Source organism: Salmo salar, chromosome 25 (genome assembly GCF_965601325.2).
Source record: "Salmo salar chromosome 25, fSalSal1, whole genome shotgun sequence".
Lineage (NCBI taxonomy): Eukaryota > Metazoa > Chordata > Actinopteri > Salmoniformes > Salmonidae > Salmo > Salmo salar.
In genome coordinates, this window is record NC_138315.1 from 13924831 (window position 1) to 13976790 (window position 51960).

General features: G+C 40.9%; 1 protein-coding gene across 3 annotated transcripts; it reads left to right on the forward strand.

Moving 5' to 3' along the window:
• Positions 1-15397: 15397 nt before the first annotated feature.
• Positions 15398-29191, forward strand: tank (TRAF family member-associated NFKB activator). Of its 3 annotated transcripts, none has more exons than XM_045707634.1 (9): positions 15406-15574; positions 23113-23151; positions 23782-23923; positions 24152-24263; positions 24545-24654; positions 26316-26389; positions 26471-26589; positions 27195-27571; positions 28701-29191. In XM_045707634.1, the coding sequence occupies exons 3-9, from the start codon at positions 23825-23827 to the stop codon at positions 28893-28895; spliced, it is 1086 nt and encodes a 361-aa protein (XP_045563590.1). In that variant the 5' UTR covers positions 15406-15574; positions 23113-23151; positions 23782-23824; the 3' UTR covers positions 28896-29191. The 3 variants fall into 3 exon arrangements, with proteins under 3 accessions (XP_014028629.2, XP_045563590.1, XP_082825030.1); XM_082968904.1 differs by lacking the exon at positions 15406-15574 and adding an exon at positions 22921-23011; XM_014173154.3 differs by lacking the exon at positions 23113-23151 and having other exon boundaries at positions 15398-15574.
• Positions 29192-51960: the final 22769 nt, after the last annotated feature.

A 51960-nucleotide genomic window follows, 5' to 3' on the forward strand; every position in this document is an offset into this window, starting at 1 on the left:
CATCCTCTACATCCTTTCCCAAACTGCATTTCCTGTCTTTAACAAAGTCTATTCGTTTTGTTCGCCCTTTTGTGTCGGGGGCGTTGAACCAACTGCTAATGAGATTATGCAACACCTGGTCTTTTGACCACTGCAAACAGAGCAACGTCAACATTGGTCTAAAACCAAATCAGCCCAAAAAACAGAAACCCAATCACAATAAAACGTTTCCTTTTGGTTTCAGCATGTGCTCACTTTAAACCACGATCTAACAAAAGCTCCAATTTGAATCTTTCCTTCCTCTTTTTTCCTGGTTGATTTTTTGGAGGTTGTCAAAGTGATACAGTGTGTTCATTTTGAAACACACAGACGTTTTAACATATGGTTTCCTAAAAGACACTGCAGAGTCATGTAGACAGAGCATGTAGGAAGGTCCTTTGGGCCACCATGAGGTGTCAATATATGTCACCCTTAAAGGGAAAAGAGAGACCTGAATTACCACTCCGTGGAGGTCACTGAGAAATGGGGACCAGGGCGGGGAGAGCGACAGACAGTGCAACTATCCCTTTTATATAGGAGTCAAAGGTACATATGTCTATTGCCTTAAAGTTGTTACATAAAACACATAGCCAACTGTAATTGCTCTTTCTTGTGAATGCATTTTTTGACCTGAAGCTTCATTCATAATTTTCAATAGGAATTAATGCTGGCAATAATGTAATCTAATAATATATTCCATTTAGCAGATACTTTTATCCAAAACAATTCACAGTCATTCGTGCATACATTTTACGTACACTACCGTTCAAAGGTTTGGGGTCACTTAGAAATGTTCTTGTTTTTGAAAGAAAAGCATTTTTTTGTCAATTAAAATAACATAAAATTGATCGTAAATACAGTGTAGACAGCGTTAATGTTTTAAATGACTATTGTAGCTGGAAACGGCTGATTTCTAATGGAATATCTACATAGGCGTACAGAGACCCATTATCAGCAACCATCACTCCTGTGTTCCAATGGCACGTTGTGTTAGCTAATCCAAGTTTCTCATTTTAAAAGGCTAATTGATCATTAGAACACCCTTTTGCAATTATGTTAGCACAGCTGTAAAATGTTCTGATTAAAGAAGCAATAAAACTGGTCTTCTTTAGACTAGTTGAGTATCAGGAGCATCAGCATTTCTGGGTTCGATTACAGGATCAAAATGGCCAGAAACAAAGACCTTTCTTCTGAAACTCATCAGTCTATTCTTGTTCTGAGAAATGAAGGCTATTCCATGCGAGAAATTTCCAAGAAACTGAAGATCTCGTACAACGCACAGAACAGAACAGCGCAAACTGGCTTTAACCAGAATAGAAAGAGGAGTGGGAGGCCCCGGTGCACAACTGAGCAAGCGGACAAGTACATTAGAGTGTCTAGATTGAGAAACAGACGACACACAAGTCCTCAACTGGCAGCCTCATTAAATAGTACCCGCAAAACACCAGTCTCAACGTCAACAGTGAAGAGTCGACTCCGGGATGCTGGCCTTTTAGGCAGAGTTCCTCTGTCCAGTGTCTGTGTTCTTTTGCCGATCTTAATCTGTTCTTCTTTTGTTGGCCAGTCTGAGATATGGCTTTTTCTTTGCAACTCTGCCTTAAAACGATCAACTTGGATTAGCTAACACAACGTGCCATTGGAACACAGGAGTGATGGTTGCTGATAATAGGCTTCTGTACGCCTATGTAGATATTCCATTAAATATCAGCCGTTTCCAGCTACAATAGTCATTTACAACATTAACAATGTCTACACTGTATTTCTAGCAGCACCAGACCAGCACCCACCTGTAGCACGCACTCCAGCAGGTATATCTCTCTGGTCACCCCCAAAGCCAATTCCTCCTTTGGCCGCCTCTCCTTCCAGTTCTCTGCTGCCAATGACTGGAACGAACTACAAAAATCTCTGAAGCTAGAAACACTTATCTTCCTCACTAGCTTTAAGCACCAGCTGTCAGAGCAGCTCACAGATTACTGCACCTGTACATAGCCCATCTATAATTTAGCCCAAACAACTACCTCTGTATTTACCTACTGTATTTATTTATTTTGCTCCTTTGCACCCCATTATTTCTATTTCTACTTTGCACATTCTTCCACTGCAAATCTACCATTCCAGTGTTTTACTTGCTATATTGTATTTCCTTCGTCACCATGGCCTTTTTTTGCCTTTACCTCCCTTATCTCACCTCATTTGCTCACATTGTATATAGACTTATTTTTCTACTGTATTATTGACTGTATGTTTGTTTTACCCCATGTGTAACTCTGTGTTGTTGTATGTGTCGAACTGCTTTGCTTTATCTTGGCCAGGTCGCAATTATAAATGAGAACCTGTTCTCAACTTGCCTACCTGGTTAAATAAAAATATAAAAATACATTTCTGATCAATTTGATGTTATTTTAATGGTCCAAAAATGTGCTTTTCTTACAAAAACAAGGACATTTCTAAGTGACCCCAAACTTTTGAACGGTAGTGTATATGAAATAAAACTAAAGATTTGGTCCTCTACAAACTTAAAGCAAACTTTCTCCTCTTTGAAAGGCTGACATCTCCCATCCATTTCCTTCCTCTCCGTTAGCTCGCTCAGAGTGAGATCCAGCAATATCACAGCACCCTGAAATTCAAGTGAAGGAAAGAGAGTCCCAGCAGTACCAGGAAAGCTTTACAAACAGCTCTGTATATATTTACCTTCCTGCCTGGATGGAAGGGGTGAGTTCAGGGGACAAAGCCCCTCTGAGGCAGCAACAGAATCATTTTTGACGACACCCAGCACGTTAGGGTGGAAGCAAATAAGCCACAAAGACAGACGTGTGTGTGTGTGTGTGTGTGTGTGTGTGGCATGGTTGGTGGTTTAGGAACAGCTCAACCTAAAGTTGTCATTATCCAGGATTGGGCGTAGATTAATGGAAAGTCTTTCCATACTTCCAAATTCATCAAATAAAAATAATATGATGATAAGTCAGTTAGGAAAATCTCACACAAAACATTATCAAGGTATTACATTAGATTAGTTATAAAGGAGACTCTGCAAGGTATCAGGAGTGTCAAATTGCAGAGACAATTCAATAAAAGCTTGTAGAGTGGATGCTACACTTGTGACAATGGTCTCACAAACTTTTGCTTTAGACAAACAAAACTTCCCAAATGCCTGATCCTGAAAATGTGTGTCAATCTTAGTTTTGACAGAAGTCTGCAGACAGTTTTGCAATGATAAACGGAGATTAGCTTGGACAGGACAGTACAGGGTAAACATGCTGTACTGCCCATCTGTCTGAAGAGCTCACTGATCATGTGATGTCAGCACCAGGGATGGGATCATGTGGCAGGTGATCTAAGTTTGACTTACTGAACCAGCACTGAGGGATAGAATATCAAAAACTGATGTTTTGCTGTCAAGAGCACATTGCTCAATGAGAGAGCTTTGGCTTTATTGGTGGTCAGTTGAGAGGGGTTGTAATAGAACATTGCAAATTCACTTATCACGTTTTTTTTTATGTCATACTGAATGCCACATTCATATAAGAGTGCATCTAAAAATTTGAAGAATGTTTCATCTTGTGCACTGACTAAATGTAGAGCATGCAATGTATTCCAAGTAGGAAACAAATATTTTCATTTCATACTACTCTATATGGCAACAAATTAGATTTTGTATTATTATTATTGTTTTACTGTGAAAGCAAATAGGAAACATTGAATAACCCACATCCATTCTTTAATATTCATTTGAAATAATTCATATGGCTTGAAAATAAATACATGATTGACATGAATGCACCCATTTTCAATTACCTTTCCTATTCCCCGTCTCAGATCCAGTGAGGTGTTTCATAAATAATTCAAGAAAGGGGAAATTGATTATCAATGCAATAGCCTGATACGAGATGTTTATGTTTTTCTTATAAATAAGATATGTTCTCATGAAGAAAAGACAAGGGCCTTGATGAGAAGTGAAAATCCCAAATTCTAAAACCCTGACTACACTCTGCCTCTATAATAATTGACTTTGCAAAGTGAAAAAAATGTTTTTTGATTGAAATATTCCTGCTATATTACAATTGATATAACAGCTCCTGTTGCTTTATTTCATTGCATGCTCATTTCAATTGTTTCACGCAAGAAGCAATGAATAACAAAATGATTACCTTGATGGCCCATGTGTCACCATTGACATCTTTCTAACTCTGGTGAGGCTTTTCAATGTTTTCTCTATTTTTTATGAAAGAGCCTCTTGGCAGAGAGAGCCTCAACAGCAGGGTGTGTATTACTGTGCACCGTGTAAACCCACATTTTGTTCATGTCAAAAAGTCCCCAAGAGTGAGAATCATAGGAGCACAATGGTTGCTCTTTCAGCCCTGCACCAACATAAAGAGCAGCAACATTGTGCTGTTCAACTGTGTACATTCAGCTGCTAGGCAACTCTCCAAACTTGATTGTGAACATTGTATAGGGCTTTTTCGGCCTCGGCGTAATGCCATTGTTCACAGTCTCTGCATGTAATGTCCGATGGCAATTAATGTGCTTACCTTCAATTGATTATTATATGCTTGTGTTGACAACAAACAAGAATACGAAATAGTGATTTAATTGGATTTGAATCATTATTAAGCTTGTAAAAGCTTATTTCCTTCAATGTAAACACTTCCTCACCAGTAAGGACCGTCTGCTCTTCAAACTATTGTAAATCTGTGAACCCCTAGTCTAGTGGATCACTGAAATACTGGATCACTCAAATAGATATTCGACACCAGTTTGTACCAAGCACTTTGTTCTGAAACTAGAAGCAGTCTGTTCTGCTCCACTTGAATTACTCTATCAAAGCACTGTAGCTAGTCTCCTGCCGAAACAGAAATATCCAGTTGCTTGACAAACATGCTAAAACATGCTATGAATTTCTGTGCTTTGTCAATGCTATTCCCGTGAGAGTATCTCAAAACGTAACAACAAATGGACGACAACAAAAGCACATACCATGAATAATGCAATATTTTGCCGCAGACTGAACATGATACAGCTCGTCTATACAAAATCAATATCACAACAAATAACATACAATACCACTAAACCTTTAAAGACTCCCAACATCACATATACACCAAAATAGACAAGAAATCTGTGCCAGGCCCCCTCAATAAGATCCTAAGCCGAGAGGCCAGCAGGGCAGAGCAGGACAGTGAAATGTAAACCACCATGTCAGTTATCCACAAATCCATGAGCAAGGCCCTGTTTGAAGTGGACAAGCCACTTCTGTACTAAGGCCACCCCACACATATATGGTGTGTCATAAAACAAACGGAATGGAAATCACATGAATGACCCTATTTTTTTAAATCGGATTCAAAGAATGACTCTTTAGCCAACGGAATAGTGGGATTTGAAGGAAAAGAACACATGGCATATTTCTCATCAGCAGAAAGATGGAGTTACGTGTCTTTTATAAAGTCAGCATTTTATGACTACATTTCACCAATGAATGCAGGTGCCATTTTGACTAACTTTGGCGAATAAGCTAATACTTTCTCTTCAAATTATATCGTCAGATAAAAGAGAAACCTGCTCTTGCTAGTATCACTTAGTTGTATGGAAGATCTTCAAAATGATATCAAAATGGAAAATAAATCGCCCATGCATTCATAACACAGCTATAATAGGCTGTGTAGCTGACACAATGGCATTCCAAAATCCCGTTTAAGGTCTTTTTCATTGGATCGACACACTCAGATGTCTATCTCTGTTTGAAAACATATCCTCATTTTACTGTTGCATACTAAGCAGCCTACAGGGCTGCCGCTCTGGGACCTTGTCATTTAATAGGCAGCCAAGCTGATTAAACATGTATGGAGCTTAAGTGAGGCAAAGTATTCTGTAGGAGCCTCTTGATGATCAGTGGTGATGCCTGTAGGTCAACTGAGGACTGGTATGTGCTGAAAACATCATCATATATTGGTTGAATATTGCCACGTTTACATGTGTCTAAAGTTGAATTATTTTAAAATGACTCCTAGCACAAACTCATGTCATCATACTATTTTAGAATACAAAATGTACAATATCTCAGTTTAGGAAAATAATGGAATTACATGCATCAACAGAATTGGCCATGCTACACATTGCACAATTTGATTTATATGTAGTATAGATTAAATTGGTTCCATTGGTTACTATGTTATTCTCTGTAATATGGGATTCTCTCAGGCCATTATTCTGCAAACATCCCAAAACATATCTCCCCAAATCCCCTCTCTAATAGCAGGAACCCCCTGAGGCCAGAGTCTCCACTAAAACAACAATATTACATCCAGCTCTCCCTTATGTTACTGATGGGAACCTCTGGCTTCACAGCGTTTTGTGGGGGGGTTGTCTGATTTCCTGTGGGCGGCCATTTTGTTTCCCCAAATACATAACTACTCCTGCAGTTTGAAAGACATGATTTTGAGGGTATTTTGACACAGACGGTGAGGGCCTAAACATTGTTTAATTACATTTGAGGCACCGTTGCAACATTAGAGTGAAAAATTTAATAAAAAGATAAAGTGCTAATGAAGATGCATCCTATACCACTCTCTGCGACGATCTTGATGATCTTTGAGTTTTCTCCATGCATTCCTCTTCACTTCCCCTGGCATGCCGGAGCTTTCTGTCGCTTGGCTCTGTCCTTCGCCTGATCTCCCGTTTCTGCAGACCTACAGCAGTTTGTTTATTTGACTAGCTTCAGAGGCATCAGATTGGCCAAGATTTACTCGCATGCTTATGTCCAGATCCAGAGGGCTATGAACCCAACAGGACAGACCACCTCTCAACAGGAAGTGGAGTGTCCTTTTTATGGATGTCATTCATGACACACACACGTAAAGAACATGGCGCAGTAAAAGCATCTGGAGTTCCTTGTCTGAGATCTGCAAAACCAGAAGAAGACACCCGTGCGTTGCATGCATTCATTGACGGACTAGCGGTGGAGGCGTAATGAATCATGCTGAAGTAATAGCCTCTACGCTACAACTTGTCAATCAAAGGTGTGCCGTAACAGGTGTAGCAGAAATTGAATGTACGGATTGTACCGTCGGTGTTTTAATTCAAATGGAGCCCGGCCATTTAAACGTTCCAGAGGAGTAATTTAGCTAAGAAGACAGTTGAGGAATGTACTTTGGTGTTGCCTACACTCAGTACCTTTTAATTAAAGTGAAAGGGGATTGCAGACATTGAACGTACCACATTAAAACCTGTTGAGGACAGACGTTCCGCTTGCGGAACGCCTAGCCAATATCTAATGGAACAGTGTGGCGCGAAATACAAAAAACCTCAAAATTCCAATAATTTCAATTTCTCAAACATACGACTATTTTACACCATTTTAAAGATACACTTCTCCTTAATCCAATCACATTGTCCGATTTCAAAAAGGCTTTACAGCGAAAGCAAAACATTAGATTATGTTAGGAGAGTACATAGACCAAAATAACCACACAGCCATTTTCCAAGCAAGCATATATGTCACAAAAACCCAAAACACAGCTAAATGAAGCACTAACCTTTGATGATCTTCATCAGATGACACTCCTAGGACATTATGTTACACAACACATGTATGTTTTGTTCAATCAAGTTCATATTTATATCCAAAAACAGCATTTTACATTGACGCGTGATGTTCAGAAAATGTATTCCCACCAAAAACTTCCGGTGAATTTACAAAAATACTCATCATAAACGTTGACAAAATACATAACAATTATTTTAAGAATTATAGATACAGAACTCCTTTATGCAACCGCTGTGTCAGATTTTAAAATAGCTTTACGGAGAAAGCACATTCTTCAATATTCTGAGTACATAGCTCGCCATCACGGCGAGCTATTCAGACACCCGCCAAGTCGGAGCAACCTAAACTCAGAATTAGTATTAGAAATATGCTCTTACCTTTGCTGATCTTCGTCAGAATGCACTCCCAGGACTGCTACTTCCACAAGAAATGTTGTTTTTGTTTGAAATAATCCATAGTTATGTCCAAATACCTCCGTTTTGTTTGTGCGTTCAGGTCACTATCCAAAGGGTAATGCGCGAGTGCAATTCGAGACACAAAAAGTCTAAATGTTCCATTACCGTACTTATAAGCATGTCAAACGCTGTTTAAAATCAACTTTTATGGTATTTTTAACGTAAAAGTGTGATAATATTCCAACCGGACAATAGCGTATTCATTCAAGGAGAAAAAGAAAAAACAGCGTGCTTGCGGGACCGCGCATATCCAATCCCTTTGTTGCCAGGCAGACCACTCAATAACTGAGCTCCTATACTCTGCCCAGTGACAGGAGAAGGCTCAAACCACTTTCTGAAGGCTTTGGACCGCCAATGGAAGCCTTAGAAAGTGCAACGTAACAGCACAGATACTGTAGTTTCGAAAGGGACTAGAAAGAAGAACTACAATTCTCAGATCCTCCACTTCCTGGCTGACTGTTATACTCACAGACACCATTCAAACAGTTTTAGAAACTTCAGAGTGTTTTCTATCCAAATCTACTAATAATATGCATATTCTCATTTCTGGGCAAGAATAGTAAACGTTTTTTCATCCGGCCGTGAAAATACTGCCCCCTATCCATTTCAGGCATCTCTCACTTATAATCTTGTCACATGTTATCGCATGATCTGCTTGCCAGGAGAACAAGGGCAATAATGAACCCTATTTCAGCTCACCACATTGGTTCTTCTGGCTGAGTTAAAATACCCCCCCCCCCCCCCTTAAACAAGTATTAAAATAGTCATTAATAATTGCTACGTTGTGTTGAGTTTGGGTGGGGCTGGTGAAGGACAAGTCCTCAGGCAGAGCCAAGCAGAAACATCAGACTCTTATGGCCATATTTGTGCTGCATAGTTACAAATCATCACACTCCTGCGTGGAGGGCCGTCAGCTAGACATTCTGAGAGAGAGAGAGCGAGAGAGAGAGAGAAAGGTGGTAGATCAAACAGGACAGATTTGCACATGAAAAGGAACAGAGTGTTCCTCCTAGAGTCTTGCATTCTGCTTATCAGTCTCTGGATCTCTCCACAGACCTGCTCACCTGCTCGCCCACAGACTGTGTTCAGACCTAATGAAGTGGGTTGGATTTATCTAGAAATAGGAGACGAGGTTTGAGTTACAAAACACGCTTGATTTAAGTATAGCTTAGACATTTAAATGGACAATTTGTGTTTTGGAGTTGTCAAATTGACACAAAAATGCTAGGGGGAGGGGCAGCGCATGACAGCTGTCATAATTAATTTACATCTAGTTAATTTGGGAATATAAAGTATTTCTGTCTCTGTAATTACAGAAAGCAGGAGGAATATTGATGATCCTTATACTTCTTTCAGGAAGTCCAGCAGTCGTTACTGATCTGTTGTCATAAATCTTATGGTCAAAGCATCCACTAAGACCCATGTTGTGAGTTGTGGAGCAGAGTGGCAACCCTATTGCTGTATATTCCCCTCAAGACAGGGACGCTGGGCTGATCGTAATTGGGGTTGTTATTGCCAATCTGCACTCTTAGAAAAAAGGGTTCCAAAACGGTTCTTTGTAAGGCAAAGAGTTCTACCTAGAACCTTTAACACCCTAAGAACTGTTTTTGGAAGAAAGGGTTCTTTGATGATTCTTTGGAAGGCAAGAATGATTCTTTAGAAGGCAAGAAGGGTTCTTTGGTAGGCCAGAAGGGTTTTACATACAGCATGCTCTATTCCAGGGTGATTTTCAGAATTGTTTGTTTTTATATCTGTGTTTTTGCATGTATATTGATTGATTGATAAATGTTATGCTACACAAAGATAAATAACATACATATTTCTAAACTAATCCAATCCGTTAGTAGTTAGTTAGACTTATTGCATCTGTTACTGACATGGTTGTTCCAGTTAAGATGATTGAGGTAGTCTCAGTATTCAATCTTCCCTACCCTGGCAGTCATTCTGAATGCAGGTTGCGGAAGATAAAAATGTCCCCTTGTTGGATATCCTGACTCTGGCTGGATTCCAATAGGAATTAACATCACTTTGCAAGCCAGCATAATGTGACTTGCAGAGTTGGTGGGGGGGGTGGAATGTCTTGGATCCACACCAGGTGGAGAGCTGTCGGGTTGGAGAAGGTGATCCCTGGCTAGGGTCTGAGAAGTAGGAGCCATGTCTAGGAAGCCCCCTCTGTGCCAGGCTGGGGGCCACAAAGACCAGCAGCAGATACACGCCGAGCTTCACCACAGACTGAGGACAGAAACAGACAGGACCTTACAATCCACTTTATTCCATTCTCCCTAGATCTTATAAATACAATACAAATCAGCCATGGCTATCAGTTGTGTTTTCCTCTCTGAACCTCATTGGACAAGTCCCCTATTGTATGGCTAAACGCTAAACACTGTGACTCTAATTGTTAGAACGTGCAAACAAAATGCATCCGTCCTTTCGCAGGGGGAATGTGTCAATCAGAGTCACAGCATCTCCTCCCTCTGGCCGTGAATACCAGGGCAACAGATAGAAGTGGCAAGGCTGACAAGAATGGCAGGAATTCAGATACCTCTCCAAACATCCATGTGGCTGAGGTTGAAGCATGTAGAGCAAGCAGGAGTGTGGTTACTGACCTCTGGTGGCAATGCGCATTATGCTCCTAAATGAACATTTTTCAAGAGGTGGATTGTTTTTTTTCTGCAGAGCACATTCCTTCCCTCTGTCTGAGACCATATAAGTAGTTTAGGGGTGGGGGTGCTTCACAGGAGAGGCATTTGAACATTTTTAATTACAATATAGAAATGCCTTCTGGAACATGTGAACTTTCATGTGCCTTAATAACAAACTTTACGAGCGTAGTTGGTTTAGCCACAGAAGAATACAGGATATTATTGGTCCACTAATACAGGACTTGCAAAGGCCCACTGCACTACTTTTGTGAAAAAAATGTAAACCAAATGTATTTGAGTGTTTACCTGCATTTGTAACTTGAGTCTGATAATTATCTGTACAAAACAGTTAATCTGATAATACTTGTGGAATATAAAAACACTTGCTTGATATTTGTTTTCCAGTTTCTTGAAATACTTTGCAAATGCAACTTATTTCTATGTAAAACTGTCTGAGACAGTTTGGTCTGAGACAACACTGCTTAGACTCAGAGGGACACGCTGGGAGACAAAAAACGAATCAAATTAAATATTTTCACATATGCCGAATACAACAGGTGTAGACTTGACCGTCAAATGCTTACTTATGAGCCCTTTCCCAACAATGCATATTTAAACAGTACGAAAATTAGCTAATTAAATGTGCAGAGGTATGAGGTAGTTGAGGTGATTGAGTTAATATGTACATGTAGGTAAGGGTAAAAATGACTAGGTAATCGCGATATATATTAAACAGAGTAGCAGCAGCGTATGTGGAGAGTGTGTGTGTGTGTGTGTGTGTGTGTGTGTGTGTGTGTGTGTGTGTGTGGGTGGCGTCAATATGCATGTGTGTGTGATTTGTGTGTGTGAACTAGACAACCCACTCTACCAATCGATGGGGATAAACTCTCAAACTGATGCCCTGTTAAGGGACCAGCTAAGCAAGTGGAAACTTTTAAGTATGAATATTGACAACATTCATTATACGTAAGCATTCTTTCACTAGTGCAAAAATCTGCATATCTTTTTTTCTTGAGGGAGAAAAATAAAGAAAGTAACAACAAAAAATAGGACATAGGATTCTTTGTCAATCTGGTGTGTATCTAGAGCAGGAGTTCATGGGCTCCTGACACCGTGGCACAGTAGCATGCACATCACACATAAACCTTTATTACCAATCATTGGCTAAAATACAATCAAATCCACACAGCAGAAACCTTCATTACCAATCATTGGCTGGAATACAATCAAATCCACACAGCAGAAACCTCCATTACCAATCATTGGCTGGAATACAATCAAATCCACACAGCAGAAACTTTCATTACCAATCATTGGCTGGAATACAATCAAATCCACACAGCAGAAACCTTCATTACCAATCATTGGCTGGAATACAATGAATCCACACAGCAGAAACCTGAATGGTTTACCGTAATGTGTATACATTTGTAAGACATACTGTTTGTTCATAGTGGCCAATATGTTGTTCTGATTTAATGTGTTTTACATCGATGAAGATGGAGCAAATATGTGGAACAAATGAAGTGGAACTAATTCATTTGTAATGTGGAATATGCACTTGTGTTTTCTGAAATAAATTGGAACATAGAGTAAAATGCTGAATTCGTAAATGCTTGTTTTATTTAAGGTGTCCTGCTCCTTGAAAGCGGCAGCTCTAGCCTTTAGCTCGATGCGGATGTTGCCTGTGCGGATCCATGGCTTCTGGTTGGGATATGTACGTACGGTCACTGTGGGGACGACGTCGTCGATGCACTTATTGATGAAGCCGATGACAGAGGTAGCATACTCCTCAATGCCATTAGATGAATCCCGGAAAATATTCCAGTCTGTGCTAGCAAAACAGTCCTGTAGCGTAGCATCCGCGCCATCTGACCACTTCCATATTGAGCAAGTCACTGGTACTTCCTGCTTAAGTTTTTGCTTGTAAGCAGGAATCAGGAGGATAGAATTATGGACGGATTTGCCAAATGGAGGGCGGGGGAGAGCTTTGTATGCATTTCTGTGTGTGGAGTAAAGGTGGTCTAGAGTTTTTTTCCCTCTGGTTGCACATGTGACATGCTGGTAAAAATTTGGTAAAACTGATTTAAGTTTGCTTGCATTAAAGTCCCCGGCCATTAGGAGTGCCGCTTTTGGGTGAGCATTTTCTTGTTCGCTTATGTCCTGATAGAGTTGGTTGAGTGCGCTCTTAGTGCCAGCATCGGTCTGTGGTGGTAAATAGACGGCTACGAATAATATAGATGAGAACTCTCCTGGTAGATAGTGTGGTCTACAGCTTATCATGAAGTACTCTACCTCAGGCGAGCAATACCTCGAGACTTCTTTAATATTAGACATCGCGCACCAGCTGTTATTGACAAAAAGACACACACCCCCACCCCTCGTCTTACCAGACGTAGCTTCTCTGTTTTGCCGGTGCATTGAAATCCCTCAAGCTCTATATTGTCTGTGTCGTCGTTCAGCTACGACTCGGTGAAACATAGGATAATACAGTTCTTAATGTCCTGTTGGTAGGATAATCGTAATCATAGGTCATCCATTTTATTTTCCAATGATTGCATGTTAGCAAATAGAATAGAACCATCTCAGTAATGGGTGCAATCAGTCCAACTACTAACAGATTGGATCAGTATAGAAAAATGTATGTTATATATACTAAACAAAAATCTAAACGCAACATGTAAAGTGTTGGTCCCATGTTTCATGAGCTGAAATAAAAGATCCCAAAAATTTTCCATATGCACAAAAAGCTTATTTCTCTCAGATTTTGCCAACAAATTTGTTTACATCCCTGTTAGTGAGCATTTCTCCATTGCCAAGATAATCCATCCACCTGACAGGTGTGACATATCAAGGAGGTTAGAGGTTAGAGCATTGGGCCAGTAACTGAAAGGTCGCTGGATCGAATCCCCGAGCTGACAAGGTGAAACATCTGTCGTTCTGCCCCTGAACAAGGCAGTTAACCCACTGTCCCTAGGCCGTCATTGTAAATAACAATTTGTTCTTAACTGACTTGCCTAGTTAAATAAAGGTTTTAAAAAAAAACAGCATGATCATTGCACAGGTGCACCAATAAAAGTTGAGGGTGCGTGCAATTGGCATGCTCGAATTATCTAAAATGTTGTTTTAGATAATTTGCCAGTACGTCATGTTGGCGAGTGGTTTGCTGATGCCAATGTTGTGAACAGAGTGGTGGTGGTGTTATGGTATGGGCTGTCATAAGCTACGGACAACTAACACAATTGCATTTTATCAATGGCAATTTGACGGCACAAAAATACCGTGACGATATCCTTTGGCCCATTGTGAGGCCCATTTTTGTAAGGTATCTGTGACCAACAGATGCATATCTGTATTCCCAGTCATGTGAAATCCATAGATTAGGACCTAATTAATATATTTCAATTGACTGATTTCCTCATGAATTGTAACTCAGTACAATCTTTGAAATTGTTGCATGTTGCGTTTATATTTTAGGGAGGTATATTTTTGTGTAGCATACAATTAATCAACCAATCGATGTACATGCAACAACATAGATATTAAAACAAACAATTCTGAAAATCACCTGGCAGTAGAGCACTCTAGGAAATATGATACATTGTTCTATGTAGAACCCTTCTTGCCTTCCAAAGTATTATCAAAGAACCCTTTCCTCCAAAAAAGGGTTCTTAGGATATTAAAGGTTCTCGGTAGAACCCTTTGCCTTACAAAGAACCCTTGTCTTCCAAAAAGGGATTTCCAGATCAAAACAGTTCTTGGTAGAACCCTATCCCTCCGCAAAGAACCTTTTTGGAACCATTTTTTCTAAGAGTGTAGCTGCCCTCTGTTGGTCACTATTGGACTTAGATGTACTGTCACATACTGTACACCGGATAGTTGCAGTGAAATGTGTTGTTTTACAGGGTCACACATAGTAATACGGTGCCCCTGGAGATAATTAGGGTTAATTGCCTTGCTCAAGGGCACATCGACAGATGTGTAATCTTTCGGTTATTGGCCCAATGCTCTAACCACTAGGCTACCTGCCGTCCCAATTTCACGTTGCACTTTATTCTGCACAAATAAACTATTTCAATGATAAGTGTGAAACAGCAAACATCCTTATGATTGCATTTTCATTATTACATGGTAATACATGTGTGATTGCATATTGTGGGAAAATAAGATTAGGCTTATATCTTCCAGATACAGCACAGAAAGATGTTGATATGTATCTGTGTGCTATGTTTGTGCAATGAAATCAGATATTTGCTGTAGGCTACAGTACACAGTTGCATGCCCCTACTGTACATCTTTCAGAATCATTCAAATAACACTATAAAGTGTACTAAATTAATAAGGCCTAGTGCATAGACATAAGAATAGCTCAGCTAGTGATATTTTCTTTGCAAAGAGCATGTGTTGACATAGTTTATAGTAAAATATCTGTCAGAGACCAGTAAGTGTTCACCACAATTTGTGCAAAACACATTTCACACCAACATCGAGGGCTGAAATGTTGGGTTCTGATTAATTTAGCTAGCTATGCTTAACAGTGTGAGAAAACACTTATCCGCGAAGGTCACAGTAAATGCAACACATTTTTCTGCCACTTAACTTTGTTTTATCGGATTACTTTTTACATGCACATCATTGCAGAAGTGTAGGCAGCAAGAAGAACCCTCAATTTGCTAAACCACCTAGCACGAATTTAGTACCTCAAAGTTGATTGGTCAGAGTCCATCAAGGCGGAAGTCTAACAGGCGCGGGGGATTCCCCGAGGGAAGTTCCCAACGCGTTATAAAACATGTCAAATGTACATTTGTTCGAAATACACCATATCCTCTCCCGCACGTCGTACATATAGGCCACTCGAAGAATAAGAAGCTGTCGCAGTATCAAAACAATAGTTTGGCTATTTTCGAATGAAGGTAAGATACTGCTATTATAGGCTACATTCAGATACCAAAGTTGAGGGAGAACTGAACTAGGCAATATCTGATTATATCTAACTATTGACATTTAATACGACAAAACAGAACTGTACCGTACCAATTTCGTACTCTTACTTATGAATGTCAACGTTCTATGTAGCCAGTTCGTGCTTGATAGAATGTTGCTAGAAATGTAGAACTATCTGGCTGCTTCAGTCTACGGTGTAATCTTCATGTCATGTAGCCAGCAGATTTGGCCCGCTTGTTTACAGCTGCACTAGGGTCGGACAGGTTTCCTGTTTAAATTAAGACACAGCGGAGCTGGCGCGAGATATGGCTCAGAAAATATACTTCAATCCAGGGATGAGAAATGCGTTGTACTCCGAATTGTCTAGCAGTCGTTCACACCTCTAAGTGGAACAGGTGGGATAATGGGACAATTTGGGGTACAACGCATTTCTCAACCCTGGATTGAGGTACATTTTCCAAGCCATATCTCACACTTTGGTGTTTTAAATCTACACAGGAAGACTTTCTGGGTCAGATCTACTGGCTGCATATCGTGCTACTTGGTCTGCAACCAGCGACATACAATGACTGTTTTAAGCTTGAGTGTGTTTAAAGTAAATTACTAGATAGAGAACATTATCATGCTCATTATTCATTGTAAATTCAGAAGTAAAAAAATAAATAATAATAAAATAAATGAAGAAAAAGATTCAGGACACCCAGAAAAACAATACCCAACCGAAAAGCATTAGAGATGTCAAAGCTTCACAGTTTAGGTCAGGGGTATTTAACCGGGGGTCCATACTGCAGGGGTCCGCTATAAACAAATATACATATACAGTGCATTTGGAAATATTCAGATCCCTTGACTCTTTCCCACATTTTGTTACGTTACAGCCGTATTCTAAAATGGAATAAAAAAAATAAAAAGAAATCCTCCCTCAATCTACATACTATACCCCATAATGACAAAGCAAAAACATTTTTTTTTAAAGAAAATAAACGTTAACACATTTAGATAGGTATTCAGACCCTTTACTCAGTACTTTGTTGAAGCACCTTTGGCAGCAATTACAGCCTCGAGTCTTGGGTATGACGCTACAAGCTTGGCACACTTGTATTTGGGGAGTTTCTCTACAGACAATTCCTTCAACCTCATGGCATGGTTTGCTCTGACATGCACTCTCAACTGTGGGACCTTATATAGACAGGTGTGTGTGTTTCCAAATTATGTCCAATCAATTGAATTTACCACAGGTGGATTCCAATCAAGTTGTATTAACGTCTCAAGGATGATCAACGGAAACAGGATGCACCTGAGCTCAATTTTGAGTTTCATAGCAAAGGGTCTGAATACTTGTGTAAATAAGGTATTTCTGTTTTATTTGTAATACATTTGCAAAAATTCCTAAACCTGTTTTCGCTTAGTTATTATGGGGTATTGTGTGTAGACTGCTGAGGATTTTTTTTTTTTTAATCCATTTTAGAATAAAGGTGTAACATAACAAAATGCACAAAAATTCAAGGGGTCTGAATACTTTCCAAAGGCACTACATACATACATACATACATACATACATACATACATACATACATACATACAGTACCAGTCAAGTTTGGACACACCTACTCATTCCAGGATTTTTCTTTATTTTTACTATTGTCTAATAATGGTGAAGACATCAAAACTATGAAATAACACACATGGAATCATGTAGTAACCAAAAAAGTGTTAAACAAATCAAAATATATTTGAGATTCTTCAAAGTACCCACCCTTTGCCTTGATGACAGCTTTGCACACTCTTGGCATTCTCTCAACCAACTTCATGTGGTAGTCACCTGGAATACATTTCAATTAACAGGTGTGGCTTGTTAAAAGTTAATTTGTGGATTTTCTTCTTAATGCGTTTGAGCAAATCAGTTGTGTTGTGACAAGGTATGGGTGGTATACAGAAGATAGCCCTATTTGGTAAATACCAAGTCCATATTATGGCAACAGCTCAAATAAGCAAAGAGAAACAACAGTCCATCATTACTTTAAGATATGAAGGTCAGTCAATCCGGAAAATGTGAAGAACTTTGAAAGATTCTTCAAGTGCATTCGCATAAACCATCAAGTGCTATGATGAAACTGGCTCTCCTCAGGACCGCCACAGGAAAGGAAGACCCAGAGTTACCACTGCTGCAGAGAATAAGTTAATTAGAGTTACCAGCCTTAGAAATTGCAGCCCAAATAAATGCTTCACAGACTTTAAGTAACAGACACATCTCAACATCAACTGTTGAGAGGAGACTGCGTGAATCAGGCCTTCGTGGTCGAATTGCTGCAAAGAAACCACTACCAATAAGAAGAATAGACTTGATTGGGCCAAGAAACACGAGCAATTGACATTATATCAGTGGAAATCTGTCCTTTGGTCTGATGTGTCCAAATTTGAGATTTTTGTTTCCAACTGCCATGTCTTTGTGAGACACAGAGTAGGTGAATGGATGATCTCTATATGTGTGGTTCCCACTGTGAAGCATGGAGGAGGTGTGATGGTATGGGGGTGCTTTGTTGGTGACACTGTCTGTGGTTTATTTAGAATTCAAGGCACACTTAACCAGTATGGCTACCACAGCATTCTGCAGCGATATGCCTTCCCATCTTGTTTGCATTTGGTGGGACAATCATTTGTTTTTCAACAGGACAATGACCCAACACACCTCCAGGCTCTGTAAGGGCTATTTGACCAAAAAGGAGAGCGATGGAGTGCTGCATCAGATGACCTGGCCTCTACAATCACCCGACCTCAACCAAATTGAGATGGTTTGGGATGAGTTGGACTGCGGAGTGAAGGAAAAGTGGCCAACAAGTGCTCAGCATATGTGGGAACTCCTTCAAGGCTGTTGGAAAAGCATTCCAGGTGAAGCTGGTTGAGAGAATGCCAAGAGTGTGCAAAGCTGTCATCAAGGCAAAGGGTGGCTACTTTGAAGTATCTGAAATATATTTTGATTTGTTTAACACTTTTTCTTGTTACTACATGATTCCATATGTGTTATTTCATAGTTTTGATGTCTTCACTATTATTCTACAATGTAGAAAATAGTAAAATAAAGAAAAATGCTTGAATGAGTTGGTGTGTCCAAACTTTTGACAGGTACTGTGTGTGTATATATAGATGTACAGTGAGGGAAAAAAGTATTTGATCCCCTGCTAATTTTGTACATTTGCCCACTGACAAAGAAATGATCAGTCTATAATTTTAATGGTAGGTTTATGTGAACAGTGAGAGACAGAATAACAACAAAAACACTCTTAAAGGGAGTGCTCCTAATCTCAGTTTGTTACCTGTATAAAAGACACCTGTCCACAGAAGCAATCAATCAATCAGATTCCAAACTATCCACCATGGCCAAGACCAAAGAGCTCTCCAAGGATGTCAGGGACAAGATTGTAGACCTACACAAGGCTGGAATGGGCTACAAGACCATCGCCAAGCAGCTTGGTGAGAAGGTGACAACAGTTGGTGCGATTATTCGCAAATGGAAGAAACACAAAAGAACTGTCCCTCGGCCTGGGGCTCCATGCAAGATCTCACCTCATGGAGTTGCAATGATCATGAGAATAGTGAGGAATCAGCCCAGAACTACATGGGAGGATCTTGTCAATGATCTCAAGGCAGCTGGGACCATAGACACCAAGAAAACAATTGGTAACACACTACGCCGTGAAGGACTGAAATCCTGCAGCGCCCGCAAGGTCCCCCTGCTCAAGAAAGCACATATACATGCCCGTCTGAAGTTTGCCAATGAACATCTGAATGATTCAGAGGACAACTGGGTGAAAGTGTTGTGGTCAGATGAGACCAAAATGGAGCTCTTTGGCATCAACTCAACTCGCCGTGTTTGGAGGAGGAGGAATGCTGCCTATGACCCCAAGAACACCATCCCCACCGTCAAACATGGAGGTGGAAACATTATGCTTTGGGGGTGTTTTTCTGCTAAGGGGACAGGACAACTTCACCGCATCAAAGGGACGATAGACGGGGCCATGTACCGTCAAATCTTGGGTGAGAACCTCCTTCCCTCAGCCAGGGCATTGAAAATGGGTCGTGGATGGGTATTCCAGCATGACAATGACCCAAAACACACGGCTAAGGCAACAAAGGAGTGGCTCAAGAAGAAGAACATTAAGGTCCTGGAGTGGCCTAGCCAGTCTCCAGACCTTAATCCCATAGAATATCTGTGGAGGGAGCTGAAGGTTTGAGTTGCCAAACGTCAGCCTCGAAACCTTAATGACTTGGAGAAGATCTGCAAAGAGGAGTGGGATAAAATCCCTCCTGAGATGTGTGCAAACCTGGTGGCCAACTACAAGAAACGTCTGACCTCTGTGATTGCCAACGAGGGTTTTGCCACCAAGTACTAAGTCATGTTTTGCAGAGGGGTCAAATACTTATTTCCCTCATTAAAATGCAAATCCATTTATAACATTTTTGACATGGTTTTTCTGGATTTTTTTGTTGTTATTCTGTCTCTCACTGTTCAAATAAACCTACCATTAAAAGTATAGACTGATCATTTCTTTGTCAGTGGGCAAACGTACAAAATCAGCAGGGGATCAAATACTTTTTTCCCTCACTGTATACTGAACAAAAATACAACATGTAAAGTGTTGGTCCCATGGTTCATGAGCTGAAATAAAATATCCCAGAAATGTTCCATATGCACAAAAAGGTTATTGCTCTCACATTTTGTGCACACATTTGTTTACACCCTTGTTAGTGAGCATTTCTCCTTTTCCAAAATAATCCATCTACCTGACAGGTGTGGCATATCAACAAGCTGTTTAAACAGCATGATTATTACACAGGTGCACCTTGTGCTGTGGACAATAAAAGGCCACAAAAATTTCTCAAGTTTTGAGGGAGCGTGCAATTGACATGCTAACTGCAGGAATGTCCACCAGAGCTGTTGCCAGAGAATTTAATGTACATTTTTCTACCGTAAGTCGCCACCGATGTTGTTTTAGAGAATTTGTCAGTACGTCCAACTGGCCTCACAACCGCAGACCATGTGTATGACATTGTGTGGGTGAGCGGTTTGCTATGGTGGTGGTGGTGGTGGTGGTGGTGGTGGTGGTGGCATTATGGTATGGGCTGGCATAAGCTACGGATAACTAACACAATTGCATTTTATCGATGGCAATTTGAATGCACAAAAATTCTGTGACGAGATCCTGGGGCCCATTGTGAGGCCCTTGTTTTTTTTTTTTTTTAAGATATCTGTGACCAACAGATGCATATCTGTATTCCCAGTCATGTGAAATCCATAGATTAGGGCCTAATGAAATAATTTAAATTGACAGATTTTCCTTATATAAACTGTAACTCAGTAAAATCTTTCAAATTGTTGCATTTTATTTTTTGTGGGTGTATGTATGTATGTGTATATATATATATATATATATATATATATATATATATATATATATATATACACATACATACACACACACACACACACACACACACACACACACACACTTAGACATTTCCTTGTTTTGAAAGAAAAGCAAATTATTTTGTCCATTAAAATAACATCAAATTGATCAGAGGTACAGTGTAGACATTGGTAATGTTGTAAATGACTATTGTAGCTGGAAACGGCAGATTCTTTTTATTTTTATGGATTATCTACAGTTGAAGTCGGAAGTTTACATACACTTAGGTTGGAGTCATTAAAACTAGTTTTTCAACCACTCCACACATTTCTTGTTAACAAACTATAGTTTTCCAAGTCGGTTAGGACATCTACTTTGTGCATGACACAAGTAATGTTTCCAACAATTGTTAACAGACAGATTATTTCACTTATAATTCACTGTATCACAATTCCAGTGGGTCAGAAGTATACATACACTAAGTTTGACTGTGCCTTTAAACAGCTTGAGAAATTCCAGAAAATTATGTCATGGCTTTGGAAGCTTCTGATAGGCTAATTGACATCATTTGAGTCAATTGGAGGTGTACCTGTTGATGTATTTCAAGGCCTACCTTCAAACTCAGTGCCTCTTTGCTTGACATCATGGGAAAATCAAAAGAATTTAGCCAAGACCTCAGAAAACAAATTGTAGACCTCCACAAGTCTGGTTCATCCTTGGGAGCAATTTCCAAATGCCTGAAGGTACCACGTTCATCTGTATAAACAATAGTACGCAAGTATACAAAACCATTGTACCACACAGCCGTCATACCGCTCAGGAAGGAGATGCGTTCTGTCTCCTAGAGGTGAACGTACTTTGGTGCGAAAAGTGCAAATCAATCCCAGAACAACAGCAAAGGACCTTGTGAAGATGCTGGAGGAAACAGGTACAAGTGTATCTATAGCCACAGTAAAACGACTCCTATATTGACATACCCTGAAAGGCTGCTCAGCAAGGAAAAAGCCACTGCTCCAAAACCGCCATAAAAAAGACAGACTATGGTTTGCAACTGCACATGGGGACAAAGATCATACTTTTTTGGACAGTGCCATAAGATTAACAAGAATTTAAGCTTTCTGCCAATTTCAGATATGTCTATGTCCTGGGAAATGTTCTTGTTACTTACACCCTCATGCTAATTGCATTAGCCTACGTTAGCTCAACCATCCCACAGGGGACCCACCAATCCTGAAACACCAGTCTCAACGTGAACAGAGAAGAGGCGACTCCGGGATGCTGGCCTTCTATGCAGAGTTCCTCTATCCAGTGTCTGTGTTCTTTTGCCCATCTTAATCATTTATTTTTACTGGCCAGTCTGAGATATGGCTTTTTCTTTGCAACTGCCTAGAAGGCCAGCATCCCGGAGTCGCCTCTTCACTGTTGACGATGAGACTGGTGTTTTGCGGGTACAATTTAATGAAGCTTCCAGTTGAGGACTTGTGAGGCGTCTGTTTCTCAAACTAGACACTCTAATGTACTTGTCCTCTTGCTCAGTTGTGCACCGGGGCCTCCCACTCCTCTTTCTAGTCTGGTTAGAGACAGTTTGCGCTGTTCTGTGAAGGGAGTATTTCACAGCATTGTACGAGATCTTCAGTTTCTTGGCAATTTCTCGCATTGGAATAGCCTTCATTTCTCCGAACAAGAATAGAGTGACAAGTTTCAGAAGTAAGTGTTTGTTTCTGGCCATTTTGAGCCTGTAATCGAACCCACAAATGCTGATGCTCCAGATACTCAACTAGTCTGAAGAAGGCCAGTCTTATTGTTTCTTTAATCAGACCAACAGTTTTCAGCTGTGCTAACATAATTGCAAAAGGGTGTTCTAATGATCAATTATCCTTTTAAAATTATAAACTTGGATTACCTAACACAACGTGCCATTGGAGCAGAGGAGTGATGGTTGCTGATAATGGGCCTCTGTACGCCTATGTAGATATTCCATAAAAATTCTGCCGTTTCCAGGTACAATAGTCATTTACAACATTAACAATGTCTACACTGTATTTCTGATCAATTTTATGTTATTTTAATGTTCAAAATTGTTATTTTCTTTCAAAAACAAGGACCGGGACATTTCTAGAGTGACTCCAAACTTTTGAACGGTAGTGTATACAATACATTTGGATAGTATTTAGATCCCTTGGCTTTTTCCACATTTTGTTACATTACAGCCTTAATCCATTTTAGAATACGTTTTTTTTTTTTTTTCTCTCCTCAATCTACACACAATATTTTTGCTAATTTATTACAAATAAAAACCAGATAACTTACGTAAATAAGGTTTTAGACCATTTGCTTTTAGAATCGAAATTGAACTCAGGTGCATGCTGATTCCATTGATCCTCCTTGAGATGTTTCTACAACTTCATTGGAGTCCACCTGTGGTAAATTCAATTGATTGGACATGATTTGGAAAGGGACACACCTTTCTACAGTGGGGCAAAAAAGTATTTAGTCAGCCACCAATTGTGCAATTTCTCCCACTTAAAAAGATGAGAGAGGCCTGTAATTTTCATCATAGGTACACGTCAACTATGACAGACAAAATGAGAAAAAAAATCAAGAAAATCACATTGTAGGATTTTTTTATGAATATATATGCACAGAAGTATGCACTGGCCCCAGTTTCATGATTAGCGAGGAGGACTTTGTTTTTACAGCAAGTCATGTGAAAATGTGCTTTAATGCCGCGTTGTGCCCCTAAACATTGGTTGTGTGATATGTTGCCACAGGGCCCATGACCGCAGTGTCAGTAATGATCGTGGAGCGCACGGCATGGAGAGGAATATCGGAGACCAGCTCAACAAGGCCTATGAAGCTTACCGCCAGGCCTCTATCGAGCGAGACAGCGCCAAAAGGGAACTACAGAAGACGGTATTATACCTAAATCATTGCGATAGAAAACTACCTCTTCAAATTTACCTATGAGACTTCAACTCCATCCAGTGCGATGTGGCGTAGCCTTCGATACAGTGCTTTCATACAATTAAGTGCTGTAGCATGGTAATTACAGTCATTTACATTAGAGGCTAGGAAAGTCTACCTACCTCGTAAGTGATGACATTGATGATTTAGTATGTAATGGAAGGTTAACTTTTGCAGAATGAATATTATGAGCGGCACACTGAGAAACTTCAGAAACAGATAGAAGACCAGCAGCAGATGATTTCAAAACTCAAAGTTCAGTTGATAGCAGCAACTAAGCAACCTTCAGGTAAATGACAAGCATAGTTGTTTTCTTAATACTATTCTGACATATTCTATACCATACAGTTGAACTATAGTGAAAGAAACAGTAAAACCGTAGTCTATATTGGGCATGTGCATGCATTCTGTTACATTTTCGGTTCCCCTGGAGATAAATTGTGCTGTAAGAAATATTATTGCTGTTTCAGGACATTGTACACTTCCCATCGCAAATGACACTTCCTGTGTTGACTGTGGTTTGGCTGCTACATTATATACTATTTTTTTTAAATCTTATTTGATTGTTAGGAGAGGTGAAAGGTGAGACTGTTCCTAGAAAACAGGAAGAAGAAACCCTGTCTCCTTCCAACCATCTCTTTGACAACCCAAGCAGCTCCTTCCGGAAGATTCATTACTTGGTAACCATGTTTAACACAATTAGTAATACAATCCACATAAGAGGATAATTAGATGTTGTTTATTTATGTTTACAAATATGATGCAGATAGGCAAAATGCAAGGATGTGATAGGGTCAGAGTGCGAATTATATTGTGACATTTGGGGTGTCAATTTTTTTCACAGGACCTACTATGTATGAAAAAAATAAGTAAATATAGAAAGACATGTCATTTAACGGTAAAAATAATGTATTCCTTTTTAATTGTCATGAACACAACCAGTCATGATATTTTCATCTTATTGTCAAACAAATCACTTAAAAAAGTAGGCTACTTGCGCATGTTCGTCCACTGCAAAATAATTCCAGCATCCAAACAGTGCACTGTGCCATTTGAAGAATTTACATTTTAGTCATTTAGCAGACGCTCTTATCCAGAGCGACTTACAGTAGTGAATGCATACATTTCATTTCATACATTTTTTGTTCCCGTACTGGTCCCCCGTGGGAATCGAACCCACAACCCTGGCGTTGCAAACACCATGCTCTACCAACTGAGCCACACGGGACCATGAATGAAAAGAGACATCTGTTACAAAACACCAAAAAGTGTAATGACATTTGCCGATTTGTTGTTTGGTTTACACTCTTGTAGCCTGAATAAATTGAATCGTCTTGCTGACAGAAGGGCCTTTTTTGTAGAAAGAAAAGGGACACCTGAAAAAGATGCGGGAGTATCCTGGGGGGGGTGTTTGTGGGGGTGGTTGTTTAATTTGAAATAAGTTTTTATTTTAATATTTGCCACTGTAGCAGTAAAAATAGCATTTTAAACAAATAGGATAATGGTTAAATAAGCATTATAATAAGCATAACCCCCCCCCAAAAAAAAGTTTGACTTTGTTGCATTTAGGGGGCTGCATGTCTCATTCAGGGGTTCACGCTCTGGATAGGGTGCAAACACGGCATCCCCGGTTGCTGCCTCATAATTATTTTATTTTTGTTTTCTCTCAAATGAGCTCAATATCCTCTCTCTCTCTTTTTTTTTTTTTTACAAGCGAGCACACATACAGCCACACACACACACACATACAGCCACACACACACACATACAGCCACACACACACACATACAGCCACACACACACATACGTTGTTCACAAATTGTGTTTCTGCACGGCCTGATAGCAGCTCATACCAATGCACAATACAATAGCTCCACTTTCTGTGACATAGGTCATCTTTCATCTTGTTGCTTCACTCTAATAAAGGTTGCAGGCTCAAATTTTTATGCCGGATAACAAATTCACTGAACCTGTTTGACTAATGCAAAAGCATTATTTTCCCCCCTTAATCAACAAAAAAAAAACGTGTGTTTTGGAGAAAATATTAATTTGTAATTTTCTAATATAATCAAAACTCGTTCTCATGTATAATTTTTAAAGAATGAATACACACATATAGTCTTTCATCAACAGGTGGCGCTAGAGGATAACATCACCACACCTCAGGGTCTGAGGCTGTTATAAGCCACCAGTTTTATTGTTGAGAAATAATTCCCTAATCGATCACAAGGCAGCAACCATTTTAGTAGATTCATTAACAATAATCAGATCATTTTTAGTTTGAATGGTGGATATTCTCTTGCCGTGTAAGTCCTCTATGCCATGTGTGTCTGTTTTTCAGAAGGGGAACATGGAAACTGCAGTGATTGTGTCACCTTCACCACACACAGCACCTGTAAACAGCAGTTTTGAGAAGTATGTGCATTAGTCACCAGTATCTTTACTTCATTTTTGGCTGAAAAGCAGTTTTCTTACTTGTATTTCTTTGTCTCTCAGAAAAGATGTTCTTGAGGCGTTTCAAGCTCTTCAGGGGAAATTCCAGCAGATACAGACATTAACCCGGAGACAAAAAGATCACCTGAGAAAATTCTACAAAGGAAATTACATGGCAAATGGTAATATTAGTCCGCACAATAGTCATTTTAGATTGGAGAAATTGCTTATTATTCCAGCCCTGTTGAAAGGCACCCAAGGCCTGAACTCATGTCCAGCTTGACTCTAATTTAATTACAATAGAGAAAATATGTTGACTTACAATTCCTTTGGATATGTCATAACACTGTATTAGTAATTATATATTGTAGCTTTGGCTTGATTCCTGTACACAATTAGATAGCAACACATTAAGCTGAACCGTACATTAATGCCTCATTGGCCTATTGACCCATGGCCCACCCACCTACCTGTGTGGATATAGACTAAGCAGATAAACATGTTTCATTATTCCACAGACACATGCTGTGATGTAGTGCTGGTTAGTTGAATGAAAAACAAGTTGGAATGAAAGAAAAAATGCTCCTATTATACTTATTGTGTGAAATTAGAAGATTAAATTAAACAAGGAGAAGGCTCTCGACGTTTTTCATTATTACCTGATGATTCATCATTACTTGAACTAATCGCTACTCAATAGCATAAGTTAATATCTCAATGTTGCAAGTGAATGTCAATTATGTTACATAAACAGTATGATAAAAGCCTTGTGTTTGCCATTCGACAGAGCAGCAGTTCTCCATGCCCATTCAGTGTACAGACGTGGCCGTGGAGCAGGCGGAGAGGCCCTTCCCCTCAGCCTTAAGGCCAGGGGTCATACTCCAGCACCCGCCCACGTCCCTGGCATCCCGCAGTGCCAGCCAAGAGGACAGGGACCTAGTGGACTCCCTCACCAGGCTCAGCGTCAAGTTCCCCCCTTCCACAGACAGTGAATACGAGTTCCTGAACAGCGCTCCAGAGAAACACTTTAACCTGTCTATGCCAAGGCAATGGGCAGAAGTCATAGAGGAATCGTCTATGGAGCTCACCATCCCATTCCTGTATCCTACATCTCCCTCTCACCCCACCTCCCCCTCACACGAGAGTGTGCGTGGACCCCTGCAGGTGAGATTCGCGGGATATGCTCTTTCCTTTATTTGCAGCAGGTAAATGTAGGAAATTCACAACACCTGATTTGTTCTGGCAAATGAATGGGAGAGAGAGAGAGAGTGTATAAGTAGTGAAAGACAACCTAACATATCAATGAACGTTGTTGATCACGAACAAAAGGCCAATTTTTCTCTGATTACCGAGTTGAGAGCGCCAGTCAAACTTAAAACTAACATGGAAAAGCCATTAATTGGTTAGATTCAGTAGATGTATACCTGCTAAAACAGAGGTGAGTTGAGATGTGATAGGCCTATGTGTACGACAATGCTTGTTGCATATTTATTACAATGTGTCTACCTTACTATTTGTCATTGACATAAAATCAGCAAACTGAGAAGTAACAAATGATCATAAAACACACCAATTGTTTTGGATGGTAAAGCTTTTTTTGCCATGCAGTTTAGTAGTTGGTTATATAAGTCCATGTTGATGTCAAAACAAAAGTACTGTATATTTTATAACTGCCATTATCAGTACAACTGCACCCCTGTGAGGTCGTGTATGCAGAATTATAGAAGCAATCTTTATTTTTGATCTATTCATGTATTACGTATTTTGATAATACACAGCATTTCTTTGCTCATCTAAGTCCCATATTGCTGGATGTGTACCTCATTGATCTTTAGCTGTCATGTATTCTTCGTTGAGTATTGCTTAGCCAGGCTTTTGGTTACAAATTACACCGAAGAAATGCACCTTTGTTCAGACGCGTATCTGGGTTGTGATTAACACCTACACCGATGGCCGAATATTTCTTTGCTATTGGATCATTTCATTGTTTGGATTTCTCTGTTTCTAACCTAACAAACGTTGCCTCTGGCATTGACAATGACAGAAACAAGTAACTACTCCAATCCTACTGTAGCAAATGTATAGCATTACAATAGTACAAGTAGTGGGGCAGGAACTATAGATGTTGAGAAAGCGGGTTCAAGTGGGACACTGCTTTGCTTGTATTCCCCGGAGCAACAGATCTTTCCTCAGTGGAGACCCAAGCACATGGCCAACTGTAAGTGGGTGAGTGTAAGCAATGCAAAGTGTATGAATAATGGAGTATAAGTGGTGTGTTTGTCCCTCCATGTAGCCTCTGTGGAGCCCTGAGCTTTGTGATGCAGTAGCAGTAGCAGCAGCAGCACAGGCCATGAGTGCGAAGCCACAACAACAGATCAACAACAACAGTCCTGATATCTGTGCCTACTGCAACGCGGAAGTTCCCCAAGACCACATGAAGAGCCACCTTTATTCTCATTGCCAGACGGAGAGTGATTCCAGCAATTGACACTAGCAGACAGTGGCTGCCCAATGCAACACCTCTAGGCTTAATTCATGGTTTATTCATGTCTTTGTTGCCACGCCATGAATTACATGCGCTGGGCTGGATGTCACATGACACTGGCGTTTGCAACGGGACTAGAATCCACTCTTGATCATATATTTAATTTGTTAGAGTTGAATGGTACATTTTACAGTCGTCGTCTTAAGATATTACTTTGAAATTGTACATCTCTAGACCTATGAAATGATATTGTACAGTATGTAGGTTTAAGTATAATAAAGCAATAATTTAATCTTGAATTTTCACTTGTATTATTTTGCTTGTCTTTATAAAACACAGGGACTTGGCATGGTGCTAGTATGTTGACATACATGTAGGTCTACTGTATACGTCTCCCCCAAAGCAGTAGGAATTTGATACTCTGTATTTTTAGGGAAACATTCAACTTTAATTCTCCACATGGATCTGGAAATGCGTGTCGTGAAAATTATTGAAGTACTGAACAATATTTTTTGTAGTTATGTCATTATATATACTGAACAAAACGCAACATGCAACAATTTCAAAGATATGAACTGTAACTCAGTCAAATAAGGAAATCAGTCAATTGAAATAAATTCATTAGGCCCCTAATCTATGGATTTCACATGACTGGGCAGGGGCTCAGGAGGGTGTAGGCCCACCCACTTGGAAGCTAGGCCCACCCACTAGGGAGGCAGGCTCAGCCAATTAGAATGAGTTTTCTCCCACAAAAGGGTTTTATTACAGACAGAAATACTCCTCAGCACCCCCTCAGATGATCCCACAGGTGAATCAACTGGATTTGGAGATCGTGGGCTGGCGTGATTACACGTGGTCTGCGTTTGTGAGGCCGGTTGGACGTACTGCCAAATTTTCTAAAATTATGCTGGAGGCGGCTTATGGTAGAGAAACGAACATTCAATTCTCTGGCAACAGCTCTGTTGGACTGTCATGGTTGTTATAAGGAGCGGACCAAGATGCAGCGTTTTCGTAGTTCCACATATTTATTAAAAGTAAAACTGAATGCAATACACTAATAACTTGAAAATAGGACAACAACAACCCGTGACGCAGAGAGGACAACACACTACTCAAAAGATAATAACCCACAAAAAACAATGAGGAAAAACCCCTACTTAAATATGATCTCTAATCAGAGGCAATGAGGATCAGCTGCCTCCAATTAGAGATCAACCCCAAACAATCCCAACATAGAAATAGAAAACTAAAATTTAAACAGAACTAGAAAACATAGATCAGACACAAAAACACCCCCGTCACGCCCTGACCACTCTACCATAGAAAATAACAACTTATGTTGGTCAGGACGTGACAGTACCCCCCCCAAAGGTACAGACTCCGAATGCCAACACCACAACAACAAACCCCCCCCAAACAACAACCCCCCCCCCCAAAAACAAAAAAAACACAAAGGGAGGGTAGGGTGGGTGAAAAATGTCTATGGCGGCGGCTCTGGTTCCGGGCGTAGTACCCCCACCGCCCGCTGATCCCCCCCGCTTCTGTTTGTCCGGAGGAACCAGACCCTGGATCATCGTTGGAGGCTTCGGACCGCCAACCGCCGCTGAAGACTCTGGGCTAAAATCCACCGCTGAAGGCTCTGGGTTGCAGACCACCGCTGAAGGCTCTGGGTTGCAGACCACCGCTGAAGGCTCTGGGTTGCAGACCACCGCTGAAGGCTCTGGGTTGCAGACCACTGCTGGAGGCTCTGGGTTGCAGACCTCCGCTGGAGGCTCCGGACTGAGGAGCGTCACTGGAGGATCATGGCTGAGGAGCGTCGCTGGAGGATCCTTATGAGGAGCAGGAATCGGTCTCACCGGACTGGGGAGACGCACTAAAGGCCGAGTGCTCACAGCAGGCACTGGCTGTACCGGGTTATGGATGCGCACTGGAGGGAGAGTGCGAGGAGCAGGAATCGGTCTCACTGGACTGGGAAGACGCACTAATGGCCAAGTGCTCACAGCAGGCACTGGCTATACCGGGTTATGGATGCGCACTGCAGGGAGAATGCATGGAGCAGGAACAGGACGTACTGGACTGGGCAGGCGCACTGGAGGCCTGATGCGTGGGGCTGGCTTTGGAGGCGCCAGACTAGTAACACGCACCTCAGGGCTAGTGCGGGGAGCAGGAACAGGACATACTGGAGGTCTGGAGCGCACGGCCTGCACAACCCGTCCTGGCTGGATGGTCACTGTAGCCCGGCACGGGTGGAGCGCTGGCACAGGGCGTGCTGGGGAATGAGGACTGCCCTGCGTAGAGCAGGCGCAGGATAAATTGGGCTGAGGAGACGCACTGGCGGCCAGATGCGCTGAACAGGCACACTCCTTCCTGGCTGAGTGCCAACTCTAGCATGGCAACGCTGAGGAGCTTGCACCGAGCGCACCGGACTTTGAATGCGTATGGGCGATACAGTGCGCATTTCTGCATAGCTCGGTGCTTTCCTCGTCACCCGCTCCCCACGGTAAGCACGGGGAGTTGGCTCAGGTCTCCATCCTGACTTAGCAAACCTCCCCGTGTGCCCCCCCAAAACATTTTTTGGAGGGGCTGCCTCTCATACTTGCCTTTCGGTGCATATAACGCCTCGTAGTATCGTCGCTCTACCTTCGCTGCCTCAAGTTCCTCCTTCGGTCGGCGATACTCCCCAGCCTGACTCCAGGGTCCTTCCCCGTCCAAAATCTTCTCCCATGTCCATTCCTCCTGCTGCTCCTTCTTTCGCTGCTTTGTCCTTCTTTGGTGGGTTATTCTGTCACGCTTGTTATAAGGAGCGGACCAAGATGCAGCGTTTTCGTAGTTCCACATATTTATTAAAAGTGAAACTGAATGCAATACACTAATAACTTGAAAATAGTACAACAACAACAACAACAACCCGTGATGCAGAGAGGACAACACACTACTCAAAAGACAATAACCCACAAACAACAATGAGAAAAACCCCTACTTAAATATGATCTCTAATCAGAGGCAATGAGGATCAGCTGCCTCCAATTAGAGATCAAGCCCAAACAATTCCAACATAGAAATAGAAAACTAGAATTTAAACATAGAACTAGAAAACATAGATCAGACACAAACCCCCCCCCCCCCCCCCCCCCCGTCACGCCCTGACCACTCTACCATAGAAAATAACAACTTATATTGGTCAGGACGTGACATGGACATTCCTGCAGTCAGCATGCCAATTGCACGCTCCCTCAACTTGAGACATCTGTGGTATTGTGTTGGGTGTAAAAACTGCACATTTTAGTGGCCTTTTATTGTCCACAGCACAAGGTGCACCTCTGTGTAATAATCATGCCGTTTAATCAGCTTCTTGATATGCCACACCTGTCAGGTGGATGGATTATCTTGGCAAAGGAGAAATGCTCACTAACAGGGATGTAAACAAATTTGTGCTCAACATTTTAGAGAAATAAGCTTTTTGTGCGTATGGACAATTTCTGGGATCTTTTATTTCAGCTCATGAAACATGGGACCAACGCTTTACATGTTGCATTTATATTTGTGTTCAGTGTATATAACTTTTTTATACTAATCCAATCTGTTAGTAGTTTGACTGATTGCACTCATTACTGAGATGGTTGTTCCAGTTTATATGATTGAGGTGGTCTCAGTATTCAATATTCCCTATCCTGGCAGTCATTCTGAATGCAGGTTGCGGGTGACTAAAATGTCCACTTATTGGATATCCTAACACTGGCTGGATTCCAATAGGAATTACACATCACTTTGCAAGGCAGCATAATGTGACTTGCAGGCCTGATGTGGCCTGTAAACCAGGATTTCCCTAACCACTATATTTTTGTTCAGTATAGCACCCATTCATACATTTGAGGAGAATAATTACTGTATCTGCATTACCTAAATCCTTTCAATCTACAATACATAGTCCAGCATAATGTGTTACTAATCAATTTACAGTGAGGATCTTTGGCAACTTTTAAATGATTAGGCTGTCTGCATGATGGTTAGTAAAATATTGGTCACAGAAGTTGTTATTAAAAGTAGGCTTTGGCAATGCCTAAATACTAATAGAATAAATTTGCTTTTGTAATTTGTAGCAGCTGTATGGAATGCTTAGAACAGGATGTGAAGTCATTCCAGTTAATTAAAACAATTTTATAAGTTAACACCATATGGTCATTGAAAACAGATGTGTGCAGGTAAACATGTTAATTAAAACATGTGTTACTCAACATAACATCAGGTACATGCTCAGTTATTCAATTACATGCACAATTATCTTATAATTTGTAGGTAATGTTTTTATCCTTGGCAAAGATTAGTCTTATACATATTTAGATTTTAGGTAGTGCATTATTAACAGATGACTAGACAAATGAGCAAGGTTTATTTTGTGGGTGATTAGGCTTACACTATTAGATCTACATTTTACATGTGATAGTCTTTAAATCTATCAATGACCAGCTAGTAACAGTATACTAAATACACAAGCTGTTAGAAACACGGGGAGTTTTCATGGCGAGATTTAGCCTCTTGCCTACAAATAGCTTTTGACTTCGGCAATATTTATTCACAGCTTTGCAAATAATTGTAGTAATTTTCACTATCTTGTGTGACGTTGTCTTAGGGAAATAGGGAAAATATGTGTATTGAAACACATCTGTGTGCATTGAGGACCTTGCAGCCCTTCGGATATGGGCTGGTAACACTTGTGCTGTGTAGATGAGCTGGTGTGAAGACTGCAAACGGGATATTTTATTAATCCCATTTTGCATGCTTTACTCAACACTGATACTGCATTTTATATTTGAGTCATTTAGCAGAAGCTCTTATCCAGTAGTGAGTGCATACATTTCAATGTTTGTACTTTATAGCTATTTAATTGATGTTACATCATTTTGAATCCTATTTAGATGTGTTTTATGGATGTGATAATCACAGAATACTGTCATTGCTTTATCACTGATAGTATTGCCTGATTTATATATAACTTCGACAATCTTTATAGTTATGCTCAAATCTTCTGGACCAAGAGAAATGGATCAGGATTTGATATCAAAGGGAGAGGAGAGCCTATTCATCCTCTTTGACCTATGCTAATGGGTTATTAAAGTACTTTGTTGCTGTTCAAGTGGACACCACACAAATACAAAAACAATACATTATCTGAGAGGGCAAAATAGCTGAAACAACATGTCCTTGTGCTGTATTTACAAAGCTGAATATTACATTTTGGTCATGTACAATGTGCTAAGCATAATGTGCTATGCCTAATTTGGATGAACATAAACTGTAGAATTGTCACATCAAATTATGGACAGTGAAGGAGAGAGAGAATTTATTCGGAGAAATGTAGCAAATACAAATAACCAATCTCCCTAATGATTGTGCCTTGTAAATCTGCGAAGAGTTGAACACAGTGCAGACTGTATGGTTCTCTCTCTGGAATCATCGACAGATGCTTGCACATAATTATGTTGTCTCTGCTTGTTATTTGGAAGGGAAGCGGCACTGACAGCTAGGCTTATGATTTTTTTTCCCGTCTCTTTTGTATGTTTACTCACTTGTTAATAATGTAATGTGGACAGCGAGATAAGAAAACTCACTTTAGCTCCTGGGGATCCCATTGTATGCCCACCTTGAGGTGCACCTAACCTCATGTTGTTCCATGTGAGTTGTGTCGGCTGTGTTTGGAGGGAACATTTGAGGAATAGGAGGAAGAACGATATGGATCGGGAGGGAGGGAGAAGCAGCAGGCTGATTACGAGGTGTCAAAATTGCCAGGAGCAAAAAGGTGAAAGCAATCAGGGGTGAGAAGAGTGCAGCATTCGTGAGGGGCAACTAATTATCCATCTCATTTGTGGAGAGCAGCATTTGAGGCAGCGCTAGCCCGCTGAACGGTGACAGATTGGTGCGGAGGAGAGGGGAGGTGTTAGAACAATGGAGCCCAGCTCACCATCATTACCTCATGCTAATCAGGAGTGCTGCTGCACCGCCATTCTGAGCTACACAGAGTTCAGGGAAAAATAGGAAGTCACCAGCTTCAGGGGACTTGCAGTCAATTCCAACTGGAGGAGAGACGGGGGGGGGCTGACATATTTGTGCTGGCACCAGTTCTGCCAATGCATGAATGAGCCAAAAGGTCATCCTAGGCAGGAGTTGATTTGTGTGGCCTGTATCATCACATCTCTCTATTCTAACCGGTTCAGAAATGAATCTGCAGATTGTACATCTGAAGTTCTTCCATTTTCATTCAACTATCAAATGAATCTAACATAACCTAAATGAGGGATTTCTATGATCACAGTGATCAATTTAATATCTGACGTTTTTTCGGTCAATTAGATTCCTTTCACAATAGCTGGTATTAAACCATAACTACTAATCATTTATATTTTACAATGTATATATGTTTACTCAAAATACAATTCTATCCTTATTGAGAGTTTCATAATTACTGAACAAATTCCCGTAGTGGCAGACTTACAAAGTGTTTGGAGTAAAGTACTGTATACGCAATACACTGTCATGACATTACTCAAGGGCTTTCACGCCTACTTTAGGTGGAATGTAAACCAAGCTTGAAACAAGGATAAAATTGTCCTAGCGATATCACTTGTCAATCTCTCATTAGATTTAACACCAGACTAACATGTCACAATCAGTGAAATATAGTACTGAAATGTATGCTCCAAATCCGTGTGTATTTTAATACTTTACACTAAGGTGCACTGTTTACATCTACAGTATTTTTTTTAAACCACTTGTTATTGATTATCTTATGTCGAAGACCAATTTATTTTGTGATCCTTATCAGTCAGGAGAGATCCATACAATGCTACCCCGACATTACATTGTAGTCATAAAGCCGACCAATATCCGGCTGTAGTATTCTACAGCACTGTATAATTACATTGGACACAAACAGGTCAAACTGAACAATGATTAATAAACATACATTGCATATCAGCATTGCATAAGGCCAACATATCCACGCCATATCTAATTTAGTCACTGTGAAATGACTGACTAAAATGTTTTTGATGGAAACCCTCTATAGAGCTGTTTACCAGAGCGTCTGTAAGAAAGAGGAAATGTTTGTTAGGTAGAAAAGGAAGACGGATTCTAGAATTAGTATGTAGTGTTAATTAACAGGAAGTTTGATCAGCTGTTTTAATTACCACCAACATTTGGGAAGTTTAATTAGTAGGCCTTGACTTCTAATTGCGGCATTGTTTACAATGGCTTCTTTCTCTGTCTTTTTTTGTTTACATACAGTAGACAGACCCACCAGGTTGTAAATGCTATGACCCAGACAGGTACAAATGTGTTCTTACTGTAATGTAAAAAGCAAACTATCTTGCTACTGAACATTATTCTACAGTTATCATATATTATAATCTTCGAAGGCCTTGTCTACTAGTTGAGGAATAATTTGTTTAAATGTTTGTATTATCTGTTACACATTTTTTCCTCTTCTAGACATGTGTTCACTTTTTCCATATAAACATTTCAAAAAAAGCCTACAGTCTAGATGTCTGTCCACACATGCCCAGCCAGTGTAATAAGGCCACCTGTCCAGAACAGCGTCTCAACATCAATGTCACGCAGACAATTAACAACTCATGAGAGAAACATATTCAGTTATCTGCAGGCTGGTCACAATGGGACTGCCAAATCTCCTGGCATAGTGAGCCCAGCGTATCACCTCACAGTTTCCATACCATGCGCTGGGCTGCATCTTGCTCTTTGTGTCGGATTTACCAGTGTCAGATTAAATGTGTTGAAGCCATTGTTGCCTTTGGAAAGTCTCAGAACGGCCCCTCTCTCCATGGTGTGTTTGTTGCAGTGCTGGTTTGAGAGCCCTCATTTCTGGAGAACAGATTTTGCAGTCACAGCAAAAGATGACAGAGGCAGTGGTGAGATCGCACCCCGAACCCCAAAGGAGCCTCTGATTTCAGGGGACCTGGAGGCTGGATGGTACACATGTTCGCATGAGTAATGATTAGTGTGATTTTGATAATGCCATTGTTAAAATCATTTCTCAACATCACGTTAACAGCTCCAAGGGTTCTGGCCCTTCTTGACACGTCCTCATAGAGTATATGAAAATAAAATCTCATGGCTGTGTTGTAGAAAGATCATCATGAGAATAGTTGTCAGAATAATTGGTCGATACTTAGTGCAGAATAGTTGGTAGATAGTTGGCATTACGGTTGTGCCATTAAAAGCCATAGCCCAAACGAAATTACTTCTTCGATGCCCCTCTATTGCATCGATGTAAGTTGTTTTTCACCATAACACATGGGGGTGGGTTGGAGCTTGGGGGGCGAGGTGGAGGGGGTTGTGGAATGAAATGATAACTTGCATTTCAAGGGTTAAGGCGGCATGAGAGAATCCATTCTCGGTTTAATGACCTAGTCTTGCTGGGCGAGGACGACAGGGAACATGCTCTTGACTTGTACTGAATTTGCCAATTAACACCTCCAATAACAGGCTGCCTCTGCACATCACCAATGCCAGGAGAGGAGCAACTCCTGCTATTCATCCACTGATTTTGTAATTTTTAGGGACTAGAAATTCGGCATGCAATACAAATAATCGTTTGCCCACGCCATTTCTCCTTTTTGTTGTTGTTGTTGAGTTTGTCTGCCGAGTCATCTTTGTATTAATAAACCTGTCATTTTGTATTAATAAAACTGCCATAATAAACCTGTAATTTATTGAGATATTTGGGAATTGAGTATCAGACTGGTAATACTGGAAATGCTGTGTTTTTTTCATGTACCTCGTGAATCCTTATGCACTTCTTGGACATTCTATTTTCACACTTGCCGGACATTCTATTTTCACACTTGCCCATATGGCCATGTTCAGCTTCAATTAGAACAACCACTCTGGTATCTAAGATACACTGCTGCTCTACTGCAAATGTTTTCTCTCCTCTTTTTGTTTTACATGGAGATTAAGAAATGACAATCTCAGCCTCAATATTCTCTTGATTTCTGTGTCATAAAATCTATTTTTGGACGAAGAATCCATTCTACTCCACCCCTTTACATTTCACACATGTTTATCAGCCTTAAAAACAACACATCGTATAGGTGTGAATTTCTAAGCCCCTGGTGAAAATCACACTGGGCACTCCTTTGTTTTCCTCCGAGTCCCTCTGCAGGTAGAGTGGCCTCTGCTTTTGGCCTGTAATGAAGGTGGCAAATAACAAAACCAGGAACACCTTTGTCTATGTGTAAGGTGGACACCCTCACACCAACTACTGGCCTAATGAATGAAAACCACTAAAGATGGACTGTAATTGAAAAAGGTGCTTGCATACCGTTGTAAATGTGGTGAATCGTTCTAGTGGAACCGCCACAATCACACCATAAGACTTGGTTTCACGATTCATTAGCAGGTATTTGAACAATACATCCTAATTGAAAGACAGCTAAATAATTGATACCAGTTCACACCATAGGAAAAGGTGGAGTGATCTATCTAATGACGTTAACAAATGAAAGTGGACGAGGACTTGGCGGATAACCCTTTTAGGTGTGAGCTGTGTACAGTTATGTTGACAAAGATTCCCGTCTTAACACTTTGTCAACATAACAGCTTTAGAGACCGTGAACATGTTAGTCGACTTCGTGAGCGGCAGAAACCTTTCCTCGGTAACACGCGCTATCCAGGTTAGTAGATCATAGCTTTATTCTCCTTCTGATGACCATCATGTTTTCCTGTATATATGTACATGATCCCTGCTATAGAGGTCCACACATAAACCCAGTTATTTATTCAGCGTTAACAAACCATCTGGCTTGGGTAGAACTGAAAGCCATTCTGGCAGGCCAGTTGCCTGACTGACACCTCATTGCATTAGTGGGAGGATGATGGCTTCATTAATGCCCAGTCTCTTTGCTCTTCTACACAGACATTATTGTATCCCTGTTGAATATCCATCTCTCTCTTCACTATTTGTGGTAAAATGGGCTTAGTTAATTCACCTGGAGTCTTTGTTACCATGGTAAACCTGTTTATTGTTTTAACAGGGTTGGATAGTGAGAGGTAGCACTTTTTGTGTTCTCTTTGTGGAAGCTGTGAAAATGGCACCCCATATGTAATGCTCCTGCCTGCTGTTAGCCACACCAATTCCCCATGGATCACTCTATCTCTCTCTTTGTCTGTGTGATTAGATTGAACTTCATGGATTTTATATATATATATAACATTTTTTAAATCTCTTTCATGCTTAATTTTATGTTTGGTAGTAGTTGGAATCTGTGTCTGACAGTATAAGCTGATCCATAATATATGCAGGTTATGTTTTTCTCAATTTTGATTCAGCACAAGACAAATTGGCAGCATATTTTCTTCACACCTTTCTCTATCTGGGGATAGCAAGCGCAAATCTCCCCCGTCATACCTGTGACGAGACCTGCAAAGTGCTCCCAGTGCCCTAATCTGCAAGTTAGGGACCCTGTTCTGCCATTGCATCGAGAAAAGAAAGATGTTTTTCGTTTTCTTCTTCCTTTATTTCATGTCCCTGTGGTTTTTGCATTTACACAACCCATAGAATTACATAAGATATAACAATATGTGGGTGTCTTATAGGCCAGCCTTCTTCAAGCAAATGTGTTAGCTACTGTTTTACACAATACATTTAGAATTGGCAGTCGAACCATGATTTAGATCAACAGATGGCCGATAGATTGATCTAAATATATGTAACATAGAACTGTTTGGGATTTGGAGTAACTTCAAGTTGTGTGATACTACTCCTCAATCTATGGGACTATCTCAATGTCTCTGTGTGCGAGGATCTTGTTCAGAAACACTATAGGTCCACAACACAAACCAGAGCTACTCTGCCATGTCTGTAGAGACCTGCACTGGGAGATCCCTGTGTAGTTGCATTATTAAACCACACTCCCTACCTCTCGGAGGGAAAAAGCGACTGTTGAATATTTGAAGGAAATATTTGATTTTTTATTTAAGGATATAGATTTAGATGGGGAGAAAATGAGAGATGCACAGTGACAGTATCGGTAGAGAAAATACAGTGACATGTTGTTGTTCACCCTTTGGGATATCTAATGCTGTTCAGTGACATCTTTCAATTTCTCACAAATGTGCAACTGTGAAGATGATGGGGGTTTTTGTTTTCTATAGCTCTGGCTGTCTTACTCATTTGTTTAAGTCATCCTTCCTGCCATGCAAGTCACATCACCTCACATTTTTTGTCATTTAGCAGACACTCTTATCCAGAGCAACTTACAGTAGTGAATGCATACATTTCATACATTTATTATATATACTTTTTTTTTTGTACTGGCCCCCCGTGGGAATCAAACCCACAACCCTGGCGTTGCACACACCATGCTGGCATTGCAAACACCATGCTCTACCAACTGAGCCACAGGAGTAACCAAAAGGTCACCATTTGAACAGACCTTTAGAATGTCTGACTGGAACCTCTACCAGGCATTCTATAGTTTGAAGATTAAGGAACCTCGCAAATTAATACGACTTAATTAGAAAAAATGTTGTGCTACTGAATCTGGTTGGACTTGATACTGAAGCGGATAAACATTGCAGTATAACTGCTCAGATGCCCACTGAGCTAAGCTAAGTATCGATCCCTCTGGCTCTGAAGACACTGTCATGTCACCTCTGTGTTTAAGTGTTATCTTGTCAGGTTCCAATGATCTCTATGTCAGATTCGGGAGATGTCCTTGTGACGTATATGTGTAGCTGAAACTCATATGTGACCAGCCGGCTCGATTCGGTCTTATGTAGCAACATTTGAAATTGTGTTTTTTTTTTTTTTACATTGGATAAAAGTAGAGACTCAGAGCTAGAAAATTGTCTTTCATACACTGCAGTTGAAGAACAATGGGAAAGTCATTCTGCTCTGAAAGTTGATAAACTTGTAACCGCACTTTTGAGAAAATGGCCCTTGAATATTTTGGTAAACCTACTGGAGAGCTCTTCTTTGTCTACACCCGTTCAGCATCGTTCACACCCTCTTAAGACTTAGCCCCACCCATCTCATTAAGGATTCACATTGAGGCCATGTGCTAAACAGAGTGAGTAGTGTAGTAAACAACCAAAGAGTTCAAGATAAAGGCTGGTTTATACTATGTTACTGCAGTGCAAAATTATAGAATATGATACATCTGTGTATAATTGTGAACAGGCATAATAGCTGTGTACGTTTGTGTTTGTGTTTGTGTTTGTGTCTCTATTGATTGCATTGTATCATCATGTTTGATAGAACGATGGAAAGCACATGTGATGAGGATTAGCACAATCTATTTCAGTTACAATAATTGTCCATTCTGTTCCCTTCAACAGTTGTCATCCACTTCTTTGAATACCTTTTATCTAGAAAGAAAAAAAAACATTAAAATGAATGTGAACAAAGGCTCAGCAGCAGAGCAGCACAGTGCAAATTGCTTCATGATGGATTCCTTAGTCCCACTGCTGATTTAATTGATACTTAAAGGGTGGGTATCCAGTCTCGGGTGCTGAAAGGCTACAAACTGTCTCGGCCTAGGTGTGGTAACAGGGTGAAAAATTGAAAGCAAGTTCTCCCACTGCTAATGTACACCCCGCTTATTGTAAGCACACCATCCGCAATCCACTTCCAGCGCTCATTCTCATGTTTTCACTCAGGCATGTTGTAAACGACATCTCTAAATGTGCTTTGTTTTATTTTTTTCACACCCTCAATTTTTCATCAGACCAATCTGCCCAATGTATACCCATTTTGGTGCAGGTGTCCGGTCATTTACGGTTTGGCATAGCTACTCGAGAGTCCTTCTTGTGCTGCAGGCCTGAGATGGTGCTGGTGACTGGCTATCAAAGTCACCCTGGTTGTAACTGCAGGCTGTCTGGAGACCATATTAACACCTAGCAGAGGTTCTTGTCGGAGCATGCAGGTGGTACCATGGTGATGGAGGAGCCCTTCCAGAGTGTATATCTACCAGGTATGCTTCTATTCCTCACCTTTACCCTTGTGTATCTCATGTCCACATGAGAGGCAATGTGACAGTCTAATTCTGTGTAATTTACTCTATGCAATATATACTGGTTCATTTGTAACGTATAACATAAACACAGTGATTTTTACTTGTGAGAAATCCAATACTCAGTTTCAGGTCATCTAGTTAATGCAATGTCAATTCAATTCGACATCTCTTGCTGCAGCAGCCTACATTACTGCCGTAGCTTGTTTTTTAAAAGTGGCATGAAGATATTACTGTTTTTTCACCTGTGTTTGTTTGTCATAAAGAAGAGATGTATGTCAGTCTGACAGTCATGTCACATTTTTTTCCCCTCTCAACTTGGAGCGTAGTTTCTCCCTGTAGAATTCAGAAATGATCATTAACCTTTCTTATGGTTTCCTCCCTTGCCTGGGCGCCTCTCCTTTCTTTTCGGTTCCTGGCCCCATATGCCGCTTTCCTATTTCCTGCCTGCAGACAGCAGGGAGTAGTTCTATTATCACCTTCACAGAGCTGTCTTTGAATGTGAGAGGCAATTCCATTTCACTTTGCCATGGGGAGGAGGAAAGAGTCAGGTACATCGTACAGCACACAGAAATTGGTTGAGGGCTACCTCTCATAGTTGAATGGCAAGGACACGGTTTGTCTACGTTTGTTGCTTCGATTTTTTTTACATTTTATTACTATTATCAAACATGTTGTGTGTAGGCCTATAGTGCTGGCATAGGTATTCTTCCTGAAGTCTGAAATTACTGCAAAGTTTTAACATATCATGTCTAGCTGTTGCATGAACACCTCATTGTTAACTTCACTTAGAGATGGGGCTCTTCCTGAAATATGAATGGACATAAACCGGTGATACGGCGCTGCTGTGAAGCCGTGCTAAACATATTGAAGATGTCTCTAATGCTTTCACTCTCGAGCGTTCACTCAGCCATTTTGTGCGGTGACTGTGTGGCTGTGTTATTTCTGGCTTTGCCTTTTTGGGTTGGGTTCCAGGTTTTATCAGTCACTATTCCTTTGACAGAGAGGGAGCCGGACTGTATTGCTCTAGGATAAATGAAACATGAGTTAGAGCGATAATCTGTGGGCCTCTCTTTTCACACTGCATTCCCAATGAGCCGTGTGTTGGCCTGCTGTTGTTGCTTGCTACTTTAATTAAGATTATTCTTGTAACACGACAATCGGCTGTTTGCTCCCATTTTCAAAATATCCTCTTTTCTGCACCTTGCCTGAGAATATTGTATTTTCTGTGCAGAGGGGAATTTATATTGTACATTTAGGGGCGGATTCCCGGGCACAGATTTAAACTCATCCTGTACTAAATAGCAAGGTCAATAGAGAATCTCCATTGAAAGTGCATTTTAGTCTAGGACTAGGCTTAATCTTTGTCCAGGAAACCGCCCCTCAATTTCATATCTCGGTGTTACGCAATATCCACTATTTTCCCATGAATATGATTTGCAGGTTGTTGTTTTTATCACAAAATATATAAATATGCTTATGTGGTTTTCAGGTTAACATTTTCTTAACATTCCGTAAAAAAAAAAAAGAAAAGGAAAATACTTCTAATAGTTTCACTATCTCAAAGCAAATGTTATTATAATGTGAATTTACTTGTGTCTCTTTGCAGATATTGGGATTGTAGCAGCTTCTACCGACATGCTCGGTATGATCTATTAAAAGGGCAATGCTGTGGATACCGGATTATTTTTTTTACATCATTAGATTTAGGCCCAGTGTATAAAAACTCTCTGAGGAGGCTGAAGGGAAAATGTCCACACTTCATGGCATCGGTACTGTTAAAATGAAATTGATGTTTTATAAATAATTTCAAAGTTACAAACAACAACCCCACAATCACAGCGTTTCAGTGATATTCATTTGGCATAAGTCAGGTTCATTTCTGTGTGCTTTTCATCAGAAAGAGTTTTAAATTAGAGTTGGCCTGAATTTTTTATGCCACGGGCTTACTAGGGACAGTGGCCAATGTTCTTCACTTGTAGACGTCTGGCAGTGCATGGCAGCAGAAATAACAAAATGGTCACAAACCACAGCTGCACTCACAGGGTCACACAGTCAGGTACATTTTTAAAGAGACTAGCAACAAACTGAACAGTTGATAACAGGTCAGTAGCAGGTGATAAAATAAGTTTTAGTTGGAACATTAGCCATTTTCTACACTTTGTGATTTCTGGCATTATCTCCTCCTAGACCCAATAACCCTTTCTAATACACATCAGTGATTTAGATTGGCAAAGCAGTTGTAGAGAATCCTATAATCCAAAGGAATATCGTACTAGCTATCTATAGTGCTCTTTGGTATTGTCATATGTAAAAAAAAAGAAAATAAATTGTACAACATTGCTGAATTCACACAGCTGTATATTGGTGCTCAAGTCCGAGAGCTTGAGTTCAAACATGGTGAAATCTGGACACTCAGTGCCACACACACTGAGAGTACAAAACATTAGGAACACCCACTCTTTCAGTGACATAGACTGACCAGGTTAATCTGGGTTTTTAAGCCTTGAGACTATTAAGACATGGATTGTGTATGTGTGCCATTCAGAGGGTGAATGGGCAAGACAAAATATTTAAGTGAATTGGGTATTTGAATGGGGGGGTATGGTAGTAGGTGCCAGGCGCACCGGTTTGAGTGTGTCAAAAACTGAAACGCTACTGGGTTTTTTCACACTCAACAGTTTCCCGTGTATCAAGAATGGTCCACCACCCAAAGGACATCTCGCCAACTTGACACAACTATGGGAAGCATTGGCGTCAACATCGTCCAGCATCCCTTTGGAACGCTTCTGACTCCTTGCCCCAACAAATTGAGGTTGTTTTGAGGGCAAAAGGGGATGCAACCAGTGTATTCATCAATGCCAAGGGAAGCCAGGCTTCCCCAAAAAAACACATATAAAATAATTTATATTTTGTCTCTCTTTGTTTCATAATGTTCCTTCAATTCGCAAGAGGCTGAATGTATCTTACCAGACAAAGCATCCGAGCGAGCAAAACAGCGCCCCTCTGTGTCTGTATGTGTAACCCATCTATCTGATGCTGTCTGGTCGAAAAGAGTATGACATTGTTGCTGCCCGTAGCATTGAACGCAAGGGAAGCCAGCGAGCATTTGACCAATCAGCGTAGTATAAAATAATAGCCAATCAGCATTGAGCTAAACTGAGTGAGCTCAACTGTGAATGGTCCTGGCGCACCAAAAAAAAGTGTCAAGGGAAGCCAGTTTGGATAGGGCTTCACACCAATCAAATCACATCGAGAGCAAAACATCATTGACAGAAAAAAATTGAATTGTTGCGTCTCTTTGTGTTGTTGTCCTCCAGTGGATAGCTATCTAGCTAAAATGGTCCCTTTCCTAAATTAGCCATGGATAGAGATAGGGATTTGAACTTGTGGTTTTACTTAATTCTCTGTACTGGCCAATGATTATAATGGCGATTCTGATCCAACCGTAAATTCCTACATTGTGTCCCTGGCCTGAGAGGATGGAAGTTCAACATGTATCTAGATGAAGAAGGCTAATGTTAACTAGCTGGCTCATTATTGCCCATGAAAGGAAGTTAGGCTAGCAAGCAAGCATTTTAGCCAGGCAGACTAGGACAACAAAATCAGCACACACACACACACACACACACACACACACACACACACACACACACCACAGCAATCATAACCATGGACAGCTACATATTTACCTTATTTAGCTTGTTTTTGGTATATTTTAATTGTCACTGTATTAGAACAAGCTTAGGTGATATTATGAAGTTAAAATGTAGAGGTTGAAATGGTGCAGGAATAGTGGAGACAGCTCCTTTTTTCTTTGCGACATGTGGTTACTCTCCGTGGTTCTAAATCAATAGTTGTCTACAGTAGTAGTCGAAAAATGTTAAAACATTAACTTCCTTGACCACGCTGTAGGTCATGGAACTGTTTGTTACATGCGATATGCTTTGTGGACTTCAGCGGACAGAGGTTGTTCTCCGGTTTTGTGATGAGACAAAGGTGTGGTTGAAGTTATTCTGCTACTGTGTCTTCTTATTGTCTTGGCCTTAGGCTTATATACAGTACAGTTGAAGTCGGAAGTTTACATACACCTTAGCCAAATACATTTAAACTCAGTTTTTCACAATTCCTGACGTTTAATCCTAGTAAAAATTCCCTGTCTTAGGTCAGTTGGGATCACAACTTTATTTTAAGAATGTGAAATGTCAGAATAATAGTAGAGAGAATTATTTATTTCAGCTTTTATTTCTTTTATCACATTCCCAGTGGGTCAGAAGTTTACATACACTCAATTAGTATTTGGTAGCATTGCCTTTAAATTGCTTAACTTGGGTCAAACGTTTCGGGTAGCCTTTCACAAGCTTCCCACAATAAGTTGGGTGAATTTTGGCCCATTCCTCCTGACAGAGCTGGAGTAACTGAGTCAGGTTTGTAGGCCTCCTTGCTCGCACACGCTTTTTCAGTTCTGCCCACAAATTTTCTATGGAATTGAGGTCAGGGCTTTGTGATGGCCACTCCAATAACTTGACTTTGTTGTCCTTAAGCCATTTTGCCACAACTTTGGAAGTATGCTTGGGGTCATTGTTCATTTGGAAGACCCATTTGAAACCAAGCTTTAACTTCCTGACTGATGTCTTGAGATGTTGCTTCAAAATATCCACAAAATTTTCCTTCCTCGTGATGCCATCTATTTTGTGAAGTGCACCAGTCCCTCCTGCAGCAAAGCACCCCCAGAACATGATGCTGCCACCCCCGTGCTTCAAGGTTGGGATGGTGTTCTTCGGCTTGCAAGCCTCCTGTCACGTCTGCTCCCGACCTTCCCTCCTCTGGCGCTTGAGGGCGCCAGGCTGCCCTGCATCACGCACTGCTGTCATCAATTACGCACACCTGCCTTCCCTCGTCACGCGCATCAGCGATATTGGACTCACCTGGACTCACTCGCTCATCTGTTTATTTCCTCCCCTGTATTTGTCAGTTCCCTGCTCTGTTCCCTGCTGATGCATTAATTGTTTTTTGTCTGTGTTACCTGTTTGCTGACGCTGTTACTGTCTCGTTCCATGTCCGTTCTATATTAAATGTTTTACTCCCTGTACCTGCTTCGTCTCTCCAGCGTCATCCCATGTGACAGAATGCATCAGCCCACACACGAAGCATCGGGGAGTACTGGCGTTCTGGTTGGTATGGTGGCATCGGCTCTGGGTCGCCACCGATGGAACCGGGGGTGCCTAGCCAGCTCGTTGGGCTTTCACGCTCTGGCTGGCTCGAGAGGTTTCCTTGCCCCGGTTGGCTCGGATGGCGCCCATCCCACGTCAGGCCTCAGCCGGATCGTCAGTTCTTGTTCGCCCAGCCTTTTTCCAGGAGTTTTTTCCCCGTTTTTTTTTTGGTGACGTTGGGGTGGATTCTGCCACCGATGGAACCGGGGGTGCCTAAGCTAGACCATCGGGCTTCCACGGCTTGGCTGGCTCGAGAGGTTTCCTTGCCTCGGTTGGCTCGGCGGCTTCCCATCCCATGTCACTCTCCACCGGATCATGGGGCTCCCTCTTTGCAGCGGGATCGACAGGCATCTTGCCTCAGCCGGATCGTCAGGCTCCCATGCCTCAGCCGGCTCGCCAGGCTCTCACGCTCCTGCCGGTTTGTTGGGCTCCCACGCCCCAACCGGCTTGCCCAGCTCCGGTTCGCCCAGGTGGGACGCCGAATGGCGCCCCAAGGGGGGGGGTACTGTCACGTCTACTCCCGCTCTTCCCTCCCCTGGCGCTTGAGGGCGCCAGGCTGCCCTGCATCACGCACGCCTGTCATCAATTACACACACCTGCTGTCACGTCCTGACCAGCAGAGGGAGTAATTGTATTAGTTTTGGTCAGGATGTGGTAGAGGGTTTGTGTTGTGTGTAGGTTCTAGATAGGTTTTCTATGTGTAGGTTGGGTGCTGGACTCTCAATTGGAGGCAGGTGTTTCTAGTTGCCTCTGATTGGGAGTCCTATAAACAGGTGTGTGCTTTTCTTTGTGGTTGTGGGTAGTTGTTTGTGAGCACTGCTTTGTTTAGCCTGCCACACTGTTCGTGTCGTGAGTATTGTTTATTGTTTTTTTCCTGTGGATGCTTTGCTCGTGTTTTATTAAAAAGATGAGTATCCACATTCCCGCTGCGTATTGGTCCTCCCTTCAACACAACGACATTATCTGTGACACCTGCCTTCCCTCGTCATGCGCATCAGCGATATTTAAACTGTTCTTCCTTGTTGAGCAGCCTTTCAGGTTATGTCGATATAGGAGTCGTTTTACTGTGGCTATAGATACACTTGTACCTGTTTCCTCCAGCATCTTCACAAGGTCCTTTGCTGTTGTCCTGGGATTGATTTGGACTTTTCGCACTAAAGTACGTTCATCTCTAGGAGACAGAACACGTCTCCTTCCTGAGCGGTATGGCGGCTGCGTGGTCCCATGGTGTTTATACTTGGTACTATTGTTTGTACAGATGAACGTGGTACCTTCAGGCATTTGTAAATTGCTCCAAAGGATGAACCAGACTTGTGGAGGTCTACAATTTGTTTTCTGAGGTCTTGGCTAATTTCTTTTGATTTTCCCATGATGTCAAGCAAATAGGCACTGAGTTTGAAGGTAGGCCTTGAAATACATCCACAGGTACACCTCCAATTGACTCAAATGATGTCAATTAGCCTATCAGAAGCTTCTAAAGCCATGACATAATTTTCTGGAATTTTCCAAGCTGTTTAGAGGCACAGTCAACTTAGTGTATGTCAACTTCTGACCCACTGGAATTGTGATACAGTGAATTATAAGTGAAATTATCTGTCTGTAAACAATTGTTGGAAAAATGACTTGTGTCATGCACAAAGTAGATGCCCTAACCGACTTGCCAAAACTATAGTTTGTTAACAAGAAATGTGTGGAGTGGTTGAAAAACAAGTTTTAATGACTCCAACCTAAGTGTATGTAAACTTCCCACTTCAACTGTATCACGATGGCAAGGCATACGAACTAACAGGTTATAGAGCAAACAATGCAATTATCACAACAAATTGGTTGTAATATGGCTTTTTTTCCCTGGCTTGGTTTCCCCAGTGATTTTACCCACACACCGCTACTGGGTGCAACTAAATATTATGAAGGTGTTCCTAATGTTTTGTACACTCGGTGTGTATAAGAAAGTGTACTATGATGATCTCATACTAACTTTATCTTTGACAATGCACTGAAAAGGTTAGGTCTCTTATTAGTTTCAAGATTCCAAGTGCAAGGGTTTGTAGGCTTGTGATTACAGCTTGGCGACCAGAGTTTCATTTTAGTTTGGAGTCAAGAGTGTTCGAAGAGACACCTTATGTCATCTGCCCTTTTATGTAACTCCCTGACAGCTAAGTAAAGGGTTGTGGTCAAGAATCGGCTGGATCTCTGACTTGAGGACCCAAAAGGACATCAATAATGAGGGCTATAGGAGTGCACTTCTTGGGATGACATGGCCGGGAGGATGGCTAATAAGGCTTTAAAAGCCACAACTGTCCACCTGGCCCCTTAGCAGACCACCAGCTGTCTTTTTCCCAAAGTGCACCCTGATTCTTTCTGACAGTGGGAGATCTGTGGTTGCAGGATACCACAGGGGCCAACATTTATGTTAGCGTCAAACAAACAAAGGCTAAAGAGAAATTAGTTGGACTAATTAAGTTTAGGGGGAATTTATTTTCTTCCTCTCTTTTTTATTCAAACGGCAGAGAAAAAGAGAAATACTTACTTACAAACTTGATTTATTGATGAAAATTCCAATGTGATGTCTGGCAAACAACATATAAATAACTTAAAGGGCATCTTAAATGCATTCCCATGAAATTTTTAGTGCCACTGTAATATAAGCCACTACCTGTCATGAATCACAAATAACCTTGGCTCTATCCTCTTAGTTCAGCTCAGTGTGCTTCATTCCTTATTACTGGCCTGACAGGGAAATGTTTACCCATCCGACAAGAGAGATGCCATTTCATAGTCACAAAAAGGAATTGCATCTGACTGGGGCAGAACACTCTGTCCCCATATCCTTGCTGGCTATAATTTTGTTGTCATTTTGTGTGCTGTGATCACATCATTGATGTGACAGTGCCGGGCATTAGGTAAAGTCCCTGAGCTGGTGCTCACTTTCAGGCTTTTTCTCTCCTTGTCATCCACATTGATTAGATTAGACCCAGGTGGCAAACATAGTTCTTTGGGACATCAAGGAAAAGGACGATACTGTTCATGACTGAAAATTCAGAGTTAAAATGTTCAAAGATTATTAATATGTTTTATTATGTATTTTAATATTTACAATAATTGTTAAAAGGAGATACCTTAATACCTTATGAAGAGACCTGGCTAGCAACCATAGGCCGACTTGTTGGTGCGGTGGACAGCTCCCCTTACTGTAACTGACGTTTATGCTTTCATTGATGGTACACAGTACATTTTGCAGTGTTAAATCAACACTTAAAGACTTAATTTTAACATTTTCTCAGATAACATATGGTCCCACTCTACAGAGTGTAAAAAGTACTCTGATTATAGTGTTATATATACATCTCCATAGCGTCAAAATTAAAACTGCATTACACTTGCCAGTGTTATTTATATTTAACACTACGGTTGACCTAGAGTTAACTCATATTAGTGTTAAACAAAAACACTGTGACAGTAAGTCATTTCGGGTGTTGTTTTAACACTGTTTGGTGTAAAGCCAAATTTGCACATTTCCCATTATGCCTTTTCTGTTAAAGTGAATTGTAGAGTTACCACCCATGACTGTATTTGTTAGTGACAGAGATATGGTTGTTGAATTCTTTCCTATTAAAGGGATGTGGTTTTCACCAAATGAGTATCTAAGGCGAATGTTATCAAAAACATTTTACTTTATGACAACACATTACATATAACATAAGGTGTTACTTTGATGGCCTAGTTTACCCTAACACATTGGTGTTAGGAAACTCCTGGTTTGCAGGCCACATCAGGCCTGCACGTCACAATATTCTGGCTTGCAAAGTGATGTGTAATTCCTATTGGAATCCAGACAGAGTTAGGATATCCAACAGTTGGAATTTTTATTCACCCGCAACCTGCATTCAGAATGACTGTCAGGGTTGGGAAACTTGATAAAAAGACCATATAAACTTTTAAACCGGAACAACCATTTTAGTAACTGGTGCTATAAATCTAACTGATTGGGTTAGTTTAGAAAATCATTATATATACACACACACACGTGTTTTTCTCCCCAATTTCGTGGTATCCAATTGGTAGTTACAGTCTTGTCCCATCGCTGCAAATCCCATACGGACTCGGGAGAGGCGAAGGTTGAGAGCCATGTGTCCTCCGAAACACAACCCAGCCGAGCTGCACTGCTTCTTGACACAATGCCCGCTTTACCTGGAAGCCAGCCTCACCAATGTGTTGGAGGAAACACCGTACACCTGGTGACCATGTCAGTGTGCACTGTGCCCGGCCCGCCACAGGAGTCACTAGAGCACAATGGGACAAGAACATCCCTGCCGGCCAAACCCTCCCCTAACCCGGACAACGCTGGGCCAATTGTGCGCCTCCCCATGGGTCTCCCGGTCGTGGCCGGCTGCGACTCGAACCAGGATCTCTAGTGGCACACCACTGCGCCACTCGGGAGGCCTAGAAAACAATTATGTTATTTATCTTTGTGTAGCATAAGATGAATCAATCAATGTAGGTGCAAAAATACAGATATTAAAAACAATCCCAAAATATCTACATGCAGAGCATGCTGGGAAATATGATAATGATGGGTGTGGTTTTGATGGGACTGTTTTACTCTCCACAGTGTAAAACATGAACTCTGGATAATAACACCATCACTCTTGCAGAATGAATTTAACTCCTGAATCAACACTAGAAATGTTACACTGGCCAATTTGCTGTGTAATAGGACGTTTTGGGGACATTAACTTTAGTTGAACGAGCTGTCCATAGGCATACAGGTAAAGTTTCTTACAAAATATATATAAAAAAGAGATATCAAATGGATTGAACTGAAGA

Excerpts from the sequence above, each read along its gene's own strand:
- tank (XM_014173154.3), top strand. The coding sequence starts at position 23,825 with ATGGAGAGGAATATCGGAGACCAGCTCAACAAGGCCTATGAAGCTTAC. Across the intron at positions 26,390-26,470 it reads GTAAACAGCAGTTTTGAGAA|AAAAGATGTTCTTGAGGCGT; the intron begins GTATGTGCATTA and ends TTTGTCTCTCAG. Across the intron at positions 26,590-27,194 it reads AGGAAATTACATGGCAAATG|AGCAGCAGTTCTCCATGCCC; the intron begins GTAATATTAGTC and ends GCCATTCGACAG.